The sequence below is a fragment of the Hippoglossus hippoglossus genome, chromosome 5, assembly GCF_009819705.1.
Source record: "Hippoglossus hippoglossus isolate fHipHip1 chromosome 5, fHipHip1.pri, whole genome shotgun sequence".
Classification (NCBI taxonomy): Eukaryota; Metazoa; Chordata; class Actinopteri; order Pleuronectiformes; family Pleuronectidae; genus Hippoglossus; species Hippoglossus hippoglossus.
In genome coordinates this window covers 5,961,856-6,022,803 of record NC_047155.1, presented here as the reverse complement: position 1 = coordinate 6,022,803, position 60,948 = coordinate 5,961,856, and the positions used below count along the sequence as shown (strand labels likewise).

General features: G+C 42.2%; 7 protein-coding genes, 2 long non-coding RNA genes and 1 pseudogene across 20 annotated transcripts in view; 5 read left to right on the top strand and 5 right to left on the bottom strand.

Moving 5' to 3' along the window:
- Positions 1–2,002: 2,002 nt before the first annotated feature.
- Positions 2,003–3,247, top strand: LOC117761102 (annotated as a pseudogene).
- A 1,228-nt stretch (positions 3,248–4,475) lies between these two features.
- Positions 4,476–12,359, top strand: phtf1 (putative homeodomain transcription factor 1). The gene is made up of 17 exons (XM_034584713.1): positions 4,476–4,793; positions 4,927–5,083; positions 5,822–5,878; positions 5,959–6,028; positions 6,204–6,362; positions 6,855–7,044; positions 7,222–7,342; positions 8,067–8,249; positions 8,363–8,608; positions 8,840–8,968; positions 9,080–9,349; positions 10,212–10,343; positions 10,449–10,535; positions 10,640–10,795; positions 10,953–11,048; positions 11,375–11,500; positions 11,668–12,359. The coding sequence occupies exons 2-17, from the start codon at positions 5,054–5,056 to the stop codon at positions 11,686–11,688; spliced, it is 2,073 nt and encodes a 690-aa protein (XP_034440604.1). The 5' UTR covers positions 4,476–4,793; positions 4,927–5,053; the 3' UTR covers positions 11,689–12,359.
- Positions 5,108–22,578, bottom strand: LOC117761105. Its single transcript, XR_004613785.1, has 3 exons — positions 22,442–22,578; positions 21,888–21,893; positions 5,108–5,122 (listed from the first exon to the last, which is right to left on the bottom strand). It is a non-coding gene; the product is annotated as an uncharacterized LOC117761105 (long non-coding RNA).
- LOC117761106 lies at positions 12,040–13,061 on the bottom strand. The gene is made up of 2 exons (XR_004613786.1): positions 12,951–13,061; positions 12,040–12,474 (listed from the first exon to the last, which is right to left on the bottom strand). It is a non-coding gene; the product is annotated as an uncharacterized LOC117761106 (long non-coding RNA).
- pfkfb2b (6-phosphofructo-2-kinase/fructose-2,6-biphosphatase 2b) lies at positions 12,816–22,562 on the top strand. Of its 8 annotated transcripts, XM_034584717.1 has the most exons (18): positions 12,816–13,121; positions 13,463–13,555; positions 14,195–14,320; positions 15,127–15,223; positions 16,209–16,275; positions 16,429–16,503; positions 16,755–16,811; positions 16,920–17,044; positions 17,204–17,411; positions 17,506–17,652; positions 17,887–17,991; positions 18,111–18,240; positions 18,318–18,380; positions 18,462–18,526; positions 19,957–20,142; positions 21,384–21,406; positions 22,064–22,139; positions 22,222–22,562. In XM_034584717.1, exons 2-17 carry the CDS (start codon positions 13,486–13,488, stop codon positions 22,131–22,133), a joined length of 1,614 nt encoding a protein of 537 aa, XP_034440608.1. In that variant the 5' UTR covers positions 12,816–13,121; positions 13,463–13,485; the 3' UTR covers positions 22,134–22,139; positions 22,222–22,562. The 8 variants fall into 8 exon arrangements, with proteins under 8 accessions (XP_034440608.1, XP_034440606.1, XP_034440605.1 ...); XM_034584715.1 differs by having other exon boundaries at positions 22,064–22,562; XM_034584719.1 differs by lacking the exon at positions 21,384–21,406 and having other exon boundaries at positions 12,817–13,121.
- A 1,381-nt stretch (positions 22,579–23,959) lies between the features above and the next one.
- yod1 (YOD1 deubiquitinase) lies at positions 23,960–28,466 on the top strand. The gene is given in 3 exon segments (XM_034584725.1): positions 23,960–24,144; positions 24,933–25,145; positions 25,658–28,466. Coding segments are annotated over 3 exon segments (924 nt in total). The 5' UTR covers positions 23,960–24,134; the 3' UTR covers positions 26,359–28,466.
- Positions 28,467–30,297: 1,831 nt separating this feature from the next.
- zgc:158258 (uncharacterized protein LOC791186 homolog) lies at positions 30,298–35,708 on the top strand. Its single transcript, XM_034584723.1, has 4 exons — positions 30,298–30,386; positions 33,724–33,879; positions 34,087–34,282; positions 34,395–35,708. Exons 2-4 carry the CDS (start codon positions 33,775–33,777, stop codon positions 35,501–35,503), a joined length of 1,410 nt encoding a protein of 469 aa, XP_034440614.1. The 5' UTR covers positions 30,298–30,386; positions 33,724–33,774; the 3' UTR covers positions 35,504–35,708.
- A 2,801-nt stretch (positions 35,709–38,509) lies between these two features.
- Positions 38,510–45,389, bottom strand: kif17 (kinesin family member 17). Its single transcript, XM_034584712.1, has 14 exons — positions 44,795–45,389; positions 44,158–44,304; positions 43,603–43,704; positions 43,171–43,360; positions 41,901–42,353; positions 41,680–41,774; positions 41,364–41,565; positions 41,176–41,279; positions 40,916–41,031; positions 40,419–40,647; positions 39,616–39,874; positions 39,439–39,500; positions 39,224–39,350; positions 38,510–38,925 (listed from the first exon to the last, which is right to left on the bottom strand). Exons 1-14 carry the CDS (start codon positions 45,023–45,025, stop codon positions 38,735–38,737), a joined length of 2,508 nt encoding a protein of 835 aa, XP_034440603.1. The 5' UTR covers positions 45,026–45,389; the 3' UTR covers positions 38,510–38,734.
- A 704-nt stretch (positions 45,390–46,093) lies between these two features.
- Positions 46,094–51,515, bottom strand: sh2d5 (SH2 domain containing 5). 2 transcript variants are annotated; one of them, XM_034586444.1, is made up of 10 exons: positions 51,357–51,515; positions 50,797–50,862; positions 49,940–50,020; positions 49,793–49,867; positions 49,531–49,677; positions 48,958–49,158; positions 48,392–48,575; positions 47,865–47,970; positions 47,616–47,775; positions 46,094–47,210 (listed from the first exon to the last, which is right to left on the bottom strand). In XM_034586444.1, exons 2-10 carry the CDS (start codon positions 50,845–50,847, stop codon positions 47,007–47,009), a joined length of 1,209 nt encoding a protein of 402 aa, XP_034442335.1. In that variant the 5' UTR covers positions 50,848–50,862; positions 51,357–51,515; the 3' UTR covers positions 46,094–47,006. The 2 variants fall into 2 exon arrangements, with proteins under 2 accessions (XP_034442335.1, XP_034442336.1); XM_034586445.1 differs by lacking the exon at positions 51,357–51,515 and adding an exon at positions 51,241–51,325.
- A 1,788-nt stretch (positions 51,516–53,303) lies between these two features.
- The window catches only part of hp1bp3 (heterochromatin protein 1, binding protein 3), a 7,821-nt gene continuing 176 nt past the window's right edge, over positions 53,304–60,948 (bottom strand). The window contains exons 2-13 of one of the 4 annotated variants that reach the window (XM_034586285.1): positions 60,394–60,478; positions 59,131–59,323; positions 58,341–58,403; positions 58,072–58,228; positions 57,839–57,982; positions 57,669–57,728; positions 57,351–57,490; positions 56,846–56,936; positions 55,990–56,149; positions 55,372–55,483; positions 54,833–54,994; positions 53,304–54,353 (exon numbers count right to left, since the gene is read on the bottom strand). In XM_034586285.1, the coding sequence (XP_034442176.1) occupies positions 53,858–54,353; positions 54,833–54,994; positions 55,372–55,483; positions 55,990–56,149; positions 56,846–56,936; positions 57,351–57,490; positions 57,669–57,728; positions 57,839–57,982; positions 58,072–58,228; positions 58,341–58,403; positions 59,131–59,323; positions 60,394–60,460 (1,845 nt within the window). In that variant the 5' untranslated portion in view covers positions 60,461–60,478 and the 3' untranslated portion in view covers positions 53,304–53,857. Of the gene's footprint in view, positions 54,354–54,832; positions 54,995–55,371; positions 55,484–55,989; positions 56,150–56,845; positions 56,937–57,350; positions 57,491–57,668; positions 57,729–57,838; positions 57,983–58,071; positions 58,229–58,340; positions 58,404–59,130; positions 59,324–60,393; positions 60,502–60,948 lie in introns of those variants that run through there. The other 3 variants (XM_034586283.1, XM_034586286.1, XM_034586284.1) reach the window with 3 other exon arrangements.

Genomic DNA, 60,948 nt, shown 5'->3' with positions numbered 1-60,948 from the left:
TAAACAGCAAACTGAATTGAATATTCTGGTTGTAGTGTCATAATGTAAGATAATTATTATTATAATGAATCAGTTATTGAAAATATATAAATTAAATTAGTGTAATGTGGGAAAATCTATTTACATCTTCCATACGTAACCAACTAAATGAATAGTGTCCAGAGGGGGAAGTCTCCTTTAAGAATCTTGCAGCACATTGTACATGATGACTTCCCCCTGAGCAGGACATGCTTGAACTTGCCATTTTAATGAGCTCTCCGAACTTGTAAACATGTTAAAAACACACAGGGAGATAACACGTCTCATGATGCTCATCAAACACCAATGCACCCGCTCACAATCTGAGTTTTGCCACAAAATAGATGATTCCTGACCAATACGTTGATTTTTTATTTGACATTTACAGTAGATGCTGCAGTGTACATGTTGCAAAGTTCTGCTCGAGCACACGTCAGCACCGAGAGTGAAGAACATTAATGAATAATAGCTGCTCGTCCCTGTGCCCCCAATTAGTACAGACACGTTTTGTTATATTGCTAATTGTCTCGCTCCTCTGTGTCTGTTAACACGCTCCCAGGACATGGAGGAGGCAGGGAGCGTGCACTGGAAGCACCAGCTGTGCACGTAAAAGCCTCTTGATGACTCAGTCAAGGCATCATCAGGCTCATTGTGCATCAATATTAACCTCACACTGTCGTCTCCGTAGGGGTTGTTTAACTCTTTAGTTTTTTTTATGTAACTCCACGGGGGAATTAAGCGTTTATAACAATTCAGAAGACTGACGTGTTGTTTTCTCTGTCCAAAGAAACTTAACAGCTGGAGGAAGTTTAGAGTTCACTTATGTTTTTTCGTATTTTATCTCAGTAACTTTTTATGACTATGACAGTTTTCCCAACATTGAAATTTAAATGCTGTGTCTGGAGCAATCGTGATTCATATTGAAAAAAGAGGGGCGATCTGGAAACTCACGCACATTTGTTGAAAGTTTCACGTCACACTTGTGCTTCTGCATCTGACTCTAAACCAGAACCCACTCTAATTTATTATACCTATTAAGCTGGTCCTTGGAGTGTAACATAGTTCTCTCCCTTGAAATAAAAGGGAATATTTTCAAGTTAATTAGGATGTCACATTAAAACTTAAAGGTTGGTTAACTTTTTCAGAAACCGTTGCTTTCTGTAATAATTTCTCCTGTTCACACTGGTGCTTAAAATGTCTCATCCCGACATGTTTCCAGAGTTTGGTCTGAGGATTATTGTTAGAGGGTAGAAATCTGTTGTAGCACATGTACGGTTCCCTCAGCTTGGAGTTGTAACAGCATGTGTATATATAGATTTGTTATGTTTCCTTATTGTGTTGCTTAAGTTCCTCTCTGTGTTTCTACACTTTCCTGTTGTGACTTTTACTGTTTCAAACCAAGTAGAGTGTTAATCATAGCAGTGGAGATGATACAGGACAAACTCCACAGTCCTTGTCCTGTGCAAAACTAAATGTTCCTAAGCTTTTCCTAAGTTCAGCATTCTGAGTTCTTTAGTACCTGTGTTACAAACCATCTGCTGCAGCTCAGCACAGAAACATTGTCAAGGAAACACAAAGAGGGGATTTCATAATTTAACTGCTGTAGCTGTGGAAGACGCTGAAGTGATTTATTCAACCCAGATGGCTGAAGCCTCACATCATATTAAAATATGATAAGAGGCCATCGAATGAACTTTGGAGAACAAGGACTGCAGATTTTCTCCCCCATCCTCTATTGAGGAGGAAAGATTACAGCATGCAAAAAGGTTTCCATGCATATGTGTGCACCTGATTATTGTTGTATTGGTTTAAGGTCAGACATGAAAGGTTGTGTGTATCCTGCAGTGGTACTGAATTCCCTGGCAGCTCTTGCCCTCTGAGACCATTTCAGATTTAATGTTTATTTTAATTTGCCAAACTGGGCTGAACTCTGCAATGTTGGCCAATGGTCTCAAGGGGCAACGTAGACTATAAATCTTAATTACACAGGGTATTAAACAGGTAACGCACAACAGGCTTTACTTTTCTTCTGCAACTTCAGGTGAGCATCATTTCACAGCTAGAACATCTTGTTACGTCAAGATTTTTCGTTTTGTTGCTGCCTGTTTGTAACAGATTTGATTCTCTGTCTACTTTGCCGATCACGGCCGCTGCAGGCCACTGATGTCATGGATCTGTGTGTGACCATCAAAGGGGTCTCCTTCCTCTTGCAAACAGGTATTGGCATCTTTGGGAACGCCATGGTGCTGCTGGCTTGCGGCCACATCATCTACACCGAACCCAAGATCCTTCCCGTGGACATGATCTGTGCCACCTGGCCTTTGCCAACCTGATGATGCTGTTGACCCGCTGCGTCCCTCAGACCTTGACCGTTGTTCGGGCTGAGGCATCTGCTGAATGACGGCGCTGTAAGGTGGTGATTCTACGCCTACCGCATCGGACGGGCTCTGTCGGTGTGCATCACCTGCATGCTCAGTGTGTTCCAGTCAGTGACCGTCGCCCCCGCTGGGCCCCGTTTGTCCAGGTTGAAAGCCTGCACTTCCCTCCCTGGTCCTCCCAACCTTTGCAGGGCTGTGGCTCCTCAACATGGCCATGGTGCATCGCAGCCCCGTTCTTTCTCCATGGCGCCACGTAACGGCACTGTTCCCCGCGGTTTACCCTCAACCTGGGCTTCTGTCATGTTGACTTCAGAGACAACCTGTCCTACGTGATCAACGGGGTGGCTGTCTTTGTGAGGGATTTTGTGTTGTCGGCCTGATGTTGGGCTCCAGCGGGCTACATCCTGGTGCTTCTCCATCACCACAGCCGCAAGGTGAGAGGGATCCGTCGTTCTCACGGCGGTGGAGCGGAGACCCGAGCGGCCAAAACAGTGATCACCCTGGTGGTTCTGTACGTGGTCTTCTTCGGGATTGATAACGTGATCTGGATCTACATGCTGACGGTGGCCAAGGTGTCACCGGAGGTGCCTGACATGAAGGTGTTCTTCTCCTCCTGCTACGCCACTCTCAGCCCCTACTTCATCATGTCTTCCAACAAGAAGGTCAAGGCCAAGATCATATGTGCATCTGAGCAGGAGCAGCCATCAGTGGACACTCAGGAGTCGAATGACAAATGACTCCACTTCTCTGTCCTGACAGGCTGTTGACGCACCTGCAGGGCAGCGGCAGAGTTGTTCTCTCAGACGTTATCATTTTGAGCACCGGTGCACAGATGACTGTCATTTAGCTGAGCGGTGGACCTTTTACAAAGTAACAGAGACAAGTGTCTGCAGTGTTGTCGTCTCTTGAGTGTATATTTTCATCTGAATCATAAATACACAGGTGTCTGAACTGAACTCTCTGTAGTTTGTGGTCCTTTTGTATGGCAGCAACAAAAAAAACACATAGTTCTCAACGTCAAGCAACAAAGTCAACATCATCTTGTTCCAGCTTCTTAGTTGTGAGAAACTGTTGCTTTTCTTTGTCTTTATTTGTGACAGTATGATTGTGTTTGGGATTGCAAAATGCTATTTGGGTAAAGATAGAACCACAAGTATTGACCTGTCCTTTCAGGGAATTGTGTAGGTTTTAATGTGTCAAGAATCAGTTTTAGCTTTAAAGTCTGGTTCAGTTATTTTCAAACCTTAAAATGTGACCGTTAAACATACATTAAATATCAGCATTTGGAATTTATCCATCTGAAATATATTCCTGACACTGATTTTTAACTGAATTCAGGCAGTTAAGTGTGGAGCAAATCTGTTCCAGAATTATGTTTAAGAAGTTGAATACAGACCTGACCATGTGAAGGCAAAAAATTGTTCTCTAAATTGTATTAGGGTTGGTGTTGCAATGGGGGCAAACTGTTGGAACACGACAGCACTGAGCCCATTAAATAGAATAAAATAAAATAAAGATAAAATATTAATATTGGATCAAATGTGATTACAAGGAAAATATGCTCTATTAAGGCAGGGGTAATTAAAATAAAGGGTTTAGAATGTGCAATGAAATTATAAAGGAAAATCTCACATTTAGTGAATATGCATTTTGTTTTTATAAAATTATATAAAAACTAATATAACATATAAATTATAAGAAAGAAAAGCACTGTCTACATTTCCAAAGCAATGGAGTTATATGGGATGAAAAATTATTAAAATCTAATATTAAATCTACTAATAAAGACAAAATAATAGTTAGTTACAGTCCATTATGTTCATGTCTTCTCTTGCTTAGCTCTGATTGGTTGAATAAGTGTTGTGGGTATGTTATGCTCTGAGATTAGCCTGTCAGGCGGCACCCTCCATCCGCTGTAACACATTTACATTACATAAATCAGTGATCGAGTTAAAATATGAACTTTTAATTCAATCAAGCTTTTAAACATTAATTTTCTGATAATCTCACCGACACTAAACGGTGAAGTCCCGCCTGACAGACAAAACCCAGGGACTAAACAAACCCACTGTCAACACAACAAACCCCGGAAATGAAAAGCGGAAAACGAGCTTCAACAAACAAACAGTGAAGTTTAGAGAAGTGAAGTAAACGAGGAATACACGTGTCCGTGAATAACAACACGCGCAGGAAAGGAAAACACGTTTTTAAATGCAGCGTCGAGGCTGCACGTCTTTGAATGTCGCCGGGGACGCGGTGGTTCGGGGGGTGAAGCGCACAGGTTAGCAGTTAGCCGTTAGCTCAGCATGCTAACAGCTGGAGCTCAATCTGAAGTGTTTACAGTTTGTGATGCTCCCACTTTCTTCTGGTTTGTGCTGAGTGTTGTTTCCGCTGCAGGTGAGTGGTTGTGTAGCTGCTGCTGTTCGCTATCTGTGTTGTTTACCTCCACGTTTGTTGACAGATGCCACACACCTGGATGTGAACTGTTGTTCTCTCTCTCTCTCTCTGTGTGTGTGTGTGTGTGTGTCAGGTTCGATGTGGAGGAGCCGCTGCAGAGTTTAATGACCGATCCCGGAGAGAAGCCCGCTTCCCCCGCTGCCTCCGCCCGAGGATCCGAGTGACATGACCTGACTCTGGGTTCGCTGCTCCGCACCAGAATGGCCAGAATCGCCTGGTACCAAGAGAAGGTAACGTGGAACACAGCACGTTCACATCTGCACAACAAACTCAATACCAAGATATAAAGTATTAAACGTAAAAAATCTAATGTGTAGGAGTAAACACGTTATCAGTGCAATGACAGTCTGTCAGTTTGACACCCGTTATTTTATCCAACTGAAATGTACCAGAAGCTTTGGAGGTAATAAAGAATAGAATAAAGTAAAATTAGTTTAAATACGAATATGGCAAACGTGAATATATATATCAAACACATTAGATAAACATTGTTTAGTCTAGTACATATTCTTATAAAGTGTTTGTATGTGTTTGCATATAGTGTTTGTACATATCTGCATGTAGTGTTTATATTATGTGAGTGTGTATATATTTGTATATTATGTTTATGTATGTTTTAATATAATGTGTTGATCTTTATTTGCATTATCTCTCTGCAATGTCTTTGAAAGTATCGTGTTTATGTCAAGTGTTTGCATATATTTGTACATGAGGTCTATATAAAATGTCAGTCTGTAGCTTCACATTATATACAAACCCATGTTTTTGTAAACATTATATGAAAACAAAATATATTTACACACGCATACATTTGTTTAAATCCTTCTTCCACTCACATGGATTCACACATACACACAGTACATCCATGCTTGTGTCATGGGGTAGATGCCAAACCTTATTTGATCCCTAACCTCAAATGTATTTTATATTTATTCATAGAACTTATTTATATTTTGTTGTTGTTACAGATCGGTGCCTACGATCAACAAGTCTGGGAGAAATCTCTTGAGAAGGCAGATCTAAATGTGAGACTCCTACAAATTCAACAGTGATTGGATTTATTTATATGTGAATTACCACTGAATTGAAGTGTCCTCTCATTTAGGGTTTAGACCGCAAACCAAAGAAGACCTGTTACATCAAACAAGACCTCATTGATGTTGATTTAGTAAGAGGTAAGAATAAATAATATTGTTGTTACTTAACCTGCAACGCTCTGCTCACCTATGTAGTTGTATGTTCCTCTACCTTTAACTCTTCACCAAATACAGAGGAGTAGGCTGTAAATATAAAAAACAATTGATTGTCTAGTGTGTAGTGAGATATACCCATATTTGTAATTACCCTCAGGATCCACGTTCAGCAAAGCCAAACCAGAGAGTCCGTGGGCAGCGTTGACTCGAAAAGGTCTGGTCCGAGTGCTGCTGTTCCCCTTCTTCTTCCAGTGGTGGATCCAGGTGACCTCCAGGTCCATCTCCTCATGTATCCTTGTCCTCTACTTCATGCAAGGTTCGAATCACTCTGATCAGTCACATTCATATTTGGGCTGGATTTTATTGGAAAAGGCTCTGAATCTTAAACATTGACATTATGAGAGGACCCAGGGCTCAAGTAACACACTCCTCATTATACTGTGTTTTTTTTGTGTCTTGTAAAAATGAAAAATGTCGTCTCACCTCCAGAGGCGACTGATTTATTGGTTGGCTGAAGTTTTCTGATATGAAAACATCTATTTTACAGACTTTATACACAGTGACTCTTTTTTTTAAAGACTCTGACATTTATAAAATATTGAACCTGAACCTCTTGAAATCCACGGACTTTTTGATATTTTACTTTTATTTAAATCTATTACAGCCGAAAGTCAGTGTCTGCATTTGTTGCTCTCTGGGCCCAGTTACGCCTGAGCAGCAGGAAGATCTCATTAGTGAGCATTCTGTTATAATGTCTCCCCTAAGAGACCATGTTGTTTATTGTTTCCAAATGCTTTGCTCCCCTCAGTGGCAGCGGTGGTGCTGTACTTGGAGGTCCCCGGGGCGAGTGCCAGCGAGGTGTTTGGACCCATTTGTCTGATGCTGCTGCTGGGCACTGTGCATTGCCAGATTGTGTCGACTGAGTCCAGCCGGTGGCCCTCGGGCAGTCCAGCTGCCAGCAGCACCAGCAGCACCACCAGCCCTGCGCGCAGAAGGAGGTGATTTTTCTCATTGTTAGGCAGTGCACACTCTCACCTCTCTGCATAAACCCACACATTATGCAGACAGATAGACTCTACCTGGCTGTGGCATGCTCTCACTCCTGTGGTTGTATACTGTATCTGCTCCATTCACCAACTCTTGTCTTTGAATGTTATTTTTTCTGTCTCCATTAGGCCGAAGAAAAGCAGAGGGGTGAAAAAATCCGAAGAAAAGAACAACAGAGCGGACACACCACAGCCGGGGCCCTGGCCGTTTGAAGAGAGCCAGCGTCTATACGGGAATGAGGAGAGGAGGGTACGGTCTTTAAGTTGATGAACTGAGCTGAATTCATGTTTAATTTCCTCCAAAGTATTTTTTTGTTGAAAGTTTATTCTTCCTGTCTCAACATTAATGAGTCATTAATGATACAAATGAACACCTGCATGATCAATGCAATTAATGATCCTCCTCAACCACGACCAGAGCTTCTGATCGATATTAGAACCCTCGTTAATGTCGTATTTACTCCTGGTTAATATCATTCATGTTCATTAGATTGTTGGATGTGCTTGTTATGTTGTTTATCGCTGTACAGGATGGTTTTCAGAGTTACTGCAGTTTTAAAAAGTAAAAATAATATCATGCCTTCTGATGCATTCGAAGAAAAACTAGCACCAGCAGATAAAATGAGGAAAAAGACGAAACATGAGCTGAGAAAACTAGAAAAATATAATATCTGAGATCATATTAATAAAAAAGAGGTAGTCAATATAAATAAGAGCCAATGTCATTCATTTGTAAAAACATTTACTGTTAGAAAAGTTTTAAAGATTTAAAAGAAGTTCTGAAGCATGATTTGTCATTATGAATCATTATAAAATGTATTTCTACCACAGGAATGATGCTTAATTTATTATTTTAAGTAATTTACAAATGCATAAAAAAAACAGATAAAAAGATGTAATTTGTATTTATGTATTTGTGTCTTGGAATAGATTAACGTAAGATTCTGTGTTTGTGTTCTCATGTTCTCTTGCAGAACGTAAGAAGGTCTGGCTTTGGGGCATCTGATGAGTTCTCCAGTGAGGAGGAGGAGGAGGAGGAGGGGATACAACCTGTGGAACAGATGAATGCTCCGGCTCAGCAAGAGAGACACCCTGCTGCATCTGCACTCGTGTCTTCTGTTAGAAAGAGAAAGCTGAAGTCCAACCCCAAACCTCAGGTAAACGTATCATTTCACTCTATGTCAATGAAAGTCGAGGTACATTTAATGTTCAATGTACAACAACAATTAAATTCATTGTTTTTAATATGCACTGTTTGATTTGAGAGCAGGAAGGGACCGGAGCCTCCAAAAAGGCGAAGCCGCGAGAGGTGGAGCGTCTCAGGCCGAGCGTTGGCTCTCGTCCCGCCTCTGACACCGACGACACAATGTGGGAGGAGCTTCTCCAAGACCCCGACTCTGCCACCACAGGTAGCAGTGACAGTGAGGGGAACGGGAGGTACAACGCCGGCCTGGCTCTCCCACAAACCACCACTCTGAGCAGTGACGATGAAAACCTGCAGCAGGGGATCACCGGAGTAAGTCAAAATCTGTCAATTGATTAATCAAGTAATAGTTTTTACTGCCTAAAATCCAAAGATATTCACGTTTTTGGTGAAAAAATTTGAAATGGCAAACATTTAACATTTAATAACCCTCACCCTGTACATACATACACTACATACAATACATATAGTACATACATTAATGATTTTGCACATTAGAAACCATCTGTTAACAGGATGTTATCTGTTGTGCTCCTGTTTTAGAGCCAGCTCTCCTGGCTTCAGGCCTGTCATCCATCCAAGGACCGTGTCAGTGCCATAATATGGGAGCAGGGCGAGTGTAAGAAAGCAGACATGTCTGTGTTGGAGATCAGTGGGATCATCCTCACACGGGTAAACATTTTCCTCTTTGTGCTGATTTAAAACAAAAGTCTTGTCTGTCTGAGTTGCTGCAGCTTTTTATCAGCAAACAACATGTCTCCTGTGTCTCTCTCCTGGAAACAGGTGAAGTTAGTGGAGCAGGGCATGGGTTACCTTGTCTTCGGTGGCCTCATGACTGCCACACTGGCACTGCTTCCACTCGCCTTCCACTTGGCTCAGCATCTGGACATGTCGAGCCTTAGCTCCCTGGCTCTGACAGAACTGGCGCAAAAGGTGGTCGGGCAGCATAGTGTCAAGGCCTACGCCTTTTTCTTCATCACAACAGTGCAAAGAGTCTGCCTCACCGGACTGTTCTTCTTCATGATGTGTGTGGCGGAGAGAACGTACAAACAGGTGAGTGGTCCCTTTGTTTGGTCTGAAGAAATCTACTGTGCTTTATTAGTTCTGTCCAACCTCTGTGGCTTCTGTAATAAAGCTGTAACAATCGTAATCTGAGGTTTTACCATCTTATCATTATACTGCTCTTCATTTAAACAACTTAGATTTGATCTCATTCAACCTGACTGCACCTCATCACCTCGAGAGTCATGAGTCCTCATGTTTGGAAGTTTTTAATACTGTGATAGTCTTTATAGTCTGTCTCCATGGTTACATTCATCAGCACAAACAGGACGTTCTAATATCTATTCTGTCTTGTTCTGTTAATGTTAAGAAATACAGACTCCATGGTAACGTTATACTTTCTACTTGCATTCCCCTAAAGCATTATGGGAACTGCAGTTCCAAATGATCATTATTGATCAATCCCAAATAGAAGAAAGAAGGAGCGACAAAATCTATCAATATTATTTTTTCAGTTTGCACAATCAGTGTTTTTCACTAAGGCTCATATTTTGTTCCCCTATTCATAGACAGATTTCTTGTGATTAACTGCTTACTTTAAAAATAACAATATAAGAATATATGAATCTACTAAAAGCCTTTAAATAAACAGAATGATAAAGCCTCAGGATTTTGAAGGTTAATCCCTGATCATTTGTATTTTCACGGCTGATTGTACCTTTTTTAAATTATTGCACTTAATCCAGATTGTGTCAAACACGTTGATCCATCTTTTTATACACCCATGCCTCCCTCTAGTGGCATTTAGCAGGTAGTGTCCACAGACAAAACGATTGCCTACTTTCCTCTTTGCAGGACTGTGAAATTCTATCTCTTTCTCAGTATCTCTTACTGTTTGTCCACATTTCAACAGAGACTTGTATTTGCCAAATACTTCAGCCACATCACGTCAGCTCGCAAGGCCAAGAAATCTGAGATCCCTCATTTCCGGCTGAAGAAAGTCCAGAACATAAAGATGTGGTTGTCTCTTCGCTCTTTTCTCAGGGTTTGTATTCTCCTATTCTTTTATGGCTTCATTGTTTTACCACTAGAGGGCACTGACTGGTCTTTGTTTCCAATGGTGCATCACTACGTTTCTTGTTCTTTGCAGAGACGAGGGCCACAGCGCTCCGTTGATGTCATCGTCTCCACCATCTTCCTTTTGGCGCTTTCAATTTCATTCATCATTTGTGCCCAGGTCAGTCGATATCTATGCACACATTTAATAATGCTCCGCAAACCTCTTACAAAGTGCTGTGGACTGCAAATATCAACTATGCTGCTGCTTCTGCTCTTTTTCAGCTCCTGCGAAGCCACAAAACTTTCCTGGAGTCTCAGACAAACTGGGAGCTGATGGTGTGGGGCTCCTCCCTCATCCTCTTTCTGCTGCGGCTGGCCACACTGGGCTCAGAGACCAACTGCAAATACAGCAATTCGTCGGTGCTGCTCACTGAGCAGGTAAAGAGCCGAGGCTGCAGAACGTGTGGAGTTACAGGTTATATCAGTTCTAGGAGTAACACTCTGATGAGTCAGCTGATTCATTATTAATATCAAAGTGTGGGTCAGTGCCGGGTTAAATAAATCACCAGGTCAAACAGTCTCCTCTTGGTTTCAGATCAACTTGTATCTCAAGATGGAGAAAAAGCCCAATAAGAAAGAAGAACTCGGGATCGTGAACAATGTTTTGAAACTGGCTACAAAGCTGATGAAGGTGAGCATGAGTTTGTCTGTTTTGTTTTTCAGCCTTGATTTACTGTTGAACATTAAATTGATTTTCATTGACAACTAAGTAGTTTTCCATGAAGAACAAAAACCCTTTGAATGTTTTTCTTTTATTTGTAAGAAAATGAGACAAAATGAAAAATATAATACAACTCTTACAAACGTTAAAGACTGTTCAAAAAGTAGGAATCATGTTGGCTAGACAGAAAATAGTTAGTTCTCAGTGTGAGACCCACTTGGAGGAACCTATGGTGCTTTTGTTCACTTTTCTATATGTGACCTCAGATTGATTTTATCCCTGCTTCCCTTCATCAGGAGCTGGATACTCCGTTCAGACTTCTGGGTCTGACAGTGAACCCTCTGATCTATAACATCACCAGAGTGGTCATCCTGTCCGCTGTGTCTGCTGTGGTCAGCGACCTGCTCGGCTTCAACATCAGAGTGAGTGGACTCCTTCCTCTAAATGTTAAAATAGCAGCTCCTTGGTTTCTGTTTAACAGCTTAATGTTTTCATGACACTGTTTTTGTAAATAAACCTTTTGGGGGAATTGCTATGGTAAGTGACCGTGAACTTCTTTCTCTAACGAATGTGTCCGTCTCATTTTCAGCTGTGGAAAATCAAGCCTTAATGTGAAAACGGCAAAATGGCAAAACCACTAAACGTCGGACACTGGAGACCAGAGATCTTTGTCTCAGCTACGAAAAGCGTGCAAACCTACTGACAGTATATTCATCGTCTGTGCCTTCCAACTCCAACATCTGTCTGCGTTTCATCAGCCTGAGACGCTCCGACAATCGCTCTCACGCCGTCACTGGCTCCTCACCTGGTGTTTCCCTCGGCCAATCCACTAACCCACTGCCTAACCTTTGACCCTTGAATGTTCCTGAGTCGAGCTCTGACGTCATTTCAGGCTTCTGTTGCATCTAAATTTTCCAAGTATGTTTTGTACAGATGTGTGAGATGTAAATAATTAAATACAGATAACGGATAGTTTATTCATCAGTATGATAATATAATTAACTATAAAACAAGCTGTGTGCTTTCTAGACTTTCATTGGTGTCAGCTTTGATTTTAACCTTTTGTACTTGTACTTAACGAGGAAATATTGTGACTGTAAGTAGGGTTTATTTATTTGGGGGTTTCTGCTTTAGCACTTACACTTGTACTGGTACCTGTAAATCATGACTCTGTGACCACTATCTGCCTTTTGTATCGAGGACCATTGTTGAACAAAATAACTATGCAAAGAGGGTTAAGGAATTCTTTGATAGAAGTGAATAAAATTGTTTTTCATCCATGGAGGCTGGCGTCAGGTTTTCATTGCTGTTGCTCCATCCAGGGCCGTGGCAGCATGGTGGGCAAAGCAGGCAGCTATACTTGGGGCCCTGAGCTGAGAGGGGCCCCCAGGAATGGCTGATGTTAGTCCACAATGCAGATTATGTGAGAACCCTCTTAAATGATATGTCCAGCTATGTACAGAAGAACGCATGACACCATGGTCCGGAACAAACAATATAAAAAACTTCAGAGATGTGGTTGAAAACGTCTAAATGTGAGTGAATCAATAAATCAAACTTTATTTATATTGATTGATTCACAAAAGACAGACATAGAAAAAAGCAATTAAAAAACAATTTGGGGCTAATGCAGTAAGATGGAGATAAAAATGAATAAATAAATGAAAGTGTAAGATGATGAAGGTGATTAATATTATTTTAATTATTATTTAAAGTGCTTTAAGATAAAGTATGTTGTGATTTGTTGCTGTATTAATAAAATATGAATATAATTTGAATTATTAAACGTGATCTACGCCATTGACGCATCCTGCTCCGGATCTATTACGAACATTACGGCGGCGCAGGGACATGTGACGTACGGAGACACACCTCCAGCTCCAGCTGACGGAGCCGAGGTGGAGGACCAAGGACAGGCCGACCGGAGAGGCTCCTCCGCCCGCTGCGGTGCGCGCAAACTCCCGGTGCGGCAGACCCACGGATCCCCTCGTGTCCAGATGTGTCTCCGCCCAGCTGTGCTCGTCACGTTCACCCAGCGATCAGGTAAGAAATAAATCCTGATAAACACTGAGTGAGATGCTGATAGAAAACATGTCTCAGTGGATTGAGTGAAAGCTGCAATTCTGCCGCATGAACTCAGTCAGTGAGGGAATACTCTTCGTGTGTGTGTTTGTGAATCCGAAGCTTTTTCTCTGCATCGGATGATGTGGCAGAGTCGGTCCGTGTTGCCAGGGAAACACAAAGTCAGAAACACCACACGTGTGTTTTGGTTTCCAGTTGTTGTCCCCCCCCTCCCCCCCCCCCCCCCCACCCCCCCCCCCCCCCCCCCCCCCCCCCCCCCCCCCCCCCCGCCTCACACGTTCGATTCCCTGGTGTTCCCACAGGCGCTGCCCACTGAGACCACATCATGTCCAGCTCTCAGAGGGACAACGGCTCCGCAGAGGCCAAGAAATCCGACCTGCGGGAGAAGAAATGCTGTAAGTGAACTGCTCCATTAGATTCTGCTGCATGACTGCTTCGTGGTCCACAGGTGCGCTTGTAATTTAAGACCGTGTGTTGTTCCCGTTGGACTCAATTCAGTCATTGTCTCTCAAGCGCCTCCATTTAGACGCCAGCCCATAATCTCAGTAGGAAAGGAAAGAATCTAGATTATAACAAGTGATATAAAAATACTCCTCCTGCTGTCGCCCTTAAGAAAGAAGATGACCTTTTCTCTCCCAGGACGTTTTTTCTTCCTCTAATTTCTCCACATAGTTCTCCACATAAACTGTGTTTCTGTCCAGAGAGACTCAATTATTTTTGTCCAGCAGACCTAGTTATTATGTGGACTTAAGTTGGAGGGAGGTGGAAGGTGGGATAGAGGACTAGAGGGATTTACTTTATAGATCCAAAACTGGGACATTCCTGTATTACAGCAGCAACATATCGAACTATTCAAGATATAAAAATGTTTAAAAGATGGAAATCTGCATCTGCAAAAGATGTAAATTTGCTGTTTTACTTAATTTCTTCTCATTATAAAGCTTTTTTATTATTATTTAATAATGCATTGTAGGACTTTAATAAATGTACGTGACCATAATATAATATAATATAAATATATGTCTCCTGCGCAGCTTGGGCCTCCTACATGACAAACTCCCCGACGGTGATCGTCATGATCGGCCTGCCTGCGAGAGGGAAGACGTACATGTCAAAGAAACTCACACGGTACCTCAACTGGATCGGAGTCCCAACCAAAGGTCCAGCACCACTCGAGACAAAAGCCTCTTTGTACTTCTCTTTAACTTTTTTTTTTTAAAGTTCACATATTTCAAGTCAGAGAGGGTTTGACCTTCCTGTTGTCAGGTGTAGTACATGGATCCCATGCTCAACTTTTTAGGACAGTGTATTGTAGTTAAATCACTATACTGCCTTTTTATTTTTAACTGTATACGCAGCTACACATTTTTTTTAAATGGTTGCTGAAATCAAATGCTGGAGTAATCAACCAGTCAAGGATTTGCTGCAAGAAATGAAACGTACTTTTGTCAAGTATTACAGTAGTGGGTTACTTTTTGTAGGTAAAAAGATTTACCCTTTATTCAGACCCTGATCGCTGCGGTGGAAACACAAGGAGCAAAAGTTCCTCGTTCCAGAGGAAAGTTCCTGTTGTCGAAACGCAACTGAAAGATCATTCAAACGACCTCTTGGAGAATTTGTTGTTGCCTCCGCCAAAGAGGGAACGTTCCATCGGTGTGTTCGTCTGCAGGATTATGCAAAAACTAGAAAACTGATTCCCACAAAACTTGGTGGTGGGATGAGACACGGCTCCAGAAAGAGCTGGAGGGGAAGATTCAGGATTTGTTTTTATACTTAACTTAGCATTTTACAAGGGAACATTTGAATTGGGGGCAAAAAAATGGCAAACCGTTTAAAGCAATTAGAGCATAAGTGTAATAAAAAATACGATATGTACTGTATGTTAGAGTTTAGCATCAGTTGAGTTGTAATAGTTGAAATGAACTCTGCAGTGACTTGAGTGTGAATGTCGTTTGTTCCTTGGCAGTGTTTAACTTGGGCGTGTACCGCAGGGAGGCCGTCAGAGCGTACAAGTCCTACGACTTCTTCCGCCACGACAACGAGGCAGCCATGAAAATAAGGAAGTAAGTTCCCCTTCCACCAGTGTGTTCATCACGTGCTCTCGTCCAGTCGTTAACTGGCACATTAACGTATCATGTGTGTCACAGTGAGAGAAGCTGGAGCATCTCTACTGTCTGGATTATCACATTTCTCTCAGCCAACACGAGTCTGTTTGGTTTTCTGCAGCCTCCCCTGCTGCATCAGTGACTAAGCTCTTTTCTTAAAAGGCAGGCAGTCGATATCGAGTCGGCGGCAGCACAGTGTTCATGTTATTAGACTGCAGATAAATAAAAAATCACTGCTAATTACAGTACAGCTGCCTCTCTCCCCTCACGGTCGTATCTGGTGGAAATGGAATTTGTCTCATGAAAACGTGACAGGCTCCTGACAGCATCCCACTGCTGAATTGTGACCTAGATATCAAACAGGCTGCTGCTGTCACTCTGAAGCTGACACCTCCCCCCCCCCGGGTGTCGCACCGACATTAAACCTGAATCAAACTGCTGCTGTAAAAGGAGAAAGACTTTGTCCCTGTTTTTTTAATCTTCGGGGTCTCAGGCACGTGGGTTAAAGGAATACGATTTAGTTAAATGTGTTTACTGGCTGAAAGTGAGATGAAAAGATTGATAATCTTGTGTCTGCAGAATATGAAGCCTCAGACAGCAGCTGGTTACTTTAGTGTAGAAAGAGGTGGAAGACATCACCCTGGTTTTGACAATAGATCTAAAGATATTCGACATGAAGCCAAATTATCTTGATCGCCACCTGGTGGCTGGCTGCAGTATTGGTCGTAAACCTGGCATTTTAGGTTCACTCTTATCTCACTGATATATGTGCATGTGCTCATTTTTTCTTTTTTCTTGGATTATCTTGCTTTAACAATTTGTCATGATACCTTTTATAACTTAAGTACTTCTCTCTCTCTCTCTCTCCCTCTCCCCCTCCCTCTCTCCCCCTCCCTCTCCCTCTCTCTCCCTCTCCCTCTCCCTCTCCCTCCCTCCCTCGCAGACAGTGTGCTCTTGTAGCTCTGCAGGATGTGGGGGCTTACCTGACGGAGGAGGGAGGTCAGATCGCGGTGAGGACTCATCTGTCCATCTGTCTCTCTCTGCGTCTCTGTGACGGCTCATTTCCTAAAGCTCTGAAATGTCTAGAACAGCAACACATCTCACATTAGGACAGATTTAATCCTGAAGGACGTCCAAGTTATACACATTTTCTTGTTTTTCAGGTTTTTGATGCAACAAACACAACAAGAGAACGTAGAGACCTCATTCAAGCCTTCGTGAAGGAGAATGCATTCAAGGTAAGATTGAAAGTGTTTTTTATTATATTTTGCTGTTATTTTGTCTTTGGAAATTGGACTTAATAGAAATTCACATTCACAGTTTATGTAGCGTTGAACGTGAAAGGATGAACGTGATCAGACTTTTAGATGTTACCAAGAAAACTCCACAGGGCCCCTTTAATGTCTGATTCAGATTTGTTGATTGCGTGTTAGTCGTACGTGTGTGTGTTCACGTTAGCGTACGTTGACCTCTGACATCTCTCCAACAGGTGTTCTTCGTGGAGTCGGTGTGCGACGACCCTGAGGTGATAGCTGCTAATATTCTGGTTCGTCACTCAAACCCATAATCTATAAATATTCCCAGTGTCTGCTTTGCTATGTAAAAACCATGCTGCTTGATCACATGGTCTGACTGTGTTGCATACCTGCCGCAGGAAGTGAAGGTGTCCAGTCCCGACTACCCTGAGAGACACAGAGAGAGAGTAATGGACGACTTCCTCAAACGCATCGAGTGCTACAAGGTCACTTATCAACCGTTAGATCCTGACAACTACGACAAGTAAGAGCTGATAATATCTGCTTCTCTCTATCTCAATAGGTCATTACAGGTTTTATAGCAGTTTGCGTCCTGTCATTTTTGCACTTCAGAAAATAAACACTAGATGGCGTCAGTAAACAAATGTTTAGTTCAGCCCCTATGATTCATCACCCCCTGCAGGGACCTGTCGTTTATCAAGGTGATAAACGTGGGCCGGCGTTTCCTGGTGAACCGGGTGCAGGACTACATCCAGAGCAAGATCGTGTACTACCTCATGAACATCCACGTGCACTCTCACTCCATCTACCTGTGCCGCCATGGAGAGAGCAACCACAACGTCGAGGGCCGCATCGGGGGAGACTCCGAGCTTTCTCCTCGAGGGAAACAGGTACGATTACAGAGAAAGAACCAATCACAAGACTCATTAGTTCATTGGGATATCTAGATGATGATTGTTGATTTGTGTTTCTCTCGTTTCCCAGTTCTCCCACGCCCTGCGAGAATTCATCGAGGAGCACCAACTGTCGGATTTGAAGGTTTGGACGAGTCAACTGAGAAGAACCATCCAGACGGCGGAGGAGCTCGGGGTTCCTTATGAACAATGGAAGATTCTCAACGAGATCGACGCTGTCAGTACCCCGACATCCGACCTCCCACATTTTGAAATGATAGGAATCTCTCATAAAGTATCTTTATGTATTAAAATGTTCTGCTACTGTCTTTAAACAATCTCTATGTATGATATGTGGAATTGAAGCACTTCTTTCTTTGTATTATGTGCAGTGAAAGTGCTTCTGCTTACTTTACTTTGGTCTTTGATATTAGAATGAATATTCTTTTCTTTATGTAATATCCCTCCTCAGGGTGTGTGTGAGGAGATGACCTATGAGATGATCCAGAACACTTTCCCAGAGGAGTTTGCTTTGAGAGACCAGGACAAGTATCACTATCGCTACCAAGGAGGAGAGGTAACCTGGCCCACTCCTTCCATCCCCTCGTGTTTTACAGATGTTAATCAGGTTGAATTTTTTTTTTTAAAACACTGACCTCTACATTTACATTAAAATCGTCCTCTCTGGCTCTGTAGTCCTACCAGGATCTCGTTCAGCGACTGGAGCCGGTCATCATGGAGCTGGAGAGACAGGGCAACGTGCTGGTCGTCTGCCACCAGGCCGTGATGCGATGTTTGCTGGCGTACTTCCTGGACAAGAGTGCAGGTAAAAGAATGATCACAAAACACACACAGGACACATGGACACACAGATACTGACTTTGTGTTTTGTGCTTCCCACAGAAGATCTGCCGTACATGAAGTGTCCGCTGCACACTGTGCTCAAACTCACACCTGTGGCATATGGTAGGTCCTTCACCTCCAGGACACGTGACTTTACCCTATGACCCTTTGATCTATTGAAATATTCTGTTTCCTATCGTCCAGGTTGCAAAGTGGAACTGTTTTATCTTAACGTGGAGGCAGTGAACACACATCGAGACCGGCCTCTTGTAAGTTCCTCTCATTCAAGCTGAATAATCACATTTTTTACATGAATGTGATTTCACCATTGTTGAATTAAAGCCACAGACGTGTAATGTGTAAAGTATGTGTGTGTGTTGTTGACTCACATCAAAAATAATTCACAATTAATCAGCAAACCACTACATCTAATCCAAAGTCTAACAGGCTCATCTTTGTTGAATCCACTAGTTTAATGCTTGTTTGTGAGGCCTTGCTTCTTTAACTCCCTCTTTTTAATCCCTGTCCCTTAAATCTTTAACCTGCCTGCAGCTCAGCTAATGAAATCAAATGTTTTATATTTTATGGACTGAAGCCCTGGCTGATCATGCTGCCCTGCTTGGCTGAAATAATCATTATTACCATCGCTCTGGTTATGTTTGAATGAAAAGCTGTATTTAAGCTTATTTGATTCTTTTAAAGGTTTACACCCTTTAATGAAGAAGGTGTGTCAGGGTTGTGCTTTACTTATTCTATCGGTAAAAGGAGACATATTCAGGGTCATAATTTGAATTCGTGTTATGACTTGAAAAGGTTTACTTGCTCTAATCTTCAGAAAACGCATCACTTTCCTCAGACTGTCCTTTGCTGCAGCTCCTCTTTTCAGCCTCTGTCTGAAACACCTCGTTTTAGCTCCTGTCTCTTTAAGGCCCCGCCTCCCGATAAAGCCCAGTCTGCTCTGATTGGCCCGCTAACCCACTCTTGGTCAAGGCTCTCGCTTCACCTGACTTTATTAGCAGTTGTGCCGGACTAGGTGCTGGACGTGCATTATGCAAATGTAGGGAATGGTGATGCCACAGGGTATCACGATGGTGGGGAGGTATCAGCCAGACTGACGAGTGTTTCAGGAGCTTCAGGAGCTTCAGGTGCTTCAGGAGCTTCAGGAGCTTCAGGAGCTTCAGGTGCTTCAGGAGCTTCAGGAGCTTCAGGTGCTTCAGGAGCTTCAGGAGCTTTAGGTGCTTCAGGAGCTGTGTTGTCTGTGGGGGAGAGGAGCTGCCTTCACTGAGGACTTTGATCTTTTTAACTGCAGGTTTTTTACATGCACAAACTGGAATGACACTCATTAACAGTCCCCTTAAATTCAATCAAGCTTCACCAAATTGCACCAACTGTTAGATATCAGTCCCCTAAACATGCCTGATCTTTTCATCCATGAATTATTATGAAGTTTTGTGCTAATCCGTGTCATGGTTTTTGTATAATATTGCAAACAAACAGACAGAGGTGGAAACATAACTTCCTTGGCAGAGGTTAAAACCAATATAACACGGGAGAGGAAGGAAAAACTGAAAATCATGATGTGTCTCCTTTGAATTGGTTTCTGTTGTTGAACCTGTTAACACGAGTCAATGTGGAGAGGATGGTTACGCTGTGATCAGGTGTCCCCAGATCTTTTAGTTTTTCCTTTAACATCTTGCAGCATTTCATCTCCTACCAGGATAAAGTCCAGAGGGACTCTGCTCTCATACCTCGGCGGAATAGTTACACTCCCTTGTCCAGTCACGACCAGGTCAAGCGTCCCAGGCTCTACAGTGCGGGCAACCCGCCCTGGCTACCACTTGCCCCCACGCCATCAGCTCTGATGCCAGAGGGACGGCAAAGCCAAGTTAGTGAAAGAGTTACAGCCCCCCCCCCCTTCAAATATGTCTCCATCAACTTCAGTCAGTCACCTCCCACCACAGTTGTGTGTTTGGCGTCCGTCTCCCGTCAGTCTTGGATCCTCTCGATGACTTAGTGTCTGTGTTGAAACTGACATGGAACTCATGTCTGTGTCTCTGTCACGTGTCGGGTCTGGAAGAGGTTGTTCTCTTTCTTGAATGTTTCTTGGCCGTCTGATGTTTGTCTTGCATGACCTTTGCTTCACCACTGGTCTGTTTCCAGCTTGAATATGCAGAACAGCAAGTCTCTTGGTGAGAAACGCTCCCGATGAGTTGAGCCTTAAAAAGATATAAAAGACAAACATTTAGACATCATACACGGAACATATATGACACATATTAATAGAGCCTGGCCGATATGAGCCTTATTCACAAATATGAAAACCTTTATTTTACAGAATGAACAATGCAGAAACGATTTATGTTTATATTTTACGTTAAAATGTTTATTTTCTGAACTCAAGTTCTTTATATTTGGTTGTATTTGTGTTTTCTTTTTATTTGTAGTTATTTATCAGAAAGTTTACAGTAAATCTGTAAAATATCAAGCCTGGATTAAATGTATCCTTCATCAGGGTTTGATAATGATGTCTTTGATAATTCCTTTAAATTATATATATATATATATATACTGTATTGGTCGATATATCAGTATCTGAAAACATTTATTCCTTATTTTCGGCATTTTCCCCCAAAAATCCTTATCAGTCAAACCTCTACTCTTCTGAAATTTAATTTAATTTAAAGGTTATGTGGAGTAGAGGTGGTTTAAGAGTAGTAATCGCTTCATGAGCCTCTTCTATAACCAACTAATCATTTATATACTGTAAGGTAGAGAACAATCTTAGGAATCATTGTCAAATTCACTTTTTTAATATATATCGGCATACATTTTTTAAATATAGTTAGCTGCCAAAAATTAAAAAAGTTAGATTTACACTCTTTTCTACAACTCTTTTTTTTACTGAAATCCATTTGAGAAGATTTAACTGCAATTTGAAGTTAATATAAAATGTAGATTAGAGATTTAAAAAATTATTTAAAAAATATTTTTTATTCACAAATGCATATTCAGAAGTATATTTGTTGTGTATTTGTTGTGTATTTGTTGGCCTTGCCTTGTGGGTACAGTGCTTCAGCCCATCTCCACATCTCTCTCTCTCTCTCTCTTTCCGAAACCGTCTTTCAGCCCCGAATAGGAGGCAGATGTCTGTGAGTATTTTTTGAAGGACTTGGTTTCATTTTCTTTCCCATAATTCAACCCATTGTTCAAGTCATGTTATCTCAATATACGTTATCACAGTGTTGTTCATGTTTTTTTATGGTTTTCCAGCACTTTGGTTTCTTCAACCTTCCATCACCTTTGCACTCAGAAAGCTGCTGTCGATGTTGTTTCATCTCAGCGGCGTTATCAAGAACGACTATCGCACACTGATTCTTTGGAAGCTTAATAAATGGCTGCGACAGTAAAACGTGGCTTCTTTAAAAGCATTTGATTATCACATTTGTCCGACACCTAGATATGTTTTAAAGAGGTAAAATGATAAACAAGTAACTACACTTTGCTGTGCACATATATAATGTATTAATAATAATATTATGATTATTTAAAAGTGTCTCAGTATTGATTAAAGTGAAGCAATCACACATAGGGTCAGAAAAGTGATTCATAATTAATAACTTCTTCTTAGACAATGTGCTAATGAACAGTCTCCAGTGCTGCAGCCGTTTAACCGCACTCCACATAAATGACCCAATTTTCCAAAAAGGAACTTAAGACTCCTGGGCCGCAATTAGTTTCCTCTAATAGTATTTTCTGCTGTGAGGCATTAATCTGTGAGTGTCAGTGACGTTTCCTCTCTCTTCAAGGAGTCCCTGTGCGAAGGAATCGACTTTGACAGCCCCGAGGAAACTGGTGGCTGTGTCCGCTTCTGAGTGAAGATGACAAGTTTCTCCACGGTGCAAATTAAGTTTTGGGTTCAATCTTGAATCAGAAGATGGAAAGAAGTATTTTTAAACTACAGTTTTTGGAAATCGTGGTCAGAGGAGGATGAAGTCAAAGAAGAGTTTGTGTTTAAAAAACGAGTTCACTTGGACACGAGGTCATTTTAGTTTCTTTATATCTGCAGTTTCTGTCTTTGTCTTTACTCTGCATGCTGAGGCTTTGACCTGGAGGCCTTATCATTAGTATCATAAACTCTTCTGCATGTGCACTACAAGAAATCAATCAACAAAACAACACAACACAGTGTTTAACACAACTGGCAACTAATCCTTATTGTACTGTAAATAGTATAAAGCCTTACTGATCATTACATACACTACAGTATCAGCTCCTCTATTCTTCTCAATACAAGCACATTATTATGATAAAAATCAATTTCTACATTCGCAAACAGATCATATTATAAAGTAGATGCTGTAAAAACTTTTTATAATATAAATCCGCTCATCTTATAGACAAACATTTGCACTTGTGATTCTTATCTGAAGCCATCATGTGTTGTCTCGTCTTATAGATTTGAGAAATTGTGCTGAACAGGGTTCTGAAGGAAGATTAAAATGCTGTATAAACATGTATCCCTCTGTTATAGAAGCATTGTTAGAAAATACTTCACAGTACTTGACATATTGTCCAGGCAGTAGGTAACAGATTGAACTTTCTGTCTCAAGCTGCTGTTCACAATGTTTTTATGTGTCTCAATCAGCTCTAAATGATACATATTCAATCATTATGTGTTCTTTGAAGGGATTTGTGCAACAGAAGTTTAACACACTAAAGGTGTGATTGCTAATTTGTTGAGATTCTTTTGTTCATGTTATCAAACAAAGAATTTGCTTTATTTGCTTCTTGCAAACGTTTATTTTCTTCTTAACTTTTCCTTAACATAAGCCTTTTTATTTACTAATGCAAAGTCTCATTGGATGACTGTGTAATATTTGATCATTGATAAGTTATTGCCGTGCTCCAATCAGCCTCCTTGTGCCTTTTTAGCCGACAATAAAATTGAGTTTCGATGAGTCTTGTTTTTTCTCATAGAAATATCAGAGAAAGATGAATCTGTGCATTCAACTCTGTTATTGATCATTTTTGACTTTCATTGTATTGTGACTTGTTATATGAAAAACTTTGTCAATATTATTAAAGAACTAAATGAAATAAAGAAGATGACCTCATAGTAACTAAGCACATATACTCAAGCACTGCATATATATAGACTAACACCACCACTCCAGATGACGACAGCTTAGAGATTCAAGTAACAATTGTTTAGTAGAATTGGAGAAAAGGTTTAAAGTTGCGATGTTCCTCAGTTCTTTGGGTTCGATGTTCGGGGAACGTTCTGCTTAATGAGAAAAGTGAATATAGGTACTTTTTAATATGGTATTGTACAATCCTACATAACAGTATCTTCAGATGAATTTTGACATGGTTCAATAAACTTTGTTAAAAGTTGAAGTACATATTTAGATAGTATTTAAATGTGATGCTATTTCATACTTCTCACAGTGTGTTAATATTACAAGTATTTTGCCAAATACTGTAAAGACAGGAGATCTAGAGCAATTCTTTTTTTTTTAAATCACAGCACAAAACTGGGGGTTTCATCTACTACGGGACTTACGGTACAGTGTGGCTGGCGTCTTGACGTCACAGGGAGGCCCGTGACGCGGCACGCAGCAGCGGTCTCAGTGGGTGTCCATTGTTTGAGGGCTTCAGTCAGAGGAAGGTGAGCAAACCGGATTCGAACCGCTCGCGTCAGTGTCAAATTATCACATTTACTTTGTGGTGTTCGCAGCAGAATTAAATCAAGTTCACTCGCGTGTGATTCACCTGGAACAATAAAGAAACACTGTCCGGTTAGGCGCTGGGCTAACGGCCAAGCTAGCAATGCTAAGGTTAGCACACAGGCTGCATGCTTTTAACCGGCTGCGGTAGATGAGTCCAGGTTGTTGTTGGTTTTATTCCCTTTTTTATTAGAAATGTCAACAACGATGTGGCTGTTGAGTCGAGTTGTGAAATGACTTCATGTGGTGTTTCTATCGTTTGGCAATGTAGCTGCTAGCTGCTAGCTTAGCCTGCTAGCTCTCTCTCTCTCTCTCTCTCTCTCTCTGTGTGTGTGTTGTTGTTGTTGTAGCGGAGTTAAAACTGTCACTGAACAAAAGAAACTACAAAACAAGAAACGTGTCCGTCAGCAGAGGCATTGTCAACCAGCTCGGGGTTTGAAAAGGCTCAATGTGGAACCATCCGAGGGGCTGGTTTCCTGCTGTGTAACATGGAGGCTGACCAACTGTCGGTTAGCCGTTGTTAGCTAGTGCTGCTTGAAGCTTATACGATTAAAAAAAGAAGCAGTTAACTTTACAAGGTAAACAACAACAACAACAACAAGTAGCTGTGAACTCCAGCTCGAGGGAATAGTGTTCTGTAAAAGTTCAGTCGAAGCTGGTAAAACAACTCGTCGACGAACTTGTGAGATTAGATAAGACTTGTGTAATGTTATGACACTGTTATTTCATGTATTATGTACGTGCTTCTTCTATTTTTACACTGTTTTGCACTGTTGAAAATAAAATGGCAGGTTGTTACTCTCTGACTTTACTTCACTATAGATGTATATACACATTTTCCACGATCCTGCAGTTGCAACAGCTCCAGACTCCCAAATCAACGAAGGCCCTGGTGTGTCAGTGATGTTTACACCCGTTACTTGAGGTTAATTCCCATGTTCCCTCGCAGGCAGGATGTTGAGGCTTCGCTGTAAGACCAAAAATGGGAGCCACCTCATGCAGGGCTTGACTCACCAGTCCTGCGTCCAGGAGCTGAAGAGGAAGGTGGAGGAGCTGACTGGGATCCCCTGCGACGTGCAGAAGATCATGGTCGGCTACCCACCGTCCAGCCTGGATCTCCGAAACGGAGACGCTCACCTCAAGGATTACCCCATCAAATCAGGTGCGTTGACAGACATCACAACTATATGGACCAACCCCACACCTTTTATTGCAGATATGGTTAAATTATTGCTTTAATTACATTGTTTGAATGTTTTTTTCAGGGACATCTTGTAAGTTTAGTGACTGAAATAACGTTTTAAGGAGATTTTTTTAGAAGAAAGTTGCAGAAACATCCCCCTCGTCAGACCTGATCTCAACGTGTCACAATGTTTTTATCTTAAGTTTGTCTCTCAGTCTCTTTTTTAATCCTTTGTAAAGTGTCTTTGAGTTTCCTTGAAAAGCGCTACACAAATATATTTATTATTATTAGAGATGGAAGTCTCAAAAGAACATTAAAAAAAAAGTGTAATTGGGTGAACAGACCCTTTATCTCAGCTCGTGTACATGCACCTTATCTGTGTCTACTTTTCTAGAGATTTCTAATATGTGCAAAAGGTTCATGTGAATACTTATTAACCCGGTTATGCTTGTCAACCAAAGTGTGAGTCACTGATGTGTCATCGTCCACAGGCGACACGCTCATTGTTGAGGAAGAAAAAAAACAAGCCAAAGCCTCAGGATCATCCCACTGTGACTAAAGTGCCGCGTCTGGAAGCCTCACCCGTGCTGGCAACGCCGGCGTGGTCCCAGCCGACAACTCCTGCCTCTTCACCAGTGTGTATTATGTGGTGGAAGGAGGCGTATATGACCCCGTGTGTGCTCCTGAGATGCGGAGCCTCATCGCCCAGATCGTGTCCAGTGACCCCGCCGCGTACTGTGAAGCGGTGCTGGGGAAGACCAACGAGGAGTACTGCACCTGGATAAGCCGCGACGACACCTGGGGAGGAGCCATCGAGGTGTCCATCCTGTCCAAGTTTTACCAGTGCGAGATCTGCGTGGTGGACACTCAGACAGTCCGAGTGGATCGATTCGGGGAGGACGCCGGTTACCACAAACGCGTGCTGCTCATCTACGACGGCATCCACTACGACCCGCTGCAGAAAGAAACCCCCGGCTCCGACGTCCCACCCCAGACTATCTTCTCCACCACGGACGACGTAATTCTGGCCCTGGCCCTTGAGCTGGCAGACGAGGCTCGGCGCAAGCGGCAGTTCACGGACGTAAACCGCTTTGCGCTGCGCTGCATGGTGTGCCAGACCGGCCTGGTGGGACAGAAGGAAGCTCGTGAGCACGCCAAGGAAACAGGCCACACCAATTTTGGGGAGGTGTGATTTTATTTCGTCTTTCTCCCCCCCCCCCCCCCCCTTCTCACAAATAGAGCCACCACCAAACCCGTGCCCCATGTCTGGCAACTGTGTCAGTCCGTGTCTGTCTGCTTGTGTGATCCTCTACCTCACATTGCCCAGCGACATCCACGGAGAATCTGCAGACGCCGTGTTTCAGCCTCTAACCTGTTCAGTATTATACTTTTAAACTGCCGTCAGTTCTCAAAAGTCAGAAGAAACACTACTGCAGCGCTCCGGTGTCAACAAACCATCGCACTCGTCTGTTACAGATGGTTTTCAAATCGATGTAACTGGGTCCAGGAAAAATATGCAAACAATTCTTAGGATTTGATTTAATCCGTTTCGATCACTCGATGTTTCCCGGTTGTGTTGAAACACACCAAACACTTAAATGTGACTGAATTAAAACAACCACTGAGAATTCTTTGTGCTATGATGTGATCCTACTCACTGTTGTCTTAACCGCAGAACACTATGTTTGACTGTTATACATGATGTTGGTTATATAGCATTGTGTTTTTTATTTCCCTCGTGGGCAGAGTTGTTTGGACAGTCGGACACTAAGCTGGAGTCGTGGGTTGAGGTTTTGAAATGTCATGATCCCGAATTTATTATTTTTGTGGGACTTTTTCCGTGTTTTATTAAGTTGCGACACCATTTATAAGTGAACTTGTTTTAAATGAAATAAAAATAATTTAAAAGAGGATGGTGCTGAAAACTAAACATTTTAAAAACTCTGTAGGGCTTTGCTTTTCTCCATCGGTACGGCAGATTCTTATTTCAGGAGTGTAGATTTTTTTAAATGGTGTAATTTTTTCGGGTGTCATGCTGTAAGAACTAATCTTTTTAGACAGTGTTTTGTTTTATATTGCTGCATATTTTTGAGAAAGCTGTGCAGTGCATTTCAGAACACAAGTCATGGTGAGAGGGTGGTGTATTTTATAAACGGTGTGTAACTGCATTCAGGTGCTCGTTGGAAGGTCCCACTTCCCGAGATGTGAAGTCCTTTTCCTGGCTTTGGTGTCTTTGTGTGCTTTGAAGACGGAATGTGTGGGAAACAAAAAATGTATTTATGCATTTAAACAACACATTGACACATCTTTCCAATATCAATCAGATGTCATCTAAATCGATGAAAACGTTTGCATCGTTAGTCGCATGCAACATTAGAATCTACTATTTAGAGCTAATTGTAAAATTATCGGTTAGTGAGTGATCACGTCATCATCTCGGATTTTCGCTGACTGTCCGAGTTCTGACTTCAGATGCTCTCATGTTAATACTTTTTTCAGATTATTCCGACACCACATGAAGGCACAACCAATGACTGTGTGGGAGAAATCCTACTCAACCCTACAGCGTTTACTGTTCACGTACTGTCCGCACATTACTTCCTCGTCACCTTCGTTAAACATGAACCTCTCCTGAGAACAACTCGGTTTGATGTGAATGTTTGAGAACTGCGAGTAAAGATTTGGGTTTTATTTTGTAACACTCTTCTTAAGATTCTCACGCTGTTCCACTGTATGTTCTCAGCTAAAGTCAGGCATGATCATCAGTTTATTCCCTTCACGCGGCTGCCTGTAAGGATGAAGCTCGCTCTTATTTATGTTAAACATCGGGTCAGAAACGTTTAATTGGAGTTTGATATTTGTGGGATTTCCTTTTTCTTGACGCTCCGTTTGTTATGCAGAACCAGTATTTCTATGCTACACATCTGTGATATTGGTACTGAGTTGTTGCCAGAAAAAGATTTTTCACAATTGAGGACTGGATTTAGACTTTAATTTAGTAATTTCTTTCTTGTTTTCAGTCATGACTCATGCTTAACTCAACTAATGGCAAAAATGTCACTTATTTCTTTGTTTGAATGTGAATTATACTATTTTTTCCCCTCCTCTGTTAACTTAGTTTCTTTTTATTTCAGCAGTAATGGATTGATCAGCTTGAATTTAAGTGAAACTATGAAATGGCTTTGTTGTCTTTTGTCATAACCAAGTTCTCATGAATGTTGCACACAAAGCACTACAGAACAACTGGAGTTACTTGATTTTTGTCAGTGTTGTGTCACAATTAAAACTTATAGCCGCTGGTGTCGTGTACAAGTCTTTGTATCGAGCTGTTAAAACCTTTTTTTTTAAGTTTACTAAAGGGCTCCATGTTAAATGCTGTTAATTTAGCCATATTATTGTATCGTGACAATAACGCTCCACAGTTCTCATGTCTATGTGAATATAAAACCGTTATAAAAAACTAAAGGTAAAAGCTAGAATCCAAAACAAAGAATTTAGTCATTTGAATATAGATTTTTGTACGTGTAGATCCAAATAGAAAACGCGTGTGTGTGTGTGTGTGTATATATAACCATCTCTATTTATAACTCAGATTTGACGATCCACTGGAGATCAACCCCAGTTGTCTAAACATCACTGATCCTGTGCCATCGTAGTGGGATTAAACTACCTACATGTTATTTTAAGGAACATCTACTTTTTCCTAATAGGATCTAATGTTTGTTCACTGACTGACTGACTGGAGCAGCTCCCACTGCTACTGTGAAGTTAGCCTGGAGTTCACTTCCAGGCCTGAACTAGTTTGTGTCTACATGTCGATGGGATTTCTACTGAGTTTAAGATACATACTGGCTGGATGGAGCAATCAGGAACTCTTTGACTGTCTGTACTGTGCCATGAATACATGAGAAACGTTTTTTTTAAGTAAACTTATTTGTCATTAACTAGTTTCTAGTTCACGTGCATATAAGGAGCATATTGTCACTGTTAGGCTTTGCGATGCACTTAATGTGTTTTTATTAAGTAAGTAAGGAAGTTATTGTTCATGAATTACATAAGCTTAAGTATGGGCCTCACAGGGAAGTAATACCCTGAAGAATTTGTAAAATAAACATAGACGAAAATCTGTCCGTCTGTCCGTCCCAAAAAAAAAAAAAAATACGGACAGACAGACGGACGAAAATCCGTCCGTCCCCAAAAAAATATAAAAATACGGACAGACAGACGGACGAAAATAAATTTAAAAAATAATATCCGATAGATAAATCCAATATGGTCGACTTCCTGTTGCCGTTTTCATAATGCACCTCAGACATTTTATTTTTTGTCTGGTCATGATACACCTGGGCTACGATTTTTGTGAAGATCGGTGAAAGCTAACCGAGGGGCTTTTCCTTAGATGGCGCTGTTGAGCCATTTTGCCACGCCCATTTCAAATTACTCCAGAATACAATTACTTTTTGGGGTTTTGAATTCCCTGCAAACTTTGGTAACGATTTGAGAATGTCTAGGCCCTGAAAAAGCCCCAAAAGGGAAATACAAATCCTTCGAAATACAATAGGGCCTCCCACTCGGGCCCCTAATTAGTTTGGATTGAAGTTCATATTTTTTCATTTTTAAAATCCAGAAATTTGAGTTCTCCAATTAACAGATTTAGAACAAAGTTAAATATTTGCTGCTCTGAATAAAAAAGTGTCATCAATAACTTTCATTCAGAAACAGGATCAAATAAGTGCTTTTTGTAGGTTCTAAAATGTGTAAAACCTATTTTATACTTATTTCATAGTAATTATTTTGGTAAAAGTAGGTATTTTCTTTGTTGTATACAAAGAATACGTGTGAGTAACTAATGGATCAATCGAGGTGAAGCTTTGTTCACGAAGAGTAACGAAAATACAGATACTAACAGAGTAATAATATTAATTCCTGTGGAGTAACAAATTACTATTTTCCTGCTGTATATGATTATTATGATTATTAATTATTGATTAATATTTGAGTAACCCCACTGAGACTTTACTTTCACTCTCACTCAGCAGAGATTAACAGATTATTAACAGGTGTGGTTGCCATGACGACGGGGGCTTGTGCGTCTTAGGGGAAGCGCTGCTCCGTGACTGGCTGAGAGCTCCGTGTCCTTCATGCAGGTGTCTGCTGCCTCTTCACTCACACGGGAGACGACAGAGGAACTCACTCATGCAGCGAGAGGCAAACAACAAGGTACGTTTCACACGATGACTATTAGATGTTTAGTTAAACTTTAATATGAGGTTTAGTATTAAGAAGTTTAGTAAGTAAACTTTTCTTCTGGTATTGATGTTGGGTAAATGTAAACTTAAATATAAGATAGATTATGATTGAATTTTCTTCTTCTTCTATCTGTTACCCTGTTTAAAAAAAAATTGAATTACATGACTACATATTTGTGTGTACTGTCGTTATAGCAAATGTAATTTACAACCATTGACATATTTTGCAGAATTGTTCCAGGATTTCCTTCATTTATTTTCTATTATAATTATTTGTTAGTTCGTTAGTATAGTTAAAAATGGAGAATTGAAGGTAAAAACAATTATGATAAATTCGAAGATTAAGGTCAAAATATAAGAATAAAAATGTCACAGATGAGAAAAGAGTAAAAAATACTCTTAAATGATTATGTAATGTATATATGCGTCTTTTGATCTGTGGGAATTTGGTGTTTTTGTGTAAATACTTTCATTAGGGCAGATAATGTCTAGAAAGGACAAACTATAGAAAAATAGTTGGAAGTAATAACATAACAAATAATGATTAAAATTACTAATAGTTTCTCCAGAAGAAGCAGAGTATTGAAGAAGCAGAGTATTGAAGAAGCAGAGTATTGAAGAAGCAGAGTATTGAAGGCTATGAACTCACTGCACAGTGATGGTTTCAGCTGGTGCCAGTAATCAGTTTCAAACATTACATAAAGGATAATAAAACAATGTACACTTGCTCTTTTATAACCTCAATCAAGGCAGAACTGTGCCAATGGGTCACATGGGTCACATGTTCCACAAAGTCTGTGACATTTGTCTCTGGAGTGAGAGCGACTGTCTCTGTAGGTGTCTACATACATAGATATGATATAGAGCTGCTGTTGTGATGTTTTTAATGAGGAAAACTCCAACTCAGTAACATTGAATAGCTGAGAAAATATGAAATAATGGATAATATATGTGAGGAAGATGAACGTGATCTCCAAAAATCAATTGGCTCCAAGTTTAAAATACTGAATCCATATTTTACAAACTGTTAGGAATCATCTCCAGGCTCCAGCAGCTGCTCTGGTTATCTGTGTGTGTGGTCAAGCCAGATTGTGTCGGCTTAAAAAACACAATAAACCTTATCGGCGAGTTTCCACTGTTCACATTCATATCCCGAGCTGCATGAGGCAGGACCCATGGGGAAGTGTACATGGTGGCCTGTTGATAAGTAGCTCTAAAACTTCACAGGGATGGGATGACCGGGTAGATGAACAGGGAACAGTGAGTGCTCCTGTTCCTCAGCAGCTTCCTCTCAGGTGTCGAAACTTATCCCAAAGTGACTTTTGGTTTTCTCTCGAGAATCTGACAGAAGTTTCTTTATACCAAGCCTCCAGCTCCTTTTTTACAAAACCCAGTGAGAAGGTCAAATGTGTTTATCTCTAAAATGTGTTTCTGGCTCAAATGGCTGTAAAACAAATGGGATTTCAATGTCTAATCACCATATACAACAAATACACCATTAGGACAACTCGCTCTTTGTATTTCAATGTTCGATTCAGGGGAAGAACCTACAACCGAGTTAAAACCGTCCAAAGTGGACGAACGGGATATCAAATAGCTTTCAGGAGATCATTTCTGCTGCCCTCCGCTCCCCCTGAAACTGATCCGGTTGAGGAAGATTAGGAGTGGCATGTGTTCTGTAATCTGAGTCACATGCAGCGAGAGGAGGAGTGAGATATCTGTCAGAAACAGGACCGGTCTTTCTCTAAGGCTGCACAGGATGTTACACGGTGATGAGAGGTCGGCGTGAGCGACTGAGCCATTTAGAAATCTATAAAACAAACTCATAAATCACACGTTTCTTGTCTAAGCAATTCACAACCCAGTTACACATTATTTATTCTAAAGGAACCTCTGTTCCCGAGCATATGAGTAAAGAGTGACTGGTAATAGCTTTAAATGAACCTGCAGAGTCTAAAGATTTACTTAAATTCAACATTATAGGCCTCCTTTAATTTCTTGTTTTTCCCCTTATAAATTAAGTTTCAATTGCCTGGTCATGTTGTTTTGAAAAGTTCTTTCGGGGAGCTTCATCGTCTCGTCTGTTAAAACGAAAGTTACCCTCACAGGTGATGTTATCTATGTTTTCAGGGTTAAGGGTTAAGGTTAAGGTTAAGGTTAACCCTAATCCCCTTAACCCTGACATAACCCTGCACCTAACCAAACCCGATTTAAGTCTACTAGCACTTTCTTAACATATCATCGTTATTTATTTTTTATTGGCTTTTACTTGTAAATGTTCATATTAACAATCATGAATTTTATTAGATTTTACTTAGTAGCTTGGTGATTGACTGTGGAGACCTGGACCGCTGATGCGTTTTTCCTCTTTAACCTTGTATGAATACATTTTCTGGAGGGTGGGATTTAAATGAACCGATTACAGTTTCAGTAAGAAAAGGTTTTTAAACACACTCAGTCCCCTTCTTAGCACTTATTTAGATCACCCCCCCCCCCCCCCCCCCCCCCCAACACACAGCAGCTGATTTCCCTTCCTCTTCATGTCGCCGTACGTTTGTTGGAAACAAATCTATAGCGTCCATGTCCATGTCCTGTACTGTTATTCGGAGTCTGTGCACATTGAACTGTCAAATTCCTGTCACAGCTTCTTGTAGAATATATGTTAAACTCGGGCAGAGCCTTCAATGCAGAGTTCACACTGTCACTAAAGGTTTTATGATCAGCTCATAAAGCCTCTGTGTTAAATCAACTTACTTCCAGCAAGTTGTAAAAATGTGTAGATAAAAGCCATAACAATCTCACATCACATGTTTTCTGCCTTCTGGTAACACACACCTCCTCAATTGGTTGTTAACTGGAAACACTGATGACAGATTCCTCCATAAGGTTAACGTGAGGCAACACAAAAGATAAGGTTAGAACAAAGGAGACGATGCAAAAGCACTTGAAGAATATTAACTCTGTGTGTCTGGCAGCGTGTACAGGTACATCCGAACACTAGAGCCTGATCAATATGGATTTGGGGGCATGATGCTGATATGAAGGAGTAAAAACATCCCAATACTGAACTACAACTGGAATTAAGAACATTTTCTATGTAAACAAGTGTTTTTCTTATTAGAAACATAAACACTGATATTAAATAATACTAAGAACCTGCAGGAAATGGCTCCCAGATGCAGAGTATAAACAGTGTGATTAAATGATGGTATGATGCATTAAATTTAATCTACTTTTGAATAACTTTTCCCGAATATTTTCACTCAGATAAGACTGAAAGTTAACTATCTCTTTCTGTTTCGGTGCAGAGTGACACGCAGCGATCTGGGCCTCTAACCTTGAACCAGTAGAGGACTACCATGCCTAAGAGCGATACCTGGCCAGGTGGCGTTGGATTGGAGACGATGAGCGGCATGGACTCTGCCGGCAGCTGTGACAGCGTCGTCAGTGCCAATTCTGGCTTTGTGAGTCCCTGATCTTCCCTCCTTCACTCTGAGAATGAGTAGAGTTGTACTACATGATACAAAAGAACATGGGATATCAAGACAAAACTGTGTAGCAATTGAGAGCTGGAACATTTTTGTATACATTTAGAAATGAAGGGTTTAAGACATTACACAATTGCGTGTATAAGAGTTTGTCACACATCTGATTTCCTCCCTGTGTTACAGAGCGATGATAGTCTGGAGCACCTGTCTGCTGAGGAGAAGGCCTGCCTCATGTTTTTGGAGGAGACGATTGAGTCTCTGGACACCGAGGAGGATAGTGGACTGTCCAATGACGAGCCCGACCAGATGCCCGCTCCTGGTAATCTCGCCATCAAACTGGCTGACCTGTCGGCCTCCTTGAGCAAGAGCAAGCTGAACGGTGAGTTAATCTCTGGGGACAGATGCAGAACTAACAATACATCAGTCGATTAAACACTGTGAAGAGCATTGCAGTTTGTTTCCATTGCCAAACATGTGCTTATTTGAATCAGATTTACAGAAACATCCCTCAAGAGAAAACATCAAGGAGAACGCTGACACTAAACCCCTGCAGAGCTACCTGGTTCCTACACCTCTTGTTATGGCAGGCAGCGCTCTCTCTTCTGTATCCAGCACCAAACCAGGCGTTCCTCCAGATTCAAACCTCTCCAGGCCTCAGATCGCACCTTCAAGCAACAAATCTCATCAAAAACCCAACAAGAAACCTGTTGTTCACTTTGAGATGAATGTTGTGATACCTCCTGCCACGAAACCCAAGGACAACTCAGTCAGGACAGCGGAGGGTCCTTTACCTCGAGGACCTCTGTCGTACGATGCGCTTGTTTATCTGCAAAGGAGTGCGTCCACGAAGAAGACCCCTCTATGCCCCACAGTTGATCACACTATAGAATCGGACAAGCGTCCTCCTGCCTTGATTGAAGGACCAAACTTCAGAAACATGCCGAGATCTGACAAATCCCACCCAGAGCCTTCCACGCCACACACAAGTCCTCCAGTTGTGCCCCCTAAACCCCAAAAGATTCCTGCCAGCATTGCTGCGAAAACACAGAATGTAGCTTCGACAATCACAAACACTTTGTACAGTATCAAGCATGCGAAAGATCCTCAGGTGGTGAGACAGAAGGCTTTGCTGAAGCTCGGCCTCCTGAAAGATGAACAACAAGAATATGAGACACTTGCTCCACTACCTCCCCCCAAACCTCACTCCTCTTTGGACCCAACACCCAGAAGATCTACAAGAGGTTCATCGAACGGTAATCCACCAAGAAGCCCATCCTTTTCTTATTCTCAAGTGCCCAAGAACAAGCCTCTGCATAGCAGCGCCAGTTTCCATCACTACTCGAGATCTGACCATCAGTCTGCAGCTGTACCACATCCTGTTCAGCCCAAAGGATTAAAGACGGATGCTCTGGGGGACCCAAGGAAAGGTGGGAACTGTCCTGAACGGGGACACATCACAGGAGCGGGACCAGTGAAGACCACCTCTGCAGCTCAGCCTCAGAAACCCTCAAACTCTGTAGGATATTCTGTAATGGTGGTGCCGGGGATGGGAGCTGATCGGAGAGAAGCACTCCGAAAACTTGGACTTCTTAAACAGTGAGAACAGGCGAACGGCAGGAGTGTGACTGCGTGGATGCAGTGCTCAGAGTTCAGAGAACCATCAGCTTACAGAGTGTTAGAGCATTAAGAGGGAACTTGGCACTCAACACTTTTGGCAAAGTAACGCATGAGGATGAAGGAGAAGAAGTTAAAAGGGAAAACCAGGACTTTCAATCTAGGTTGAACTTACTTACCTGAGGACAGTGTCTTTCCCAGCTATTTTTATTTGGTCTCGGAGAAACAAACTACAAGCACATACCTCTGCAACAGTCCCCTTTAATTTAATCAGGCTGCACCAAAGTACAGACATTTATAGAGATCAGTTCCCTTAATATGATTGTTTTTAAAATCAAGATCCATGAATTATTCCCTTGGAAAACCGAGAAAATCTCACAATGTTAGATAAAGTGATGAAAATATTAGTTGATCTGCCGCCTTTGTCCAAATCCGTCCCAACATTTAATGGGTTCTTTCTTGTCCCGTCATTTCACCAAGTTTCATGGAAATCTGTTTATTAGAATAAACATATTTCTGCTGGGAAAATACCCCCAAACCAACCAAGCAACATAAATACCAAACAGATTAAAACAAGTAAAAAACATAACGTCTTTGGCCAAGGTAAAAAAGTAGGCAGTTTAAACATCAATATAATCTTCACCCTCATATCTCCAAATCCCATGCAGCACTGGGCTGCTGATGTTAGTAGTTTTCCATACACCTCAGGTTTATGGCTATGAGATTATCTGTATCTACTTCAGCTGTAGAATATTATATTGCAATGAGCCTTGATGTGCACAAACATCCCACTTAGTGTAGAGACACTGACGCAAACTATGGTTTTCTATTCATCTTGCTCCATCCTCAGACTGTACATTGAGATTTTTTATATAAACTGTGGATCACAGACGTGCCTTTAAGTGGATCATCGACAACTTGTCTTGTTGAGCAGAGCCTCAAAGAAGCAGATGTGTGTTTGCAGTTCAATATTCTCGTAAAGCAAAACTTTGAAAATGCTGTGGGGTGATTTTTTCATTGTTTTTTTTAAAACTACAGTAGCTATAAGTATTACATGATTATTAAGATCTGATGTAACAGTAGTTGACAGATTGGTTTCTACTATAATTTCAAAGTGTATCGGTGTATTTAGAGATAGTCACACATAGTTTGACAAACTGTTCATGTGACTCCCTTGAGATGAAAATGACAATGTGGTTATTTCTGATAAATGCTTCATGTTATCCATGAATTCATCACAGAAACCAGAGACAAATCTGCATCTTCATACTCACAACATTCATGTATCCTGCTGCATTTTGGTTTGTAACTAGTGCAACAACTTGTACACGTCACTGATATGAAACGGTTCAATGGACATCGATGTGTTACGTTACCAACGTACTTATCTAGTCTGTTGTTATTCTGCCCCAACTGCTACAATAAATGATCAGAGAAAAATCTAAAGATAATTAGCCATTGCTTTCAAAATGTGCTTTTATATCATAATTCATTTTAGCCACTGTTTCCCATATGATATATTTGTATGTTCTTTTTTTATTTATAGGTTTGCTGTGTTTTAGTATGTTTGTGTGTGTGTGTGTGTGTTCACGTATTACTCATGTAGTGGGGACCTACATACATACAGTCACATTATGGGGACTTGTCCTCCTAACGGGGCTTCAACTCTTCCTCCCTGTCGACCTGCAGAGTGACTCTACCTCTGGGCTCCATCCAGCTCTCCACTTACAGAATGACTATCAGTCATACCACACTGCTCCTCTTACACAGCACTCGGGCTACGGGAAAGCCAGCTCAGCTGTTCTTCCATTATCCGATTATCTGCAGCCCCACCTCCGTGTGAACTGTCCTGTCTTTGTTTACTTGATGTCCGTCGCATGTTAGTGTTCTAATTCCTGCTAATGATTTATTTGAACGGCCGGGTGATTTGTTTTACGCAACTGCCTCCGGAGCCTGAGCTAAATTAGGGAGCGGTTGATAATCGTGAGAGACAATTACAGTAGCCCTCTGTTGTTTTGTCTTCTCGATGAGGCAAGCACGTCGCATGATGGGCCGTTATCTGTGTCTAGTGTGTCTGCACAGACAAATAAAGGGTGTTGAGTTGTGAAACTGACACAAGTCTCTGTCAGTAATATCAAACAATGGATAAAGAAATCAGGCCAGAGCCCAAATTAGAAATATGATACTGCAGAAAGAACTGAGTTTCTAAAACATTAAAACTACAACTACAGTGTTTGTTGTATTTTCAGTAGCTATCGTCGGGTTATTTCTAATAGTTTACTGCCAATTAATCTGTGCAAACTTTCCAGTTTAGGATCCAAATCAATTCTAAATAATTCACAGATTTGTATTTGGCTCGAGCATAAATCAACAACTCTCTTGTCTTTAGTAAGGATTAGTAAAAGAACACCTCAATCCACAATGCTGACCCCAGAGATAACTGAGATAACTGTCTACTATCTGTCAATGCTGCTGCCATGACAACAGCCCCTTGACCCAGTGGAGTCACTATTTACTCCAGCACCACAAACCGGTCTGACGTGTCATTGGCTCAGATCTTCTTACTACAACACTGCAAACACGTCCAGGTTTGTAAAGTACAATAAATCAGCCGTGAAGTGGATACAGTCATTTATTTGATCTGCTCAGCAGCAGGTGAACGTTACAACAGTTTGATTATCACAACAGCATGAACGTTTTGAAGTACAGTGCAAAAATTCAAGGGTAGCATCATAATGAAGGAAGCTCTTTGATCAAAATTACATTCACATTGTGAATTTAAAACACATGACATGACTCAGTGTCAACACAAAGTGCCTGATGTATACTTTCCTACATTTTCTATCAGTAGTAATCAAAAAGTCAACATGTGATCATCTACAATATACTGTATGTGACCAATCACATTGTATTAAATATTTTTAAGGTTCAGTGTGTAGGATTAAGTGGCATCTAGTGGCAAAGTTGTATATTGCAACCAACTGTCTTCCCTTCCCCTTCCAAAGTGTGGAGGAGAACTAAGCGAGGCCCCGCCCCTGATGTAGACATAAAGGGCTCGATTTAAGTCAACAGAAACTGTGATTATTCACTAATTAAAACATAAATATTGACATTATACTCCACTTTAGATTCCTCGACATCCTACACACTGGACCTTTAAGTCAACAACACAGTGAGACGTGTTAGAGAAAGTAGCAGATGAGAGTTCACAGTCTTTTTAAATCCCCTCACTGTGAATGTGAGATTTGCTCTTTTTGCGCTTCACCTTACCATTGGACACGGGGGCACCGAGCGACTCCAGGCGGAAGGGTCGAGGCACGACGGAGTCCGAGCCGACAGGTGGGTTCACAGCAGAACTGCTCAGTGACAGGTGGGCTGCTCCGGTGACAAGAGGAGGAGAGTGGACGGCTGAAGGAGAAGAGATCAACATATGAGGGAAGATGCCAAAATGTAAACATGTGTCATTGTAACTGAGGAAAAGTTATCAAATATAAAAGTAATTTTAGGTTTTTCTTAACTCTTTCGTAGCTAATCATGATTACTTTCTTTGTAATACTTTATATTTCTTTTACATTTGTTCCCCCTCAAAGGACTGACACCTCCAAAGGAAATAGCCCAGAGAGACAAGACTTTATTCTTTTTTAACTGAAAGGTTTCTATACAATTCTCTACAATCAGTGGAGAAGTCTCCAGGTCCTGCTCTTACCGTGTCCCCTGGTGGCGTCCCCCCCCAGCAGCAGTTGACTGGTCCTCCTTGACTTGAAGTAGCTGCTGGCGATGTTCTCACTGTCACTGCGGTCGAGCATTTCCTTATACCGGTCCTCCTCCACCTGCTGCAATCACAGAGGGGTGAGGCTGCGTCAGGGTTTCAGTTTGAGGGAGTAAAACATGATGCATGAAACATAAAACACATCAACACACCAAGAATGGATCTCCACCATCAGCAGCTGAGCCTCGTCTGGTTGATGGTTTTGGATGAACGGCTGTGAAAGAGAAACAGAACAGGATACGATTTACATGGAAGAAGTTGCAAAACCCATTTAGGATTTAGAAGTTTGCTAAAACCTTTATTATAATTCCCCTGTTCATATGTTGCACCTGAAGGCAGCGTTGTTTTCTGCACCATCACATCTGGCAGCCTCCATGCGGCACAGTCCTCGTCCCACACCGCCTCTTTCTTCAGGCGGTCCAGGTTGCTGTAGTTGCAGTCGCGGCGCACCAGGGGCACTATGCGCTCCAGGAGGCTGTTCAGCAGTTGTCCCTCCTTCTCCAGCCGGCGGATGGTCGCCAGGTAGTCGTTCCTCTCCACCTCGAACTCTGCCTGCAGGTCACGGATCTCCAGCTTGGCTGCTTTCAGCTGTCACAGCAGGTTAATGTGGCTTTATGGTTGAAGGGTGGTGCATAAAAGTCATCAGTATCAAATAGTATGAACCAGTAAGCAACTATATCTGTGCTCTGACACAAGGTCCCATGAAATAAAATGTATCATTATGTCATGTTATGTCCATGTCCCATCCACTAACATGGAGGGGGCAGGTCTTATAAACTACACTGCAGCCACCAGGTGGAAATCAAGAAACTTTTAGTTCACTTTTGGGGAGCTGTCAAGTCGTCCATCTTTAAATACAGTCTATGCTCCCTACCTCTTATCCTGGAGGGTTTTTAATTTTCTACTGTGAGAGTTGATAAAATGCTTTTACTTTCAAGCTCAATAGTATGCATGAGTCTGGGTTAATAAGACATATACGAATAAGAATAAGAAAACTTCATTAAGTATAGTCTCAGCTACAGTGAAAAACTAAATAAACTAAATAAAAAAATCGTGTTATATCAGAATGTTCCTTTGTCTCCAAACCTACAGTCCTGTAAGTCCCACTTGTTTTACAGCAGCTGTGACCCACCTTTCCCTGCACCTTGACCAGAACTTGGCTCTTGGCGTGGACCTCCTCCTGGATGGAGTTGTAGACATTCAGCAGCACATTTTCACTCTCCTCGCTGTTTTCCGACAGCGCTCGGATGAGCTGCACCTTTCTCTGGTCGGCGAGATTCTTCCTCTGCCGGTGTCTCTGCTGCAGCTCTTTGTTCCTGGCCTGCTCTCCTCCGACAACCTGCTGCTCCAGCTGCTGCAGCCTGTGGAAGAGGGAGGTGAAGGGATGTGATGGAGTAATACCATCAAAGTGTGTTAGAACAAGAGGCAGTGGAAGATGCTTAATGTCCTGGTGTCGTGATTATTAATAGAGCCACAATATGTCGGATAATGTTCCATATCCAGTGTGCAATGTTAAAAAGAAATAAATTAAATGTAGGGCTGGTAAGTTGTTTCTTAAACACTTGAAATCCTCTTCCAGGATTGTATAATAACAATTGTAATTTTGTATTACGACAGGAGGCCTCGAACCTTTCCAGGACATGTTGCTGGTCCAGAGGTTCTGCTGTGGTGACGTCCTCTGAGTCAATGAGCTCGTCTCCACCGGAACCTTCATGGACCTCAACTTCAGCACAAGGAGCAGGAAGCTGATTCACCAACACAAGGAAGTAACATCCAAGGAGTTTGTAACAATCCTTCTTTGTTTACTTCTTTTACATACTTGTTTCAGGTGGTGTTGGATACCTCGATTATTTTGGATAAGAAGTGGTAATGGTGGTGGAGGACTGTACCTTGGAATAAGACGTTTCTCCAGGTGAACTGAGACACAAGGCGTCCGTTTTAACGCTGAGCTCCTCTTCAGCAAACTGTGTCATGCAGCTCGAGCTCACTGACGCTGGGAAACAAAATGACAGATTGACAGAATAATTGACAGAAGAATAAGCACTGAAACGGAAAAGCTGATTCAGAATCTATTTACAAGTGTCTTTGCTGTGTCCCGACGTTTTCCTGTCATCATTCTTTGGGACAGTGCTCCCCCTGCTGGCTCGGGCCTGCTCCAGATTGGACACCTTGGATTCATAAGAGGAACGCAGTGCAGCAATGTCCTCCTGCAGCTTTGCCTTGAACTCCTGCTCTGCATTGTACTCGGCCTGTAACTTGGCAAGCCTCTCCTCATACTCCTGCAGAGCGAGAGCGAGAGAGAGCAGAGCACAGAGCCATGAATCACTTCATCCTTGTACAATGCATTTGGAGAAGTGAAGTGATTTATTGGTGTGGGAACAGCCTGGAGTTGCCTCTTTTATCTGCTCCTTCTCTGCTTCTGTGGTATTTGACTCTGGCCTTGAAGGAAGATCAGGGGACGTTTGAGACAACTGAGCGGCCAACAGAGCTGCACGATGAAGACCAACGATAAATCAATCAAAACAAGAAAATAATAGGTAGACATCTGTCAATAATTAGTCATATTTAAATTAAAAGAGTTTCTATTTCCCCTAAATTGAAATACATCACTTACTGGAAAGGTCAGCCATGCCCAGCTGGCCTGAGATCAGGGCCCGCAGTGACTTGATCTCCTCCTGATACTCTCTGAGCAGAGCATCCTTGGGGTCCTCGTTGATCCTCGGCCTGTTCTGGATGCTCTTGGCCCGGTTGGCGTAGCGCAGCGTGCTCAGGGTCTCCTCGTAGTTGTTGTCAGCCGGGGAGAGACAGGCGATCATCAAGGTGCGCGTGTTTCCTCCCAGAGAGTCCTGCAGGAGCCTGGTCAGCTTGGAGTCCCGGTAGGGGATGTATCTGGAGCGTCCGTCCACCAGGGCTGAGATGACGTTGCCCAGGGCCGACAGGGAGAGGTTGATCTTGGTGGCCTCACGCAGTCGCTCGCCAGTGGCGCCGGTTTTGGACTGACGCTCACTTCCTGCCAGGTCAACCAGGTTGAGTTTACCTGCTCGGAGGTGGTCCTGCCCTTCTGCATCTGAGGAAGTGGGTGACAAAGACAATGTAAAGAAACTACAACATGACAGTGTATAGATGTATTAAATACAAAAATCCACTCTTAGTTACAAACACAGGTAAAGAAAATACTTTGAAATGTACTTAAAGTTTTATTTGCAATTTTTTTTGTCATCATGCAGACATCATGCCAGTGGTGTTTCAATACATTTATATACTTTTTTTGTATTTTGTATTGCTAATTGACGTCTCTCTGTAAAAGACTTTGGTCAATTTGTGCTCGATCAATTGATATTATTGTGCAACACTGTTTTTTATATTCTTTGACTGTGATTTTTGCACCAAATTTATTTTGTATTGTAAAGCTTTTACTTATACTCACGATACTTGCTCTATAATTCTATAAAGTCTCTAAAGGGCAGTTTCTCCACAAAATATAGTAAGTAAAGCAAAATACAAAGTTGTTTTTTCACAACCATGTCAGCTACATGGAAAATGTTTTACACATTCTTGTGTTTTTTTTAGACATTGTAAACACTTTCCAGTGAAAGACACATATTTATGTGTTATATAAAAGATGTGGGTGCACCTGAAAGAAGATTAATACGAGGTTGACGATATCAGGAGGTGGAATTTTTGTTTAACTGGAAAACTGAGCTGCCGCTGATTAGACATAATGGTACCACACCTCTACGGGCTAATGCAAACTTCTTTATCATACATTAAACAGTTGTGTGATAACAGTATTGTATAACAGTATTGTATAATTGTGTGTGTGTGTGTGTGTGTGTGTGTGTGTGTGTGTGTGTGTGTGTGTGTGTGTGTGTGTGTGTGTTCACCGATGTTGCAGATCTCTAAGTGGATGGTGAAGATGGAGTGGGAGCGGGAGGAGTCTTTGTTCATCAGCGTGTAGCCCACAGCTCGGTTCCTCCAGCCCTGCTCGATGATCCTCTCACACTCCCCCACACTGTGCACGGTGTGCATGGAGAGGTCGCGCACGTACACCCCCCGCTCTGGGTGCTCTTTCAGCTAAACAATCATCAACCACACACAGAAACAAACATAATCAAAATGTGTCACCCTGTTCACCTTCACCTGCAGGAATCCACATCATTACTGTTCTTTAAAATCACCATGGCAACTAAGCGCTGCATTCACTGTCAGGACAGTCAGAGAAAGAGGTTTCACAATCATTGTATTTAACAAAGAACACGAATAGTTTTGTCTCCTAACGTTACACAATGTTGTTACCGGTGATTTAACAGACTCACCTCCAGTCTCTGTTTGGTGTCGCTTCCCAAAAGGTCTCGGATTTCTTCGTTGTAAATCTCCAAGTACGACGCCCTCACCAGGAACTTTGTATTTTCTGCACACTAGCTTGCACACAAACATACATGAATATGATTGAGTACGCAAAGTACCAGGCTGATGAGCTGTATGTTAAAAGTTGTATTGCCACCAGCAAATCTGAGCTGTACTATTGGACAAATATCTAAACCTTGGCTCATCTTGCCAAATCATTGTTGTGTCTTCTCTGTCTGTCTCAAAGAAGAGATATTATGTACCCCCCACCCCCCACAGTTGTTGACATCTGTCTGGCTTCCTAACTCAACCTTGGGTCTTACAAATACTGCAATAGAGAAAAAGGGACTCGGTATTATAACAAATATATGTGGTGAGTTTGGAAAATGTTCTCAGCCTATTTTCTGTCATCCTGAGTTATAAAGGGCCCCAAAAATAAGACAATGCAAACTGGGTGAAAGAGAAAAAACTAAATTAATAAAATACACCTAAACTATAAATAATGTCCATAACAATGCCTTCACCTGAATACTCTCAAAGACGTGTTCAAACGCCCGAGGGATGACTCCCTTCTGGGCTGCAGGCTCGGACACCCCCTGCATGGTGTACGACTTTCCACTTCCAGTTTGTCCATAGGCAAAGATTGTGCCGTTGTATCCTTCAGTGACTCCCTGTAAGAAAGAAAAACAATAAAGGTCATCAGTGATGTTTTGCATCCGGCTTTTTTACGTTTAGGTACAGGTGTGTAGGTAGGTGAATACCAATCCACCTACCTAACTTCCTATCCACACACACACCTACCTTCTTACCTACCTACCTACCCACCCACTTACTTACCCACACACTTACTAATCTACCTACCTACCTACCTACCCACACACCCACCTACCTACCTACCTACACACTTACTTACCTACCTACCTACACACTTACCTACCCACCTACCTAACTACCCACTTTCTTACTTACCTACCTACCCACACACACACAGCTGACCTTTACAGGTGACTGACAGCAGACTGTTAAGTAAATAATGAGGTCTGCCATCAGTAGCAATAAGATATAGGTCCTTGAAGATGGACTGATGGTGTCCAGTGACTGTGAAGCTGCACACATCTGCACACTGTCCCTCTGTTTTCATACTGACAGCAACAGACTCACCTCCACCAGAGCGTAGGCGATCTCGTTGTACACCTCCTCGGTGGTTTGATCGATGAAGTATGTCCCATCGAAGGTGAACTGTTTGGGAGGCTCATCGGCCGCCCCGGGCTTCTCTATGAAACACTGGCAGCGCTGCAGGTCCATGGTCAGCACCGTCTTAGAGCCCAGGGCGTTCTCCCTGTCGTTCAGAGGCCTGCACCTGACCACCACCTTCACCGACTCCGACCCCATCACTCACCAAGGAGTAGAAGAAGCTACGTTCAGAGCTGAACTAGCTAACAAACACTAAACATCTCAACAGCTGATGGCTGGAGAACATCACGAGTGACAAGAAGTGGTCAAAGAAGAATTAAAAAAGAGAAACTAAGCTGAACGGAGGTGGAGTTACTTCTAGAACCGCAGCTGATTCTCCTGCATCGTCTCAGCTCCTCTCCACTCAGCGTCTCCACGTTGCCTAGCGACCACAAACTACAGCTGAGGCCGTGAGCAAAAGGCCTGAGAGCGGCGGCCATCTTGGTGAGGTCGAGGTTAGCATATTAACAGTGATTGTGATTTGGTAACGTCAGTGTGTCCGGTTACAACCATTTAAATAAGAGTTTAAGTTAATCCATCCTCATTATTTTTACAGGGTTAAATGTAAGTTTATCTGTTAGATAAGATGAACCTGTAGTGAAAAGGAAAGTTCACAAATGACAGCAGCACAAGAAAGTAGCAGCACTAGTAAGAATATAAGCAGAAATACTATATACACAATAAAGTAGAAATAATGCTATATATACACACAAGGGAGAGTTGCTGTACAACTTTAGAAAGAAAGTACTATATTCAAGAGAGTCACAGAAATGTTTTAGAATGAAGTAAAACGAACGGAGGCATTTTGTTTTCAAAAAGTTGCAACGATGAAGATGGACACATTTTGATTGTTCATTTTGGGGGTGAGACAAGTGGAATAAAATAGAACTAGAGTTAAAAACTAATGCAGTTTAAAGTTAAGGAACAGTTTTGCAGTAAATCACAGGTTCAAGATGTTTCTGGATTCACCTGTATCAACTGATCCTCCTCAATGACCAATCAAGACTTCTATAAACATTTGACCTTATGACGGTAGTGATTTACTGCAGATGTTTGTTTTAGACTATCGGTATTAGCTCGCTGTATTTAATGAACCCCCAACTGAGTGCATGTATCTGAGTGTAGAAATCAAGCAACACCATGTGCGTGTTCACTGCAGAAAAGCAGCATCTTTCAGGTGAGGTTTCATCATGAAGTTTCATCAATTAAACTGGATTGAAAATGGAAGAAAACGTGTATTTTAATCTCAACAAAGGATTGTCTGTGTAATGTAGAAAAGATGGTACATTTGACTTACAATAAATATATAACATTCACTGTAATATGCCTCCTTACACAGGAAAAATAATATCAGATTATTTTATGATGACCAACATCCCAATGCAAACTTAATCTTATATCATGACATCTTGGTTTATGCTCTGCTGAAAAACCACAGATCTGACATCAGGACACAAGATACCAGTTTACCACTTAAAATGACCAGTAAAACCGAGATAACATATTAGACTGACAAATATTAAAAACACAGAAACTTTGAATACATTCAAATATCATGGCCACGATATAAGTGCTCTAATATACGCCAATGACTTAGAAAATGACTGATGTCCCTGTAACGTTTTCTTAAACCAGGAAATTCCTTGTATAGAACCACTTGCATGTTCTCCAGGTCTAATGTCTAAACTGAGAAAAAAATAACATGCAAGCGGGATTTAAGTTCAATGAAACGATAAAATACATTTGTCTTTATAACGCAAGAAAAAAAAGATTTAAAAAAATGGCTTCAGGTGCAACAATCTGAGTTTCTCAATATCACACCATTAAAAACCCAGATCACCTCCTCTGACGCCCTGCAGGCACATATAAAAACACTTAGAAAATATATACTGAAAGACATACAAGCAGCAAGCATTAAATATATGCTTACATCTTTGATAAAGCAGTACCCTTCCAGGAAATGACGTGTACTCTATTTACATGAAGTGCCGACACTGTTGATAGATGCATTTTAGTCTGTGAATCCTCTCCCAACACCAAATGTGATATTTTTAAGTAAGAGCCGATTTACAGTTTGTGCAGAAGAGAAAGAAAAGGTGTTACTTAGTTTGGATCCTCAGACTTTGGCAGTCCGCAGAGTTTAAAACCATTTCCTGGAGCTACTTTTAAGTTTGGCTATGCTGAAGACCTTGGGCAACTTCACAGGCGGCTGCTTGCCGGTGTTCTCCTCCCACTCGTAGCAGTGGTTCACTCGGGCACAGCTCAGGAGGCTCGGCAGCTCGTCCTGGGTCTCGGTGTAGTGTTCAATCAGTTCTGCGATGGAACTGAACTCAGTCCTGCATTTCTGACACAGAGACAGAACAAAAGAAATGAAAGTCACGTCACAACTAGTGTTACACCAAATTATAAACTTGGGTATTTGATATTTTACACATCCCCAACAGATAAAAAATATATGTACCCAAGAAAACATTTATGGAGGATTCTATTTAAAAGGGTTAGTGTTAGACATTTGTCGGAAATATCTGATATTAGTATCTTTGAAATATCAATGTTCTATCCTAGAAACCCACCTGATTGTAAAGGTTAATGTTATTCATAATATAACTAATAAAAAAGACATTTCTGGAGAGTAAACCATTTCCTTCCTTTCAGTCATCTTATGTTACATCTTATGATTTTGTTCCCACTATGAATCTCAGCACATATTAGCTTGATAGTTGCCTTCGTGCCTGGATGAAACAGTTACCTCCAGCAGGAACTTCCCCGTACGAGAGTTTTCTAAGAGGTGTGTCATCAGGCCGGAGGGGAAGCGAATGATGAGAGAGCCGCATTTGGGTTTTTTGGGATGAGGGCACAGGAGGTACGACCCCAGAACATCGTCTGCCAGCAGAGAGTAGCTGCTGTCACTGAAATGTTGGGAAAAAGAAAAACGACAAGTTCTATAGTTCGTCATCTGTTGTCAGAGAAGTTATTTAAATGCTCAGGGGATCCTCACGTTGCGATACCAGCCCAACACCACACCGCATGAGCCAGTGCTTCCTCTGTTTCCGCGAGACTCGGAGCACGGGACCTTCTCGCTGGTGTCTTGTCTTCCGCCTTTTCTGTTTCACACATGAGAAGAAATCGTTTGGATTTGGATTTGTTTAATCTCCAGAGTTTCAATAGTTGAGGTAATCCACAACCCACGTTTGTGGAGAAAAACGTTTTATACAACCCAGAAAATCAGTGAAGGCAACATTTGACGAAATAATCCATAAAACCACAGCTTGTGTATCAATTTGTTAAAGCTACAAGTCAAATAAACTGAGAAACTCAACAATGAGAAGCTTAAACATTTTTTAAATGACCCACATGAAACAAGAATTGTATCTGTCACCTCTATCAAAAAGTGGAAATGGTAAAAACTTCCTCTCGACACCACAACAGACGGTGAGTGGTCGCCATCACCCAACACTGAGGGGGGTTTTCTTTACCTAATCAACTCTCTGACTCTTGATAGCACTCTGTGAACACCGGGCCCACCTTGTGATGCGTTCAGGCGCTCCTGAACGAGGCGCTGTTTGAGGGGGGTGAAAGTGAAGGAGCGGTACGCCCCGGAGCACAGCGCTTTGGTGCGGATGGCTTTCTTGCGAACCAGCGAGGGGGAGGAGGTGGGGAACACGTCGTCTTGGCTGCTTTGTGTGTTATCGAAGGACTTGCTGTTTTTCTACGGATGAGGGAAAAGAAAATGTTATCTCGTTGTGTTGTGAGGATTTAGTTTCAGTCAGTTGTCGCCACAGTCTTTATTTGTTTTGTCTCGTTAACCACAGACACTTTGATAAATCCATAATTGTATCATTCATATGTGACAAAGTGACGACAGCTTATCACAGACTTCTTTCTACAGTCATCCGCTCCAACCACATCAGAGGTTTCCATAAGTGTGTGCTGCTAACCAAACAGCCGAAAATAACTTTGATTAAAAAGCTGCAATTAGCTAAGATTTAATGTTTTTTACGACTACAAACAAAGTGAGAATAATGAAATGTATCCATGCTGCAGGTTGTGTCCTGTCGAGTAGAGAGCGGAGAGGACGTTCAGGTTCTAACCTTGAGGCCGGGCAGCAGCCCTTGGAAGGGGGCTCTCCTGAAGGACACCAGGGCACTGACACTGAGAGGGAAGCCGTGGTTGAGCAGTGACGGGTTCCGACGAGGCAGCGAGCCCTCGGAGTGCGTCTGGGCCTCGTCGGGGTGTTTCTCCAGGTACGACAGCTGGAAACAGCGGCACAGCAGCAGATTCAGGAACTGGGCCTAGAGGAGAGAGAGGGTTAACACTGCTCAACAGTTTTCTGTGTCATGTGACAAACTGAATTATTATAAAGTAGTAGAATTATAAATATAAAAACAGTTACACACGCAAAGAAACACAAATCCCGGCCAATAAAGACTAAGCTTTCAATGTCCAATCCCTTTGAATGTGTTCACAACAAAATTAATGAATACTATCAGGATTATGGGCTGTGGTGGTGTTCTCAAGAAACATTTCCCTCTCATTTTGTGGTTTTGGTGGTGGAGGGGCAAGTTACCCTCTAATCATTCTTACTGGTAGGTAGTTTGTGAATTCCCGGCATAGCTCTAAGCAGCTTTAACCTGAATAAAGGTCTAATCTGGACGTCCCCTTACCGCTCTGGCATGCCGAGCCTGAAAGACGTGGCAGTACAGTTGTGCGTCAGTGCTGCCTGGGTTGTGAGAGACGAAGGCAAACTGAGCATCAGCGGGTTGGGCGGTGGAGAGAGAGACTCTGCGCAGGGCGTGAGCCATCAGGAGGGTCTGCGGACGGGGGGGGGCAGCAGAGACACCAGATGACTGAAACCACTTCTACAACTTTAATCATTTCAGGTTTTAGGTTAAAACAGTAGTGAGATCATCAGAGACAAATCCTTACCGTTTCATCCTCATTGTACATTTTCACACCTTTGATGGAGAATTTCAGGGACACTTGTCGTCTCCTCCTGCACGTCTGTGAGGGACAACCAGGGTTTTAGCTGCTGTCACTTGCATTGGACAGATTTTTTGCTAGATCTGTACTTACTTTCAGGACTTTCAGCTGAGCGTGCAGTTGCTCTATCTGGTCGTCCAAGCAGCGGTCATCCACAGGAAATGAGCCGACATACTTCACAGCACAGACAAGGCAAGTTGAGCACACACAGGAACAAGAGGACACTCGTGGGCGATTTGTTAATTTTTTACCAGGGGGAGGGTGATGCTTCATTACACACAGCAACGTGTGGTTTTCACCCCTGTGTGTGTACGCAAGCAAAAATAATAATGCATTGGATTTGGGGGGGATTTTCACCTGCTCTTTACATGAACGTGCAACAAGCATACGAGCGTTATCTACCGCGTTTATACTGAATCTGCCCCTGCCTGCCAAGGAAGAGCAAAATGTTAACAGCCACCAACAAGGGTAGGATTTCTTTCGATGGTCAATCTGAGTGAGACAGATGTTCCATGCGTTTGTGTGGGAGAGAGAGGGAGAGCGAGGCAAAGACACCGTCCTCCTGCCATTTTCTACTTTTAAAAATAAACTACGGATCCTGTGATTTTGTAGGCACTAGCTTTTTAAACCTTTTGTATCGTTATTAACTTTATCATTTATATATATATTCTCATCCCTCAAATAGCTCCCTTATATCGTACCTTAAATCTGTGTATGTTTTTTGTACAAGCTGTTCCAAATGAATTGCCTCCATAGTGATTTATTAAGTTGTTTGAATACAACACATTCTCTCATAAAGGCTGAGACAGGATGTTGGGATTGGCAGGTTATTTATTTGGAGGTTTTTTTGGGGTCATTTTGTTTTAACAGGCAAAGTTAGCATCCCTCTCATCCCCTTACAAATCACCTACTGCATGCAAATATATATAAATGTATATTTCTGGGGTTACCTCCGCTGATCGTGTGACTGCACCATCTTCACCCACTGGAGCCTCACCCATGATGACTGACTTTCTCTGTCAAATCATAAATATAAAAACAGAAAATCTCAGCAAAGGACAACAAATTAAAAGAAAAAGAGTAAATTACAAACCCTGTGAAGACACCAACTTTTAGGAAGTTAAAAGTGAAACAGTCACAACAACAGTGGAACAGGAGATTAGATGTTAATGATAAGCTCGTGTAAAGTGGAGCAGAGTAGATTCACATGAAGACAGGAAAACTTGCTCTGGGATTTTCACACGTGAACTGTTTAACGCGTTAAATCTCAGTTCCAACGCAGTGAAAGACGCAGTTAACGCCGCGGAGAGTTTCCTTCAAAGTGTCGGGACGTGTTTTACGGCCTCATCAGTCCTGACATGCTCCAAACACAGTCTCAGAAAACAAATCACAGCCTGCTGAAACTCCGAACAGTTTCCTCCAGTGTTGGACCCGCACTCCCCCTCAGTGTCTCGGGTCCCGGACCCGGTCCACGTGTCGGTGAACAGCTTCTGAAATCCCTCGTACTCACTTGTTCTCCACCGCCGCTGCCTCCTCCTCCTCAGCCCGAGAACACCGAGCTCTTCCTCAGCTTTACCTGCAGCCGCCGCTCCGTCCTCCAGGTGTGAGCTCCGGGCCAGAGGCGGAGCTCCGGGGAGGAAGAGGAGGAGGAAGGTGTCTGTTCTTCCTCTCTCTCAGTTGAAGTTTATCGCAGTGAATCACTCCTCCCCCCCTGCTGCTGTCTGGATCCTCACATTCCTCTTCATTGCGCAAGTCTCCAGTCACAAAGCAGATGAGAACATACCAGGATGTAAAGTAGCAATAGAATCAGGTTAAAGTAACACTAGGTCACTTTTTTAAAACAAATATCAACTTCAAGGTTAGTTTGATGGTTCACTGACTTAGAATAAAGAGGTGTCACATCTAAAGCTCAGTCATGCTGCCTTTACATACTAAGAGAAATACACCTGCTTCGTACAATGTAGCCTACATGCTACGTGGTTGTTAAGCAGTACAGCCACTAGAGGGCAACACGGAGTCCAGAGGTTTGGACGTATAACACCTGCTTGTCCCCTCAATTCGGGGGCCACGTCCTTCCGAGGTTGCATGTGGAGTGCTTCACAGTGTAGCGACCAGACTGTCCCATTTCGAAGATTCCTGCAAATGTGTCCGACCAATTTGTCTTTCCACCTCCGAGAAAAGCAGGCTCCGATGGGTGGGTCCTTTCTGGCCCAGGATTCATTGCGCTTTAGTGTTGAACCATTTTTCAAAGTGGTGATGGTGCCGTTTGATGCATTAGTTTTGGGCTTCAACTTAACCAAACTGCTAACAGAACATGGTTTTTAAAAAAAACACAAGGGGAATTTAAACTTTCTCGTCCAAGTTCAGTTCAGTTGCTAGGAAACAGCAACAAGGGTGGGACGAGTAGCAGACGCTGATCTCAGAAATCATCTGTGGACCAGACTGTCTCATTCCAGTTTAACCTTCATGGGCCACGTAGACTGAGTCCCCCAAAGGACGCAGCCCCTGAATTGAAGGACATGACAGCTCCCCAAAAGTGAAGCCAGGGCATCTCACTCGCCTCCTGGTGGGTGGCAGCAGTATAGCTCATACATTCCACCTCCCCTGTGTTAATGGATGGGACATGAACCAAACTAAACAGTCAAAGTCTGCGATAAATATATTTTTAAGATTGCTCCTGTCACTTTTGGTAGTTTTAATCATGTTCATGTTTCTGAGCAGTTTGATTTTAATTCGTTTTTTGATGCTATAAAAATAGTGTGAAACAAAATGATTCACAGTGGAGACTCATGATTGGACCGCACAACTCAATCCCCCACTCATAGGTACAAAGCACATTTCATGAACTTAAGTCCAACATATAAATGTGAAGTTTTGAACTTAAAATGATCTTAACATGATCAGACATTGAAGACCATGATTGGTTGATCATCCAGGAAGTTCCAACACATCCTGTAAATTATAAAATCCCTTTAACACCTGCTTGTCCCAGCATCACACAGGTGGTAAGTGTAGTTTGAGCAGAAAAATAAAAAAACAAATTAAGAGTTCATATATTTTCCCCCAGTCGATGGAATGACGATATTCACAGCAAGTTTACAAATATAGCCATTTTATTAATGACTTGGAAAAAAAAGCTTAACAACACAAGGAATACATGCATGCAGGGTATGTACTGTATGAGCTATTATCCTCCTTATTCACAACACACATTTCTTACAGTTTGTACTGAATTACAGCTGTGAAGCAATGGAATCACATTATGTATATGCTCGATTACACACACACACACACACACACACACACACACACACACACACACACACACACACGCACACACACATATATATATAAAAAGACTTTTTACCCGATGTGACTTGTTTTGAAATGAACACTAATCTTATTCTCTTGTTAAATCTTCAGCCTGGCACCAGCAGGCCTGATCAAATTTTTTTTTTTTAAACAAATAATTAAAAACATAGTTTTACAATGGACAAGTATGGATAACAGTTCAGATTCTGGTGCAGTGCTGCATGGCCAAAAGAAATGTTTTAACACAGGCTTAAAATCCATGATTTATAAAATATTAAGATTTTAACCCACGTGGTTGATTTAAAATGGACATTCTTTTCAATGCTCCGAAACACCCACGTCATTTGATATTAGGAATGTGTGCTGCCAACACCTACAGAGTGGATGAGAGGGAGATATAAAAACAGAAGTCACTACGTGGCTCTAGTTTACAGAACGTCGGATCCTGACTGGCAGCTGGACACATATCTGCTTTGACGGCAATGCTAGTTGAGCTTCTACACGTGAGGATTACAAAAAGGAACTTGGGAAACCCTCCATGAACAGTTAACTTAATGTTAGGGTGACGTAACATTCTTATTCTACAATAGAAATAAAAAATAAACTACGGCCTCGTTAAAAAGAGGAGAAAACAAGGATAACGAGAGAGCGAGCGCTGCAAACTGAGAGCGGCCCAGTTCGTGGAAGTGGCTCCTGGGCTCAGTTCCTCCCTCTCTTTGACTTACGAGTCGTCTTCTTGACACCCTTCGCCGCTTTTTTCACTACGGGCGCCTTGGGGGATGACTCTTCTGGCTCAGGGCGCCTGGATCCACCTTTGGTCGCTGCCTTTTTAGCCGCGGGCTTCTCAGGGGTGGACTCTTCGGCTCTAGATCGCTTGGACACCCTTGTCGTCTCCTTTGTGACTACAGCTTCCTCGGGGGACGACTCTCTGGACACCGGCCGCTTGGTCGCTCGTTTGTTCAGCTTTTTGACGACTGGCGTTTTGGGCTTTCTTGCAGGAGCGCCTCTCTTGACGGGCGTGGCTTTAGGCGGCGTCGTGGTTTCCTTCTTTCCCAATCTCTTGACCACTTTCTTGGCCGGAGACTTCTTAGCGAGGGAACGTCCTCTGCCTTTAGCTTTTGACTGACTGGAGCTCCGCGATTTTTTGGCCGGTGGAGGACGGCGAGCCTTGGGGGGAGGCCTCTTCTGAGATTTCCTAAGAGTGACGAGAACAGACAAGTCACCTAACAAGCAGTAACGATACAAACAGACACATGTGGGTGTCGGGCTCCTGAAATACAACACTGATGAACCCAATTAGACTTGATGCAACATCTGCGTGTATGTACATTTAAGACGTCTGCGTGCTTCTCGCTTTAGAGCCGCATGAGACGTGTGCATTGTATCCTCGATGTCATCGTTTTAAAGACGTGTGACTGACTCATCGTGATTCACGAAATGCGTTATGGTCAATGTGGTTTGTTTATTAGCGCTCTTAGCCTGCTTTTTTTTAATTAACGTTGGGAATTCTGTCAGCTCTTCAGAAAACCTTCAGGTTTTAGGTGATTGTTTTCAAACAGCTCTCAGTTTTTAGAGTGAGTTTTAATTCTGTGCATTAGGTCTTAATGAGGAATGATTACACGCCTGCTCACATTTACGATCAACGTTTGTTAATTAAAACAAGTTAACACCTACCTTCTACGGGAGGGGGGTTCGTCATCCTCATCCTCATCTTCTTCTGACGACGACGACTCCTCCTCGTCAGAAGAATCAGCCGTGCGCCTCCGCTTTGATGGAGTTGCAGCGTTTTTCTTCTCAGGCTCTGGGAGGAACTTGTCTGGATACAGGATGGTGGGACTGAAGAGAACAATCTCAGTTAAAAACATGACAAAATATCTCAAAATAAAAGGGAAGGTTAATTTATTATTTATTTAAAATATGTTAACTTCGTGAAACTATATTCTATGACGGCATCCACTAAAGATGATAAGTTGGAGACATTTATTTTAACTTCCTTAGAACCTCAGAATAATAAGTATCCTATATCAGGAGATGATGATTTAATAATTTGATCATGTCTCATAAATAGAAGATCATCCGTGTTTCAGTTTGCATTGATAATTGCTGCAGGGAAACAATCTGATTCTTGTACATAGAGACAAACATGATAAAGAAAAACAAAATGTATTTTGAACATGAACTGATCTCCTTTACTTCCACTGCAGTTTATTTACCTTGGGTAGAAAGGGAACGAGAGCCGGTAGGTTCCTGTGAAGCCGTGACCAGTGATCTGCTCCATCCAGCCCAGAACTTTACACTTTGTCAGGGTCCTCCTCAGACTGGCCACTGAAGAAAAGAAGATCCGCTTTTAGTTCAATTCGGACGCACAAACTTTGCTCGCTAAAATCTTATTAAGAGTGAACGTCTAAACTCTGCAGGCTTCAACTTAAAAAAAACATGTTTAAACGAATAGTTTCATCTTCTGCAGAGAACAAAAGCTGTGTGTGTTCCAGCAGATTGCACCAATAACAGGAGAAGCAACAAAACATTAATTATCTTGCACCATAATCCACTTCTGTTTATGAATGACTCCTGACGTCTTCCTGCTTGTTCACTGACTATCTAATGTTTCATTTAAAGAGGAAACAACTGTTTAACTGCTTCCGAACGTCAGGGGCACAAACAACAGGACCTAGGACTAATGAATGAGGTGCTGAATGTTCTGCTGAGACAACTGGCGTCTATATAAATCCAATGTAACCAACATGGAGAACAGATCTATAAACACCAGCGATGGTTTTCCAACTGTAAACCTTTAATTCAAGCCTTGTACGCAAGCGAGTGCTTCTCACCGAGTTGGTTCTCTTTCCTGTCCTTGTTGGCGTCTACTAGGTATCTGCGTAGAGTGGTGGTGCTGCAGGTTTTAGGTTCGTTCATGGCTGTGATGGCGGCTGTGATGGCATCTTCCAAGGTGCTGCCCTTCAGCAGGACCTGGTTCCCAATACGCTTTAACTGTGACGGGCAGATAGGAACACGTTTAGGATGGAAGGTCGGTTCAAACCACAGCTCAGAGAACTGGTCCGTTCATCAATTACAGACAAATTACGTGGAAAACTCAACAATCGTTCCGAGTCAAAACAAAATGGTTTTCTGTTGCTCAAATGTGAATTTGTCTGGTTTCATTAGTCATGATAAACAAGATTTTTCTTGGATTTTGGGAACATGAGATTTGACATTATTCACAATCTTCTGACATCGTATTTACCAAAAGATTCATCTAGGAACAACAGTTGTTTGTATCCTTAATTCAAATCATACAAATCCCCAGTCCGTCATCTCAATTTCAGAGAGTCTGTATCTTTTAGCAGCATAATTGTTTTTTCATTGCTGCCAGTATAAAAAAAAAAAAGAGAGAACTTGAAAACACTTGTTTCCTCAGGAAATATCTAATATCACAAAAACTGTATAACAAAACAGTGATGCTCGAGTTGGCAGAGGGAAGCAAACAGGTCCTTTAGTGGTGAAAACAAAATGTATCTTATAAGATAAACACTTTTATAAAGGTTATTAATGCACAGAAGATAATTGGCTAGGAGCAGAATCTGTGATAGAAACCAGTGATGCACATTGTCCATCAAATAGGATTTCATTTCATCAGTCATTGTTTAGAACATCTGTCACTGAAGTAAAAATGAATACAAGTTTCACCTGGAAAGTTCCTCTGGCTCCTTTCCCAGTGATCTGCTCCAGTTGTCCTTTCTCCACTGCCTTTAATAAAGCCGTCTTTAGGACGTCTGGCCTGAGGATGAAACAAATTCATATTATCAATAATCACAGCTAAAGAAACATTAATATAGACTCATTTGTAAAACATATAGACTCATTGAAATCAAGGGCAACGGTAAAAACTACAGAGCCGTCTGTTTAAACTAAATTCATATATTTTATTTGGTAGATTGTCATTTCAAATTCTGTTCCTTTGTTATTAATTCATGCCTGAAGCTTAACTATGTTGAGAAATAAATAATTTGAGTCTGTGGTAAATTGTTAGTTTGACTTCAAACTCTGATAAAGAAAATTAAAATCTTACATCAAGGATAAATTAACCGTTGCAGGTTACTACAACATTTCATATCCACAAGAATTTTTTTTCACTTTTATAAAAGCAGGTCAAACGGTACTTGTCCTGCTCGTGAAGCATGTGTGACTGTACCTGTTCTCAATGTTGAAGTTGGGGAAGTGCTGCTCCAGGTATTTCTTGATCAGATTGTAGGAGGCTTCTTTGGGCTCACAGAGCCGAGTGATGATGAGAGGAAGAGCATCTCCCAGAGACTCCTGCTTCTGACCAGCTTTCTAAAAACAACCAAACATTGTACTAAGATCTCTTGCTGAAGGTTTAAAATTCATGTTCTTAATAATACCAGAATGTTTTCAGACCTGCACCTAAAACCCAAATCTACAGAACCGTTGAAGTTAAAGCTGAGTATGTAATGGAAGCATCACTCCCCTTCCCACCTCTGCTGTAACGTACCTTAGACGAGGCCGTCTGCTTCCCAATAGCGAAGGTTCCTGAAAGGCCTTTACCCTTCAGCTGTGTCGGAGAAAGAGACGTCTTTGTTAGAAATGTTGTTTCCTCCAGTTTCCAGACCACTCTTCTATTTATCCCCACATAGTGAAAGCATATAGACTTTTATTCTTCACCTGTTTGATTGTTCCCTTCTCCAGATGCTTCTTCATTGCCTTCTTGATAAGAAACTTCTTCCTGTCGAGCTCCATGTCTGGATATTTTTTCCCGATGAATTTCATGACGGACTGATACGAAACCCCGGACTTGTCGTTACAAGACTGAAAAGAAAAGAAAATAGAAATCATTCAAAAAAGGGGGAAAAATGTAACTTGTACGACTGTGCTGGAGTTCCAGACTCTGTACACACCGTGATCGCTTCAATGAGGATATTATCCACTTTGTTCTGAGTTCCTGCAAAGTTGGTAACCGGAAGTTTTTTGCTGGAGGCGACACTAGCCCACGCAGGAATCGTCCGTTTGACCTTCTTGACTTTGGCTTTCTCGTACTTGTAGCCATCCTTTAACCTGTCGCCAAAAAAAAAAGGGAGCAAGACACAAGTTGAGTGAAGCGGCCTGATTCTTTGGAAGCGATATTTCACTGTGATCGTTTTCACCCTTATCTTTATCACATCCTCACCTTAGTAGGAGAACATAGCAGTGTGTAGCGCACTGTCCAGCCCCGCAGTCCTTGCATTTCTCACTTTGTCCATTTGTCACCGACGGGAAAGACAAAATGAAGTTTGAGAACATCTGGCTTAATGACCACCATGATAGTTTGACCCTGACTGGAGTTTTCTAAGCTACTGAACTGTGTGAAGAAAAGTGAATCTTTTCTTTGTCCAGCTCTGGGAAAAGAGAAGGAGGAGAAGTAACCAAGACTTTGAGCTGATAGGTTTGAAGGAAAGGTTTAAGTCCCTGACTGAAGCTAAGTGGAAACATTAATGTTTCCTTACATATTTTCTGGGTTTGTATAACGATCTTTGGGATTTTAAATGCCCCATAATTTGATCCCTACAGGTAAACGGATTTTACTAGAATTCAGACCATTGTGCTCAGTTTTATTTTGTACGGAAGACAAAATATTATCTGAGCCTTATTCTGAAATGTACAGAACAAAGCATCACAGCCAATGCTGCTCTTTGAGTTTTCAGATACGGACTGAACTGGTAACAGTTTCTCGATGCCATCGTGGTCTCCTCCTCCGGGTCTCCTGCAAGAGACGGGTACATCTGTCTGACAGCTACGTAAAGAGGGGGATGAATGTGGCGGTGACAGGTCACATCTTGTGGAAATGCAACACTGCGACCATGAGGAGCAGTCTGCAGTTATCCAGCAGAGGTAAGGATCATATAAACAGATAAAAGTGATATCAAAGTGAAATATCGCAGTGTTCAGAGTTGCAAACTCGTTCTCTGGTTGAGACTCACTCTTTCTTCTCTGTGCCCTTTCCTCCCTTCTCCTCCCCGGCTTCGCCATCGGCCTTCTGCTCTCCGTTCTCTGTGGGCTCCGCATCGCCCGTCGCCGCCGCCTCGCTCTGACCCTCCTTAGTCTCGGCCGCTGCGGCTGAAGATGCCGCCGGCTCCTCGTCAGCAGAGGGCGACTCCTCCGAGGCTTCGGGCTCTGAGGGGGAGACAGGGATTAGCGTAAAAAAAGTGCCCAGGCTTTTAAAACCAGCGATAAGATCCGCTCTTTTTTAAAATTTAACCTTAATTTATAGTTAATAGAGAAGAGAGGATCCTTTAAGTGTTTTTGTATCCACTGGTAGAGATGTTCTGATGTTCAGCATCTTCTTCAGTTGTGACAAAACTAGATAATTAAAGACGTCATCTGTTGATTTCACCCGTCCGTCAGTTTTGCAAATTACACAAGAACTACTGGAAAGGTTGAGACTAGGTGGAAGGAAGCAGTTTGGGTCAGAGAAGAACCAATAACATTTTGGTGCAGATCTGGATAGGGGGGGGGGGGGGGGGGCAGAATTATCTTTTAATTTAACACCAACAATGGAAAAAACAGATTTATGATCATTTTGTTCATGGTCTGTAACTATATAGTTGTTTTCTAGTCTTGATGACCTCTCAAAGTGCTTTAGTACTGTTCTGGCCATTCAACAATTCACACATCAACATGTAGCCTTTCAGCATGAGAAGGTGCAAATTTGGGGATTTAGCATCTTGCCCAAGGACACTTAGGCAAGCGAATGGGACGACTGGTCAGGGGACGACTGCTCTAACCCAGGATATTCGTTTTTTGACATTCTTAGGGTTTTCTCAGGGGATAATTCATGGAAGTTGATGAAAGGACCGACATCTATGACTGTGAGCAATGTGGTGGATTTGATTGTTACACAATTATCTTATTTGTGTGATGAAACGTGTAAATCTGAATATGATGTGCACTCTACATCAGCTTTATTTATACTTCTAATCCTCTCACATGTCTCTGTGCAGTGTTAAAAGTGCTACACGGATAAAAACGTATTATTATGGTTATGAAATTAGAAAAGTGATGACCACACATCCACCTCCAGACTCATGGAGGTGTGTGTGTATATGTGTGCGTGTGTGTGTGAGGGGCTGCAGGGGGACTGGTGCCGGGCTGGGATCTGGGGGCTGGGATCTGGGGACTGGGAGGGGGAGGGGGGACCTGGAGGGCTCTGGAGCTCAGGTAATGGTCGACCCCGGGGGCCTCACCTTTCTCTGCTGCAGCGGAGGGGGCCTTCTCCTGGGTCGGAGTCGCTGCTGCTCGGCGTATCGGCATCACACACACGGGATGAATCTGCATGGGGGGAGAACAACAGACGCCGGGGCCGGGGTGAGCGTGAGAGGCGGAAACACGGTGACGCTGCCCGGACCGGGTTTCATTCATTGAGGCCCAGTGCACCGAAAACACGAGAGTAACGCGAATAAAAGAGGTGCGTTTGTTTCTGGTGAAACGCGGAGCGCGGTCGGGCGGTGCACGGACTCGAGCGCTAGCATTTAGCTAAACGGCCGCGTTCACTCGAGCCCTGCAGAGGAGCGGCGAGGATTTTTTTTTTTTTTTTTTTTTAAACAGCTATTTCGCCATTTTGTCCGCTGGTTTATACGCACAGTGATGGCGTCGCACACGGCAGATAAAATTCATTTCACTTGGCCCGGAGTAGGGGGGGGGTAAAAGAGCGGAAACCCGGCGGCCCCTGCGTGTTTTCCGGTACCGGCTCCGTGCATCTGCGCGTCCGGCGAACAACGAACGACACCGCGGGTCGAACT

Bases quoted from the DNA above. Each gene is read 5' to 3' on its own strand.
- phtf1 (XM_034584713.1), top strand. From the start codon at position 5,054: ATGGCCAGAATCGCCTGGTACCAAGAGAAG. The intron at 6,029-6,203 runs GTAAGAATAAAT...AATTACCCTCAG, and splicing joins TGATGTTGATTTAGTAAGAG to GATCCACGTTCAGCAAAGCC. The intron at 9,350-10,211 runs GTGAGTGGTCCC...ACATTTCAACAG, and splicing joins CGGAGAGAACGTACAAACAG to AGACTTGTATTTGCCAAATA.
- pfkfb2b (XM_034584714.1), top strand. From the start codon at position 13,486: ATGTCCAGCTCTCAGAGGGACAACGGCTCCGCAGAGGCCAAGAAATCC. The intron at 16,276-16,428 runs GTGAGGACTCAT...CTTGTTTTTCAG, and splicing joins AGGAGGGAGGTCAGATCGCG to GTTTTTGATGCAACAAACAC. The intron at 18,381-18,461 runs GTAGGTCCTTCA...CCTATCGTCCAG, and splicing joins ACTCACACCTGTGGCATATG to GTTGCAAAGTGGAACTGTTT.
- zgc:158258 (XM_034584723.1), top strand. From the start codon at position 33,775: ATGCCTAAGAGCGATACCTGGCCAGGTGGCGTTGGATTGGAGACGATG. The intron at 33,880-34,086 runs GTGAGTCCCTGA...CCTGTGTTACAG, and splicing joins TCAGTGCCAATTCTGGCTTT to AGCGATGATAGTCTGGAGCA. The intron at 34,283-34,394 runs GTGAGTTAATCT...TATTTGAATCAG, and splicing joins GAGCAAGAGCAAGCTGAACG to ATTTACAGAAACATCCCTCA.
- kif17 (XM_034584712.1), bottom strand. From the start codon at position 45,025: ATGGGGTCGGAGTCGGTGAAGGTGGTGGTCAGGTGCAGGCCTCTGAAC. The intron at 41,775-41,900 runs GTAAGTGATGTA...TTCATCGTGCAG, and splicing joins GGGCATGGCTGACCTTTCCA to CTCTGTTGGCCGCTCAGTTG. The intron at 38,926-39,223 runs GTAAGAGCAGGA...CTTCTCCTTCAG, and splicing joins GGACGCCACCAGGGGACACG to CCGTCCACTCTCCTCCTCTT.
- sh2d5 (XM_034586444.1), bottom strand. From the start codon at position 50,847: ATGGGTGAGGCTCCAGTGGGTGAAGATGGTGCAGTCACACGATCAGCG. The intron at 49,159-49,530 runs GTAAGGGGACGT...TCTCTCCTCTAG, and splicing joins AGGCTCGGCATGCCAGAGCG to GCCCAGTTCCTGAATCTGCT. The intron at 47,776-47,864 runs GTGAGGATCCCC...CCAACATTTCAG, and splicing joins TGTTGGGCTGGTATCGCAAC to TGACAGCAGCTACTCTCTGC.